Source organism: Xyrauchen texanus, chromosome 26, assembly GCF_025860055.1.
Source record: "Xyrauchen texanus isolate HMW12.3.18 chromosome 26, RBS_HiC_50CHRs, whole genome shotgun sequence".
Lineage (NCBI taxonomy): Eukaryota > Metazoa > Chordata > Actinopteri > Cypriniformes > Catostomidae > Xyrauchen > Xyrauchen texanus.
The window spans coordinates 5,925,183-5,997,271 of NC_068301.1; the positions used below are offsets into that span (position 1 = coordinate 5,925,183).

The 72,089-nt window shown below is 37.2% G+C and overlaps 3 protein-coding genes across 6 annotated transcripts in view; all 3 read left to right on the forward strand.

The window, feature by feature from the left end:
• The first annotated feature begins 2,917 nt into the window (after positions 1–2,917).
• On the forward strand, positions 2,918–39,711 carry LOC127619642 (cyclin-dependent kinase 12-like). Its single transcript, XM_052092582.1, has 14 exons — positions 2,918–4,859; positions 15,057–15,716; positions 21,912–22,112; positions 22,513–22,652; positions 25,093–25,263; positions 25,563–25,752; positions 26,506–26,562; positions 26,743–26,844; positions 26,934–27,011; positions 27,230–27,346; positions 27,475–27,606; positions 28,167–28,384; positions 31,775–32,179; positions 38,440–39,711. The coding sequence occupies exons 1-14, from the start codon at positions 3,835–3,837 to the stop codon at positions 38,700–38,702; spliced, it is 3,759 nt and encodes a 1,252-aa protein (XP_051948542.1). The 5' UTR covers positions 2,918–3,834; the 3' UTR covers positions 38,703–39,711.
• Positions 39,712–44,737: 5,026 nt separating this feature from the next.
• LOC127620337 (protein phosphatase 1 regulatory subunit 1B-like) lies at positions 44,738–62,686 on the forward strand. 2 transcript variants are annotated; one of them, XM_052093540.1, is made up of 5 exons: positions 44,738–45,103; positions 56,065–56,148; positions 57,417–57,492; positions 59,264–59,383; positions 61,045–62,686. In XM_052093540.1, exons 1-5 carry the CDS (start codon positions 44,996–44,998, stop codon positions 61,152–61,154), a joined length of 498 nt encoding a protein of 165 aa, XP_051949500.1. In that variant the 5' UTR covers positions 44,738–44,995; the 3' UTR covers positions 61,155–62,686. The 2 variants fall into 2 exon arrangements, with proteins under 2 accessions (XP_051949500.1, XP_051949499.1); XM_052093539.1 differs by having other exon boundaries at positions 61,062–62,686.
• Positions 62,687–66,709: 4,023 nt separating this feature from the next.
• stard3 (StAR-related lipid transfer (START) domain containing 3) overlaps positions 66,710–72,089 on the forward strand; it is a 17,737-nt gene continuing 12,357 nt past the window's right edge. The window contains exons 1-5 of one of the 3 annotated variants that reach the window (XM_052092832.1): positions 66,710–66,776; positions 67,865–68,037; positions 69,504–69,581; positions 71,075–71,152; positions 71,652–71,705. In XM_052092832.1, the coding sequence (XP_051948792.1) occupies positions 67,891–68,037; positions 69,504–69,581; positions 71,075–71,152; positions 71,652–71,705 (357 nt within the window). In that variant the 5' untranslated portion in view covers positions 66,710–66,776; positions 67,865–67,890. Of the gene's footprint in view, positions 66,835–67,864; positions 68,113–69,503; positions 69,582–71,074; positions 71,153–71,651; positions 71,706–72,089 lie in introns of all 3 variants that reach the window. The other 2 variants (XM_052092830.1, XM_052092831.1) reach the window with 2 other exon arrangements.

Here is a 72,089-nt window from a genome sequence, read left to right on the forward strand (position 1 = left end):
AAAGAACTCAAGTGCAGTTTATTAATAAACGTGAAAACCATAAACCCTAACTATAAACAAGAATAAAACGTGGAGTGGTGGTGGCATAGTAGGCCAAAGCACATAACTGGTAATCAGAAGGTTGCTGGTTCGACCCCCACAGTCACCACCATTGTGTCCTTGAGCAAGGCACTTAACTCCAGGTTGCTCCGGGGGGGATTGTCCCTGTAATAAGTGCACTGTAAGTCGCTTTGGATAAAAGCGTCTGCCAAATGCATAAATGTAAATGTAAAACATATTTTAAACTAGAAACATGATCTTGACTAGGCCTAAACTTCACTTGACATGAACTTGAAATACACTACACATACTCACATCAGCACTTGACAATAGCAAACATGAGGCTTAAATACAAGACATGGGAGAACAAGTCAAAAAAGTTGACCAATGAAAAGGCAGAACTGATAACAAGATAATTAAACAATAAAGAAATGAACACAAGACACATGAACATGGAGTAAAACAGGAATCACATGACTAGGGAACACATGACATGAACAGGAACTAAACTTTTCAAAATAAAAGACATGAAATACATGAACACACACATTAAACATTACAATTATTCATGTTGCCTGCCTTGCAGACAGAAAATAAATGAGGAAATTATCGTATGCTTGCTCTTGAGTCGCTTAAATAATAATACATAAACATGTTTTGACATGAAAAAGAAATCAAAATAATTAATAACTACTTTAATTACGATTAATATCTAATCGCCTCAATAACAGAAAATTGGAGTCGTTATAAAGACTTTATAATGCATACAGGCGATATAACCAACACTTACCAAGTGCTTTTTAATTTGCTGACAAATAAGACATTTTTTAATTTCCATAACTTATGAAATATGATTATTTACTCTACACAAACTGTCAAACATAAGGTCAAATCCCTTTGCCAATCTGAAAATTTTGCTAGTAGAAAATAACACATTATTTCACTCACATATTAAATTAATATCAATAATGGCCTGGATAAAATGCTTTTAGAGTTCATATGCTGTAAATAGATATAGTCTGTCGCATTTCGCTTGTAACTTCATGAAACACAAACAGAATTACAAAAAATGCTATGTGATGCCACTTTGATGCTGTGGGGCAAATTGAAAACGAAATGTTTGCTCCCTCAAAGGGCACTGCTGCGGGAGGGGACACCACTCGAAAGCTTGTTCCAAATGAAAGTGTGAAAATGACTGGGTCTTTCCACCAGACAAAGGGCATATTCCCTTCAGAGTGCCCATTTCAAGGGCTCTGCACCTCGAAGTGAGTAGGGCTTTGGGTGGATCCACCCCCGATGGGCAGGGGATTATGGGAAGTTTAGTTTGGGATGACAAGTGAGAAACACAGGGCAGACAACAGGGGATCTTGACATAACCCCCCCCCTCAAAGGAGCGGATTCCAGACGCTCCTAAAAAAATGAAAAAACCCACAAAAACAAAATCGTCCAAGGAGTGAAGGGGGGGGGGGGCAGGCAGACCAAGGGGGAACAAGGGGCAAACAGGCAGTACAAGGGGGGCAGAAAGGGCAAACAGGCAGAGCCATGGAAGGCTCAGGAGGCAGAGCCTTAGAAGGTTCCGGAGACAGGGCCGTGGTAGGCGGAGCCATAGCGAACCCTGGAGGCAGAGCCGTGGAAGGCGGAGTCATGGAAGGCTCAGGAGGCGGAACCGTAGAAGGCTCAGGAGATGGAGCCGTGGAAGGCGGAGCCATGGAAGGTTCTGAAGGCGGAGCCTTGGAAGGCTTAGGAGGCGGAGACGTGGAAGGCTCAGGAGGTGGAGCCGTGGAAGGTTCAGGAGGTGGAGCCGTGGAGGGCAGAGCCGTAGGGGCACATTTAGATTTGTGAATGAAAGGGGCTTGTGCCCCTGCTGCCCCCCATACTGTGCACATTATAGAATTGATGTTATAACTTCATCCAAACTGTTGTTGGCATAAACATTTCAATGACGTCTCTTTGTTTATAGGCTGAGATAACGGGTTTGCTTGGAAATGATTTTGATTAGCATTTTGACATGCTTTAGGAATGGAAAGTCTGTTACTTTACTTTTGCTTAAATAAAATAACCCAAAGCTTGGAATCGACTCTGAAAAAGGCGTCATATGTTCGGACTGTGTTTATTTCCTCAACCACTAAACTACTACACATGAAGCCAGAAGCCTTAACTGCACATGCTTATTTTCAGTGTTGGGTGTAATGCATTACTTAGTAATTAAATACTTTAAATTACTTTTTCATTGAAAAAAGTAAAGTGATTACTCTAAAATTTTCAGTAATTTAATAACAGTAACTTCTGATGTAATTGTATTAAATACTGTACAGACTCTAGAACAATTCTATAAAATTGAACGTCTAATGTTAAAATGTATGTTTTCTAATTTAACGCTGCCCCCTTAAATTCTTTGGCAAGTTCATGAATAATTTATTTGATTGTACATTATTTATTTGAAAGAATTAAAAGAACAGTTTCATGTCTATCCTTGTATTTTTCATCTGGTCGAGGTTGATAAGAAAGTAATAAGTAACGTAATTACTTTTCAGACATAGTAATTAGTACAGTAATTTAATTACTCAGCGGAAGATGTAATTAGTAGTTAGTAATTAATTACTTTTTTAGAGTAATTTACCCAACACTGCTTGCTTTAGACCTATTCATAGAATTTTTGTCACTCATGCGATCATAAATAGTGCAAAGACTGCTTTATATGGCGCTTTTTGTTATGAGATTCAAAAAGAATGTATTGAATCAAACAGCCCTAAACAGTATAGCCGGTTATACAGTCATGTATTGTTATATTCTCTTTAAAATAGTTTATCAAATAGATTTCTAGATCACATACACGCACAGAGATAACTCAAAAGAAATGTGCAAAGTCTAACCTTAGTGAAGAGCGTGGAAGGCGGGGTACAGTTGCCTCTTTTGATTGGCTGTCGCCTAGTTACCATGAAGACTGACAGCAACACACAGCCACTGATACATCCGAATGGTGCTGCTTCTGACTACCAGGAATTCCTTTTCCGTGGGAGGAGTTCAAGTTGCACATGCGCAGGAGAGGCTGCGCATAATTTGGGCTGTAATGGATGATGTGAATTCTCTCTGAATCCAGGGCCGTGGAGGGTTTTATATCCACGAACATCGCCCAATTTATACGTCTGGTTGCTACCCAGAGCCGCTCAAGTGAACTGGAACTAATTTTAACACATTAATATATGACCATTTCCGACCAATATGAAAATACAGAGAGTTTACATTGAATATTAAAGCTAATATATGTGAACAAGAAGCAAGCGGGTCGAGTTTTATTTTCTGTTATGTGGGACAATATCCACGCACAGCGAGCTTTACTGCTTTAAAGCTCAGAAATCGTGTGCAACGTCTGTTAAAGCTTTGATGTCGAGGAAGGATAAGCAAACTAAGACAAGGGGAGCCCGTGTTTTTGTCTTTTCGAGAGGAGCTAGCCTAGCAGCAGCTAGCGCAATGCGTTGCTTGAGGCACTCTGGAAGCTACCAGTGATACAACCCTGAAGAACATGAATCAGGTTTATCTTTACAAAAAATAATAATAATAAAAATATTTTTGTTGGGTCTACACTTCTGGATATTTTTGGATCCATTCATAAATCTAGTTAAACTGACTGACTGGGATGACTTCTGAATAAGCTGCGCGCGCATCTTTGTTTTGGTCGCCTCTCTTGCAGGATTTCGCACTTTTATCCGTTACTGTGTGATTTGCTGTTCATGTGCTGTCTTGACCGCACAGGACTGCGTCTCTGGAGGACAGTAGTCGCTCTAGCGTGGAGGCATGCCTGGATCCGACCGACTGCATGGGACTAAGAAGAAAGCTGAGTCGCAGATCCATCATCAACAGCAGGCGGCCGATAGGGAAGGCAAAACAGGTCCGTCTTTGCACGCAGGCTCCGGGAGGCATCCCACCAAGTCGTCGGGCTCGACCACTTCCAAGCACAAACGAAACAAGTCCAAACATGAGGCCGAATCCGCCGTCGTCGCCTCCGCGCGTCCAGCAGTGGGCGCCATCAAGCCGCTGGTGGAGTACGACGACATCAGCTCCGACTCGGACACTTTCCTGGACTCTCCCGCGGAAAACAGAGACGCTGAACGGATAGACTCCTCGGAGGTTTGTAATGAGAATAGGACTCACAAACACAAGCGTTCCCGGAAGAAGTCCAAAGACCCTAATCGGGGGCGGGAGTCAGTGGAGAGGGCAGAGAGCGCTAAGAAGAGTAGTAAGGACGGGGATAGAGGGAGCAAAGAGAGCAAGAAGAAGGACAATGAGAAGTCTAGCTCAGAAGTGTCCCTTGCTTCCACGTCCAGGCGACCAGGTGAGTCTGGTAGTAAGAGGTCAAATGACTCCCTCTCATCAGCTGTGGTGCATCCACCTGTGAATTTAGGAAGCAGTGCTTCCTCTGCTTCCTCCTCTCAGAGCAAGGAAAGCTCCCGTTCATCAAAGTCCCGTAAAGACAAGCAGAGGAGAGAGGAACGGTACGACAGGAGTCATCGGAAAGCTGCCAAGAGCCGCAAGTCAAGCCCTAAAGGAAAGGGCCAATCGCGGAAGGCCTCTGCCCAGTCGGGAGGCGAGAGTCCCTCAGCAGCCGATCTGGATAACAGTTATTCCTCCAGGCGCAGGGCTGCAAGTCCGAGTCCGTACAGGGAGCCATCCCGACGGAGTAGGCAGAGATCGGACAGTCCATACGGACGAAGGAGGTCTTCAAGCTGTGAGAAGGATGGAAGTCCGTATGCAAGCAGAAAACACTCACCGGGAAGTCCCTATGGCAACCGCCGGTCTTCAAGTACCAGTCCAGTGTCCAGGTGAGTGGCCACACATTGGTCGATCAACGTGCATCGTGTATACAGTGCCCCCAAAAAGTATCTGGTCGATTAAGTGTATAAATGTCATAACAGTAGACAAACTCATCCACTAAAAAGCACCTTGAGACCAGTTGGTTAAAGTCATTTGAAAGAGGTGTAATGTAAGTAGATTTCTTAGAAATGTCAATTTTAAAGGAAAAATCGAGGTTACAATGAGGAGTTTATTTTTGTACGATTTTAAGACAGATATATGAGACTTATCATTTTTTTATATATATATATATATATATATATATATATATATATATATATATATATATATATATTTTTACATTTATTTTAGGGTTTGAGTGTTTGTTTATATTGCATTGACATGGTAACAAAGTTGTAAAATTGGATATAACTTTACACAAAATTATATTAAGCGATTTTGTCCCACTAAAATAATGTTAACAAACATTTTTTGTGTCTTTTGTCTATACTTAAAAAAAAAAACACACAAGTATTTTAACCTTTACCGATTGGCCCCATTCACTTCCATTCCTCACTATAACCAAGATCTGAATTGAGCTTAATTGGAATATTCCTTTAATTTATTAGCAGTCGACACTTGGTTTGATATGTTGTGCTGCAATGACATTCATATAAGGCTAAAATGGCCAAATAATTTTTGGGGGCCACTGTTATGCATGCGTGGCACATCTGGGTTAAGATTTGTATTGCTGAATCATTCCTAAAAAAATATTGGTGGGATCCTACATTTTTCTTACATTTTTTAGTAACATTTTGTTACATTGACCAGTTTATTGGTAATTCCAGATGCTGTTTATCTTTTGACTTGAGATTTTTATCTTAAAGGGATAGTTCTCACAAAAATGAAAAATCTCTAATTTACTCACCCTCAAGCTATCCCAGATGTGAATGAAATCCTTTCTTCTGCTGAACACAATGATTTTTAGAAGAATATTTCAGTGCTGTAGGTCCATACAATGCAAGTGAATGGTGATCAGATCTTTTAAGCTTCAAAAATCAGATTTTTTTGTATTGTTATTTGTAAAGACTTATTAAGATACTAAAATTGCAGTGTTCACAGGGTCTGAAATTCATTTATGAAAATCTGTGAAAGTTTTCCCCTAAACATGACTCATATGGGGTAGTGGCACATAAAACTTAGAGTTTGTTACAATCTTTTTAAATAAATAAAAATATATATTTAAATATATTGAGCCTACAACCCCAATTCCGAAAAAGTTTTGACCGTATGAAAAATGCTAATAAAACTAAAATGAGTGATTTGTAAATTATATTCACCCTTTGCTAAATTGAAATCTCTATAAACATTTATATGATGTTTTACCTTGTGAATTTCATAACTATTATTATTATTAGTTTTTCTTTAATGTACATTAATTTCAAATCAGATGATTGCAACATGCTATAAAAAGTTGAGGCAGTCGATTCCCACACTTCACAGACCACTGTGAAACATCACCATTTCTTCTAACAACACTTATTAAGAATTTGGCTACTGAAGACACAAGTTTAAATTTAGAAAGTGGAATTTTCCCCATTCATCCATTATCCAAGTCTTCAGCTGCACAATTTTATGGGGTCTTCGTTGCCGTATTGTGCACTTAACATTCTCTATTGGAGATGGTCAGGTCTGCAGGCAGGCCAATCTAGCACACGCACTCTCTGCTTAATCGGCCATTATGTGGTTTTAAGTTATCCCGCTGAAAATTCTGGGACATCCCTGGAAAAGACAGTGCTGGATGGAAGTATATGCTGCTCCAAAATTTGTACGTGTCTGTCTGTATTCATGGTGGCCTCACAGATGTGCGAGTTACCCATGCCATGGACACTGACAATCCCCTGGCCCATACAGACACTGGCTTTTGGACCTGGCGCTGATAACATCTTGGATGGTCCTTTATCTCTTTGGCCCGGAGAACACAACGGCTGTGTTTTTCAAAAACTGTTTGAAATGGGAACTCATCAGACCAAAAAACTGTTCTGCTTTCCATCTTAGATGAGTCTGAGCCCTGAGAATTTGACAGATGATGTAGGGCTTGTGCATTTTTATAGTAAAGTCTTAACTTGCATCTGTGGATTCAGCAACGAGTGGTGTTGACTAACAAAGGTTTGCTTAAGTTATCCCAAACCCATGTTCATGATATCCATTACAGATGAATGATGTTTTTTAAGCCAGTGACGTCTGAGGGTTCAGATATCACACACATTCAGAAGTGGTTTTCGTTTTGCCCTTTACGCACTGAGATTTGACCAGATTCCTTGAATATCGTGCACTGTACATTTACATTTATGCATTTGGCAGACGCTTTTATCCAAAGCTATTTACAGTGCACTTATTACAGGGACAATCCCCCCAGAGGAACCTGGAGTTAAGTGCCTTGCTCAAGGACACAATGGTGGTGGCTGTGGGGATTGAACCAGCAACCTTCTGATTACCAGTTATGTGCTTTAGCCCACTACACCACCTCCACTGTAGAGGGTGAAACACCCAAAATCCTTCCAATTTGTCTTTGGGGAACATTTGTTCTCAAAGTGCTGGATTATTTGCTGAAGCATCTGTTGGCAAATTGACAAATCTCGAATGATCCTTGCTCTTGAAAGACTAGGCTGTTTTTGGGGGCTGACACAATTATCTCACCTGTTTAACATCTTCTGTCTCTTATTGCCTTATTTCAACTCATCAAATTGTTATAAGTCTTAAATTACCTAATAATCGTAAAAAATCTTAAACCTTTGGAGCATGCAATCATCTGATTTGAATTTACTATACATTCAAAACTAACTACACATTGTTAAAAACCAGGTGCTTTCAATATAACAAAGGGTAAATATAATTTACAAATCACTCCTTTTTGTTTTTATTAACATTTTTCAAACTGTCCCAACATTTTCAGGATTGGGGTTATATAATGTAGATGTGGTGCCAATCATATGCTGACTTATTTATGTTGTTTTACCTAGCAGATACCTTTGAAAAATACTTTCACAGGTAGTTCAAGAGCAGTTCACCCAAAAATAAATAAAAATCTACTCATTACTCGCCCTTAAAGCCTTTTATGACTTTATTCAGTGAAAAAAGATGTTTCAGTCATCATTCACTGCCACTTCAAGTACTTCAACTCCAAGTTAATGGTGTCTGAAACGAACAATCTCCCTGAAATCTCCTTTTGAGTTCTACAAAATAATAAAGTCATACAGGTTTGCAACAAATGAAAGTGAGATTAGTAATGACAGAATTGTAATTTGAGTCAACTATCCTTTTAAGAGTACAAGTCAATTCTCATCAGTTACATTAAAATGGCCATTTAATGTTGACAAAATGCTTTGAAAATTATAACTAAAGTTCATAATTAAAGTTCCAAGAGGTCCGGTCTCTACATTTCCTTCCCAGCAAAGGTCTGGAAAATAGTATGTACTTTTACATGGTTTCAGTTGTTATATGGCTAGGAAATCATGTATCTTATTTTTATTAGTTTTTATAACTTGCCATGTTGGCAGCAATAGTACTACATGGGCTTAGAGACAGCTAAATTAGTGGCATCTGAGAGATCTTTATTACCAAAAAAATGTAATATTTGATCATGACTTCATCAGTCGAGGGCACATGGATATGAATATTAAAATATCAACAGGTCCTTCTGAAGCTGAATGACAGCAGTCCAGTTTGTGTATTTTTACATTCAGAATCTATACCTATGAATGGGACATAGGAGCCCTTTTGGCAGATATAAAATACTGTATGATGGTTCAGGGGTGTCCCCTGAGAGAAAATGTATACAAATGTAAAAGTCTGACATGACCATTGTATGTTCCTTAAAGTGAGTATCTACTAACAACAAACTTACAATTTGCATAACAACAGTGAAGCATTAAATAGCTGTTTGATTAATTTAAGTGTAAATAGGCTTTCCTTGCCATCATGCCATGATGACATCTCTGGTTCATTTTCACAAAATTAGAACAATAATCTGTTTGTTTATTATGAAAGACCTGTAACATGCTGACAAATAAAGCTAAAACTAGATGGGGAAAAAAAACATTATAGTCTAAAGGGGCCACGATAACTTATCCTGACACAAACCTGGCTTAGCTGAACCATCTGAACCATCTGAATCACATATCAGATGGATGAAGATATTTTCACTTTGCTTAATTTGTTTTCCGCAGTGTGTTTAAGCGAAAGATGTCCGCATCTGTAGCGGTGTCTCTGCTACTGTTGTTAAAATAACCGCACTTGCAATTCATACGTACAGTAAATTAGGCTTTATGCAGTGCTTCGTGTCTATAGCGAGGAGAAAGGCAACATGCGTGGAGCAGGAATAAAACGCATTCAACGCTCTAGTGAGAAATATTTCTCTCTAACGCTGAACACCATTTATTCCCGCTTCGCTCACGTATACACGTATGTTTACACAATCAGTTAGCCATGTGTCAGAGAACTAGCACAAAGATTCAGAGCTCTGTCTGGATTTTATTGTCCTATGGAGTAACCATGAGCTAGACAAACGTTACTGGTGATGGAGAAGCACTTGAAGAATGGGGTGTTAGAGGGTGTTATGACAACTACAGGTGGCTTGGAAATGAATGTTGCAATAAGCCCACACAAACTGAAACATTTTAAGTTGAACCTGATATAAGCAGAGATACATTATCCTAATTTTCCATTACTTGCATTTTTTTTTTTAACATTGATGGATAATTCCAATTCTGCTGTCTGTCATTTTGGCAGAAAACAAATATGAAAAACATTCAATCCAAGTTAATCTTTATTGGTTTAATCATCTTTATGAGGTCACACTGAGTTCATGTGACAGCTTTTTTCAGCAGTCTGCATGAGGCGGCAGCACTTGTTAATGCAGAAATAATTCAAAGGTATGTCCCACAAACCTGTGATACGCACAGCCGTGATGTGCTCTAGATAAACCCAAAAAGTTGATCACCGCATGGGTTTCTCTGATAATATAGAAACTTGGAAACTAAGATTTGCTAAGGCACCTTTAACGGTTACAGCACTCTGCAGTTCGTTCAGTTAAGCAGTTATTGTTTAGTTGAATGTGAACTGAAATCATAAGAGAATTATTCTTGTAGAAAGGGCAATGTTTTGAACATTGTGTTAAGGAAGCGTTTTTTAACTAAGCTTGTATATAGTAGACATCAATCAGGTGTGTTTTATGGAATGGCACAGCCATTCAATATTTAACATAGATATTCAACAAACAGGCTACATTACTATTATCTTTTATTTCACATATACAGGCAGACAAAAGTTTGGAATAATGTAGACTTTGTTGTTTCAGAAGGAAATTGGTACTTTAATTCACAAAAGTGGCATTCAACTGATCACAAACTAGTATAGTCAGGACATTACTGATGTAAAAACAGCACGATCACTATTTGAAAAAAGTCATTTGTGATAAAATCTAGACAGGCCCCGTTTCCAGCAGCCATCACTCCAACACTTTATCCTTGAGTAATCATGCTAAACTGCTAATTTGGTGCTAGAAAATCACTTGCCATTATATCAAACACGGCTGAAAGATATTTGGTTTGTTAAATGAAGCTTAACATTGTCTTTGTGTTTGTTTTTGAATTACCACAGTTTGCAATAGACTGGCATGTCTTAAGGTCAATATTAGGTCAAAAATGGCAAAAAAGAAACAACTTTATCTAGAAACTCATCAGTCAATCATTGTTTTGAGGAATGAAGGCTATACAATGTTTGAAATTGCCAAAAAAAAAAATATTCATACAAAGGTGTACACTACAGTCTTCAAAGACAAAGGACAACTGGCTCTAACAAGGACAGAAAGAGATGTGGAAGGCCAGATGTACAACTAAACAGAAATAGACGCCTCACAGATGTCCTCAGCTGACAGCTTCATTGAATTCTACCCGCTCAACACCGGTTTCATGTACAACAGTAAAGAGAAGACTCAGGGTTGCAGGCGTTATGGGAAGAATTGCAAAGAAAAAGCCTCTTTCGAAAAAGAAAAGGTTACAGTGGGCAAAGAAACACAGACACTGGACCTCAGATAATTGGAAAAGAGTGTTATGGATCTTAACCTCATTGAGATTTTATAGGATCAGCTAGAATGTAAGGTGCATGAGAAGTGCCCGACAAGACAGCCACGTCTATGGTAAGTGCTACAGGAAGCGTGGGGTGAAATGTCACCCGAGTAGCTAGAATTTCAAGGATCTGCAAATCTGTCATTGCTGCACGTGGCGCAATGTTTCAAATTGTAATTTTCACGTTATTGTCCTGATTATATATAGTGATCAGTCGAATGCCACTTGGATGAATAAAAGTACACATTTCTTTCCATAAGAGCAGAGGGTATTAAGGCTAGTGTATACTTGGCTTTTCCTCATTCCGTTCCATTTTGCACACTGTTGAGCTCTCCCGTTTATCCTCGAACCCATGCAGATGCGTTCACGCATATGCACTACTAATGCTTCATGATGTTCTTTTAGTACTGTCAAAGCTAGGCTTGTGCGCAACAACATGCAATGACGAGGACAGTCCGTGTCTTTGCCTGTTGTGTTCTGTGCTGATGACAACATTTGTATCACTCTCACTTTGCACCGCATGAGATGTTCCGGCGTGTGGAAAACCAGTTTACTTTGGCCTTTAGCGTGTTGGCAGTTAATGTTAGACTGCATTGCACTAGTGATGAGGCCAATGCAATCACAGATATTTTAAGATTGTGGTTGGCCGATACAGATCTGATCAATAATATTTAATTTTTAAGTGCCCCTTGCCACACTTTTATAATTTATTTGATGCAGTTAAATATGAATTTGTAACACAGTTAAAGGATGGGCAAGGAGGAGGCGAGAACCGGCTTTTCAGCATAAATAATAATTTTATTAAACTCAAAACACACAAACATCAATACACACACACACACGATGGACATGCCCGTAATTCTCTCTCTCTCGAACCATCGTCACCGGCCGCCTTTATCCCTCGCGCGCCTCATCAGGCCGATTGGGGACTGGGCGCGCGATATCCCGGCCCCTCCCCCCTCCGCTCCACAGAATTAGTCTGTAAATATAGGCACTGTAAATATGCATTCAATGTATACACTTTACAATAAGGTTCCATTTTGTTAACATTAGTTGATGCATAAGATATCATTAATTAACAATGAACAATTTATTTTTTACAGCATTTATGAATCTTTGTTCATGTTCGGGAATAAATACAATTGTTCAATGTTAGTTCATGGTATTTTATGGTGCATAGACAAATGTTAACATATACAACTTTTGATTTAAATATGTATCACAAAATTAACATTAACCAAGATTAATAAATGCTGTCATATTGTTAAAAGTTGTTAACTAATGTTATCAAATGGAACCCTATTGTAAAGTGTTACCTATTGAATTTCTATTGTGAAATCTAACATTAAGTTGAATTAAAAACAGTCATGAATAGTTCTGTTGTCACTCAAAGATCGTTGTGACATTATGGCAACCAGGAAAACCATGAGAGCATAGCACACATCAGAGATACTTTCAAAAATAATAAAGAGGCCAAACCACTACAAGCTCCAAAACAAACTGCTCCAGTGAGAAATTACCTATGATTTGTTTACTGTCTTTGGCATTTTGTTGTAATGCAAATCACTTAAATATTAAGCAACATGAAGATGCTGTGCCATTATGGAAGTTTAAACTGTTGTTGCTGTTATTAGTGGTATTGTGACAAACATCTCTGATTCAAATCAGGGTTCTCACAAAATAGCGCTGGTATGAGTGACTGATGAGAGATTGAAAGCACGCATGCGGGTGCGCATAAGCGTGCATAATCGCTAAACACTGTCAGTCACTCCACACATCTGACTGACAGGCTGTCTTGACGTTGTATCAAATATATGTACTCTCATCTTTAATTGTTGTTTAATAATTTTTTTACAATCATTTGCAGCATCTTTACCCTTTCCATGTCTAACTGTACAGTTTGCCAGAAATACTTCTGTAATCTCTCTTGAAAATAGGCACCTTACCATTCATACACATAGTAATATATTTTTAAAGCAAACTGCCATTTTTATCTGAATGACTGCATGTCTGAAAGTGTAAAATGCTTGGAATTGCCATTACATCAGTGTTTCTCAACCCTGTTCCTGGAGGCCCCACAGCACAAGGGCAGATTATAACTAGCAAGGGCCCAGGATGTGGTAAAGCTACCGCAAATGTTTGCTGAACAGTTACTGTTCTTAAAGAGATGGTACCTTTTTTTTTTTTTTTTATAGATAATGTCAACTCTGTGTAAATACTACAAATTATGCAAACAAAATGCATATATTTAAAGGGGCCATTATAAATGATTAAATATTTTAACTTCATCAAACACATTAAAGGGATAGTTCACCCAAAAATTTTAATTCTCTTATTTACATGCGCTCATGCCATCCAAGACGTGAATGACATTTTCTTCAGCAGAACACAAAGATTTTTAGAAAAATATGTGTACAGTGCATCTGGAAAGTTTTCTCAGCGCTTCACTTTTTCCAATTTGTTGTGTTACAGCCTTATTTCAAAATTCATTAAATTCATTATTTTCCTCAAAATTCTACAAACAATACCCCATAATGACAACATGAAATCTTAATATAAAATATAAAAAATTCAAAGTTGATGGGTTGCAAGACCCTGACCGATTGATTGGTGCATTACATGCTACAACCTTTTCCGGTACGTTCTCTGAATTCATCCCTTTCAAGCACTACCACTAAAGTAACTAATAAAAGTAGGGATGCACAATACACCGATAGCCAATATATTATTTGACGATAACTGGGAAAATCAAAATATTATCACGCTGATAATGGAATTATAGCAGGTTATTTTTGCTTATAATTTATTATGGTTTATTTGCTTGCTTCCAAGAAGCTGACTGTCTGTGGCATCTTCCCTTCATGCAGGGACTTGGGCAGTCTCAAGCCACAGTGTGCGTGTGCACACACCGCATGTCCTTGTGAGTGAAAGACAAGCTCATGTTGCTTTGTGGGGATTAATTCAACATATATGCACCGTGTTGCGTTGTTTTAGGGCTGGTTCTTGTCGTCTGCTGTAACGACATACCATATCCCATATTCTGTTTATTTCATGAGACAATAAACCATACGTGACAAAAATATGTATCTGTTACTTGGGGGTCAACCATTTTCACTTATTACTTCATGAAACAGACACAAAAAAACTAACAAAAAAGCACATTGTAAATTAGTGGACAGCATTGCGATCAAGACAAACACAATCACAACCTAAAACAGTATGGTGGCTCGAGATGGTTAAAACACTAGTTTGTGAGTGAAACATATGTGCTTGTGTTTTGCGAGTTGAGACTTCTAAAGTTATGAGTCATGACTGTTTCATCTGTATGATGTGATCTATTCTCATTAGAATTGTTGTTCACATTTAATAAGTTTTACAGTGGAAGTGTTTAACTGATGAGCATTGTAACATGCATCTCTGAATGAGCTTAAACATGCACATGCACACAAACTACCACTGTACCTGCAGTCTGGCTGTGTTTTCTTATTGTTCGTTACATGTAGTGTATAGTTTCATTTTGGTTTAATGCATTATTACAGCTATTAAAGTTAACTATTCTCTTTCTGTTAGCGCTTCATTACTATTAACATAAACACTCATATAAATGGGCAGCATACAATTTATGCAAGTGTATTGTCATTTCTGGTTCATGTTACATTCGCCGAACCATAAATGGCAGCAAGTCCAGATTCCAAGCTTTTAAATGAATTTTTTTCCCAAATGAGAAGATTTTAATGAGTTAACTAGCAGTTCCAGGTTAAAGGATTAAAAAAAAAAAATAAAAAAAAAAAAATATATATATATATTGGTTATCGCATCGGCTCAGAAATTCCATATTGGTGCATCCCTAAATAAAAGAAAAGTTGATACTGACTAGTCAAAATCACTAATTGGTTACTCAGTTGTTGGGTCACTGGTTGTCCTTGCTGACCCACCCCTATTGTTGGTATTGCATTACTTTCCTTTTGTTTATAGTTTTGGTATGGTACGTTTAAGGTGACCCCAAAATCTTTACATGAGTTAGTGTCCTAATTAAGTTAATTTGAACAATTGAAAATGTTTGATTTTGAAACATTTCTATCGCTTCTCTTCCACCAGGCGTTCCCGAAGCCGTTCTCCACACTACTCCTCCTCTCGCCGCTCCTCATCTCATTCTCGCACTAAGAAACATTCTTTATATTCCGGAGGTGCTAGCAGAGGCTCCTCCCACAGCAGTCGACCAGAAAGCCGCTCCCCTTCCTCTTCACGTCTACCAATCACATCCAGCCTTGGGGCTGAGCTGACGAGGAGGAAGAAGGAGCGTCAGGCTGCTGCCGCCAAAAACTCTCCTTTGCTCCGCCCGAACATGTCCAACACTGCAAATGTGCCGGCAGAAACCACAGAGGTGACACTAGAGACTGCTCCGCCCCCTGAGCCCCAAAAGCCACCCTCTCCATCTCCGAACACTGTTACAGTAGAGGAACCGACTGTGGCTCCTCCTCCGCCTCTCCCATTATCCGGTCCACCACCGTTACCTCTTTCATCTCCTCCGCCTCTTCCAGCGAACTCTCCACCCCCTCTTCCTCTCTCGTCTCCTCCACCTCTCCCATTAAACAGTCCTCAGCCGACACCTCCACCCGCAGCGCCAGCTATATCAATTTCCTCTCGGCCTAAAAGCCCCACTCAGAAATCTACACGAAGTCCTGCACACCCGATGAAGACCTCCACACTTCCACCTCTTCCCCTTCCGCCAGTTCTTCTGGGAGACTGCAGGAACAGGTGAGTCTTGATTTGACTAGATATGTATGGTAAAAAAAAAAAAACAATTGTGGAAATTTTGTGATCCTGCAAAGGAGTAGTAAGAGTTTGGGCATCATTAGGGCTGTCACTATTATGAAATTTGGCTGACGATTAATTGTCAAACAAATAATTGAGATTATGACGATTAATTGTCTGGTTTGGTGCTATGACGATTAACTGTCTCTTCAAGCTTTCAAAATGAATTGTCATAAATTGTCAAATTTATTAAGGTTCAAGTGTGTTTCATACAACTATTTACTTTCAAATATATAATTTAAATAATAAAATGGGGATATTATTTCATTTTAAGGCTTCTTTTTGTTTAACTTTATTTTTGTTCAATTTTACATTTACACTGGTGTTTTTGGAACTCGTTTAAAATATAGATTTACTTTTTTATATATACATTATATAAATATATATTTTATTATATTTATATTATATAATATTATTTTATATTTTGTTATGCAATAGTAAAATATTTCTGTTCTTATTCTCATGAAGCAAAACATTTAAGATTGTTTCATTTGATCTACACTAATAGAATAAGCGTGCATCTCCTCACCTCTGTCACTGTGTGTCATTAACACTACATGCCCAGAAATATTTTCCATTACACAATTGTTAAGTAAAGCCGAAGTGCTTTACATTCACTATCAAATTTATATTTGTTCTTTATTTTTCTGTGGGAGTTTGTCGTGTACCTGACAACGACACATCAGAGTGCGCTTCATGCACTCTTCCGGACAGGAGCTGCTCTAGGTGATGTCCGCATTGTAGCTCAGTGAAGATAGGAGTTCATCTGAAAGACACACAAATGCGCTGTACATCGCATTTATGTATTTGCTTAAAGTTCCCTTATTCGTGCATTAAAATGTGACACACATACACACAGGGCATATGGTTTCTGTTTTAAATTTAGTTTCTAAAATAATGCACAAATAAATGAGAAAATATTTCAAACAAGCCCTCGTCCACCTGTTCATAATTTTACACACACTTCTGTATAAACACATGTTTTTATATAAACATTTCAGAGGTGACTGTCACATGCATCTGTGTGCTTTCGCACCATGCAAATGCACTTCGGCCCATTCAATATGGGGAAAAAGCACCTGTTCTAGGTTCAGGCCACACTTAAGAATAATTATGAACAGGTACAAATCGTACATCTCTAGGGTAATACTTGCATCATATCTAGTGAGATTCTCTCATTATTGATTTCAAAGCTGGATGATAATAAGTCCAATCCTTATTCTTAATTCCATAAATGATAAATAAAAAATAAAAAAATACAAGTATGTTGTCATTGTTTTCTATCTTGAGTAACTGTAATTTTTATGGTGCTTGAAGTACCTTTTTTACTCTGACAAATAGCGAGCGTCATTTGATTTTGTTTCCTAATGTACAATGAAAAGTGTTGTTTATTAGTAATTCATATATTTATAATGAATGATTGGATTTAGCAAAATTGCATATTTTGATGGGTAATCCAAACATTTTTTTATTTTTTTTTTCTCCCAATTTTTGGAATGCCCAATTCCCAATACTTACTAGGTCCTCACCTCAATCTGGGTGGCAGAGGACAAGTTTCAGTTGCCTCAGCTTCTGAGACCATCAATCTGCGCATTTTATCATGTGGCTTGCTGTGCATGACACCGTGGAGACTCACCGCATGTGGAGGCTCATTCTACTCTCCGCGATTCACGCACATCTTACCACGTGCCCCATTGAGAGCGAGAACCACTTTATCATGACCACGAGGAGGTTACCCCATGTGACTACCCTCCCTAACAACCGGATCAATTTGGTTGCTTAGGAGACCTTGCTGGAGTCACTTAGCTCACCCTGGATTCGAACTCGCAACTCCAGGGGTGGTAGTCAGCGTCAATACCAGTTGAGCTACCCAGGCCCCAATTTATCAGATTTGATTGCCTAAAAGATTATTTAACAGATTAACATTTAATTTTGTAATTGGCACCTGAATACATTACAGGAATAATCTACCTGGCACTGTTCATGAAACATGAGCATAATGAATTGGTGTAAATAGGTGCATTAAATTCAGATTCCCTCAAAATTGTAAAAACTGTTTTTCAGTTAATTAGGCAACTTTTGGTCCACCAATTCTGTGGTTTTCAGGAGGGGCTATCTGTTTGTCTGATCGATGGCAAATATGTTAGTCCTTTCAAAAACATCCCATGTTATGGAGTGATGGTGGTGTAGTGGGCCAAAGCACATATCTGTTAATCAGAAGGTCGCCGGTTCGAGCCCCATGGCCACCACCATTGTGTCCTTGAGCAAGGCACTTAACTCCAGGTTGCTCCGGGGGGGATTGTCCCTGTACTAAATGCACTGTAATTAGCTTTGGATAAAAGCGTCTGCCAAATGCATAAATGTAAATGTTGCCCTGATCTCTGGACTATGGGAACACTTATTGATTTTACCATTATATGGTGAATTATGCAGCAGATGAATAAATGCACTGGCAGTTTTTCTCCATTTGTGCATTCTGGCTCTTAGTTACATGATCATGTATCACACTTTAATAACAGGTGTACTAAAGGCCAGTTTATACTTGCGTCGAACCTATGGTGTAGGCTGTGTGTAGTTATGGGGGTTATGGCGTAGCCTAACATGCACCTCTCCAAAATGGTAACAATACTTTGCATCACCGCAGACAACAGCAGCTGTGAGTGGGCCGCTTTTTAGCTAGAGACCGTCCTCCATGATAATAAAGAAAAGATTTGAGGTAGCGTCACATTTTCTCCAGGATTATTTAAAGATATACATTATATCACATTGTATTTGGACTCGTTTTAATCGGGAACATCTGATATTTTCAGATATGTTTGGTTCATGAGTTTACAAGTAAAATAGCGACAAAGATATATCTGTTTACAACTTTTGAATCTGTGCTTTTTTCCTCTGGGATTTTATGCGGTGTGTATTTGGTATGTGAGTGGTATTGTTAGAATATTTGTATTCTACTTCAGACCTTTTCGATCTGTTTGATGTTTTGACCATATGTTTGTCAGTTTTGTGTACAGTAAATAATATTTTATAATATAATGCAATTATTATAAATTAAAAAGCACTTGTTACTGTAGGTTATATTGCCAGTATGCATTGTAAAGTCCAGCTTCTAAGCTATAAAATGACTTGCGAGCAACCATAGGTTTATATGCATGATTTACTTTCTGCATAGCAGGCAACATGTATTTTGATAAAAGCATAGTTTTATCTATTCTTTAGAATCCACATATTACATTGCTTTTTTTATTTCTGAAATGTATAATTGTTTCAGATACATGTTTGGCCTCTAGAGAGTGCAATCTGAGAACAAGCTGGTGTATCTCTGCCAAAAAATATTGCATAGTCTGATATGGTTTTGCAATGTGACAGCAATGATCAATCATGAAAACGATGATCAATAATAATTAGGCGTGGTGTGAATTTTCACTAAATATGAAATTCAGTGACTACTACCTGACAACTATACACAAATGTGTCAAAGAGCGGCCTTATCTTAAATTTTGAGATGAAATATGTTGTGATTTTCAGCTGAAATTTTTATTGTCAGAGACTTCTCATAGAAACCAATCTGATAAACGATGCTGCAATGCTAGCATTTCTTCTAAGCAATTACAGTAATCAAAAGAGATTATTAACCGTGTTTCAACTGAGATTTGTCTGCCACCACCCAGATTGAGGTGAGTCACTACGCCACCACGAGGACCTAGAGTGCATTGGGAATTGGGCATGGCAAATTGAGGAGAAAAGGGGAGAAAATCCACACAACAAAACCTGTCCTATACAAATGTTAGCTGAACAAGTTTTATTATAAATTAATGTAGGAACTTCGATTCATTAATGGATATTCTTTAATAAAAACAGGGCTGTCAATCAATTAAAACAAATTAATTACATGGCATGCCGATTAATTAATCTAATGTAGAAGAAGTGGGTTTAAGTAAAGACCTGAGCGACATTGACAAGGGCATCTCTGAAACTGCTATTCTTGTGGGGTGCACCGGTCAGCAGTGTTGAGGACCTACCGACAGGGTATTGTGTGCCCAAGACTCTTCGATGCGTGAAGGGCAGCGAAGGCTATCCCATCTTTCCAAACCGACTGAAGGTCTACTGTGGCACAAATACAGAACATTTTAATGATGTTACAACACACAGTGCGTCACTACACAGTGGATCGCACCCTGCTGCGTAGCCGCAGACCAATCAAGAGTGCCCATGATTACCCCTGTCCACCGTCGAAAGCGCCTACAATGGGCACGCAAGCATCAGAACTGGACCTTGGAACAGTAGAATAAGGTTGCCTGGTCCGGATGAATTGCATTTTCTTTTACATCACGTGGACGGCCGTGTACGTGTGTGTTCTTTACCTGGGGAATTGATGGCACCAGTATGCACTGTGGGAAGACGACACGCCGGTAGAGGGAGTGTGATGGTCTGGACAATGTTCTTTAGGGAAACTCTGGGACACGTGAAACTGCCTAAACATCGTTGCAGACTAGGTACACCCCTTCATGGCAATGGTATTCTCTGATGGCAGAGGCCACGTTCAGCAGGATATTGCGCCCTGCCACACTGCACACATTGTATTCAGGAAAGTTTTGAGGAACATGATAAAGAGTTTAAGGTGTTGCCCTGGTCTCCAAGTTCCCCAGATCAGAATTCAATTGAGCATTTTTGGATGTGCTGGACCAACAAGTCCAATCCACGGCAGCTCCACCTCGCAACTTACAGGACTTGAAGGATCTGCTGCTAATGTCTTTTTTGCCAGATACCACAGGACACCTTCAGGGGACTTGTAGAGTCTTTTTGTGGCACGCGGAGGACCAACAACATATTAGGCATAGGTCATGATGGTTTGGCTTATCTGTGTATTATTAATCGCACTAAATGAATGGGTTAAATCAACAGCCCTAATTAAAAGTTCATGTTTATAACGACTCTCTAAATCATCCCTGGGTGACGACAGTTTTGCTGGCATCACACAACTGCATCGCTGTGAATCGAAGTTATAGATTTCTGCACGCTTTTCCAACAGGCCTGGTTTCATAGGTGCTTGTGGGTGCTAACACCCAATATTCGCTGTAGCACCCTCAGCACTTGATCTAGAACAGGGCCTTGTTTCCAAGTTTGAAAATTCACTATTAAGTGGAGTTCCTTTGTACTTTTCCCATTAGAAATTTGGAAATTACGACTCCGATTTGAAAGGAAAGCAGCCTCCACCGAAACAAATTCGAACACAGCGCAGCGTGACTTTCTGTCCGAGGAAGAGACAGAGCTCAACACTCCAGGAGCATGCACACACACACACACACACACACACACACACACACACACACACACACAAGTGAGTGACAATACAGACAGCACAGGAGAAACAGCCTTTCTTCCTTTCAAACAGCAGCTGAGTAGAACAGCAGGCAGAGTCTTCAAAACTATTTTCAACTTAATACTCCTGAGTTAGTTTGTGATGCATTCCAGACGAAACTCAGTCAAGTGTAAATGCATCTGGCTGTTCAAGCTACATATGTAAACTTAACTGCCAAAACGGCGCTACGTCTGTATAGGGAAAATGTAAAACGTAGCGGCTGCAAATAAATAATTGCTTAGGACTCTCGTTGCACAATAAAGAATAACAAAGTTAGAAAAAGATGCACATTGTAGGGGAGACGTACATTATTTCTTAATTTATTTGATGCCAATCGCTGACAAAACCAAAACTAAACACTGACATTAAGCTCAGCTAACGTGCATAATGCATCTAAATTACAAGGGGAAAAATACACAGTGTGTACAGTCACTTGGAATCAAATAATAAATAAATCTTTTTAATTCGCTTCCCAGCATTTGCATAATCATGGACGTGAACTGATTTATTTTCATTTAGCGCAGAAATTAAAGATCAGATTTCATCCATTTAGTGGAAACACATTTATGTGGCCCAGTGTAAATGGGATGTGGTTATCCAATCGGATAGCAATCCGATCAGTAAAAGTGCATGAAGTGACTAAGTGTAAATACCCCCTAAATCTGTTTGTGCAAAACCTTTGAAAATGCATTATTTCTACTCGAGTGGCTTAGAAATCAATTACAGCAGGCCTGAGTACTAACTGAGTTCAAATAAACCTTTCTCTTTTCACTCAGTCCAAAGAAGATCAGTCTTTCCCAAAGGTCATCACGAAAGGAAAGGGAGAAGGAGAAAGACAGGGAAAAAGAAGTTAGGACTCGCCTTCTCAGTGAGTTGCCCCTCCCTCCGGTGCTTCCTGGGGGAGACCCCTCCCCACCACAGTCACCTTTTCAAGAGCCCCCGCCCCTTTTTCAACCATCCTACAAGAAGAGACCAAAGTGAGTATCACTACTCTGCATCCAGGTCGATTCTCAAGAGTTTTGTTTAACCAAAATGGTAGAAATTGCAATGTATGTATTTTTATAGGTTTATGAAGTTTAAATGTGGTCAAGACATCAAAATAAGAATGCATAAAGTTTTCACCCAAAACTTTTATTGAACAGCAAATGTCAATTTCTCTTTGTCATATCCATTATGTGTCTTCATTTGCCTTCATGTGCTAGTTAGTCACGTGCAATTACTCTGCTAAGAGCATTATATTGATTTGTTCCTTCATGATTTTGTCAGCATAATGTGGTTTTAGAGGGGGAAGTGAGAGAAAATAAAATGAAAATGCAACAAGTATGGTAACAGTCCGGAAGTTTGCAGTTCTTAAGTGTCCATGTTAAATGTGCACAGGATTTGCTGTCCGAGATATGGAGAGAGGAAACAGACTCAAAGTGATTGGGGGAAGCGTTGTGTGGATAAGTTTGACATCATTGGCATTATTGGAGAAGGAACCTACGGCCAAGTGTACAAAGCCAAGGACAAAGACACAGGTGTGCTACCTTTTTGTCTTGTTCAAAGTGGGTGAACAACAATAATTGCAAAATTGTTTGTGATTTAAAAGTGCAGTCTGGTTCCTTCTCTTTTTGTTGAATGGTATGCCATTCTTACACAATTATGGAATACTGGTACAACACTCCAGAGTGTTTGAGTTGATTTATCACAAATGTGCACCAAAACCTGTTTTTGCCCTTGACTGAATGTAGCTTCAGGCACCAGTTATTTGTGCCAGTATCAAACCCTGATTGTGAATTATGAGTGTAAATATCTAAACAGCCTGGCAGTTTGGGTTACTCAAAATTGGGCTCATGTAGGGCTGAACAATTCTATAATTGCAATCATTTCTTAAAAAGTGGGCTGAGAAAAGCTGGTACACAGTGAGCAGATACAATGTGAAGGTGATGTGAATCATCTTTTTCTTTCTATGTTTCACTCTATAGTTTATTTAATTTTTCTTTTTTAAAGATGACCCTTTAAAGGGTAGAGAACGTCAAGCCTCATGGCCACATAAGGCCCGCAATACCATTTTACCCTTTAGGCCAACTGAGGAAAAAAAATCAAAAGCAAAAAAATTGCCTTAATTAAATAAATAAAAAATAATGCATAATAGAAACCTTTTTTATATATATATATATATATATATATATATATATATATATATATATATAAATAAATCTTGGTGAGTGAGCACATAATGAAATGCATACCTTAATTTCAACCCACAAGCAGAAATTGTAAGCAATTTTATGACCCGTATATAATTTTTTAAATACACAAATGGCCCTTAATTGAAAAAAGGTTCCCCACCGCTGCTTTAAGAGGACACCCTTTAATTGTGAACACTTTCTTGAACAGTGTTTGTATTGGCAGTTGGGATGGGCAAAATGGCAGCAAATATCTTGATATATCTCAGTATTTTTCATTGACTACATTTATATATATATATATATATATATATATATATATATATATATATATATATATATATATAATCTCGATAATTATATATTTGCTCTTAAATGGCTCAAGTTATTTTATTTATTTTTTTAAATCAGAGGAATCATTTATCCAAACAGCCAAGTTGATTCAACATTGATTAAAAGGCACAGATTATAAATGTAGTTAAAAATAATGAAGGCATACTTCACACAGTTATATGCACTTTTATATTGTATATACAATGATGCATATGAGCTGTATAAAAAACATTATTTACCATCTTATGTTTTTAATATAAAAAAATTGTGAATAAACAAGGTGTGCAAAACCAACCTGTTTTTTGGAAGCCAGTTTAATATTGTATAATTATTACTGTTTGATCCAGTCAGGTTTATTACTGAATTATCAAAATGTTTTTATTGGTTTTACATAAGTAATATATTTCTGTCCTATTTGCTTCACCTTCAACTGGAGCTTTTATTTTGACACTGAAAGTGCTGTGTGTGTGTGACAGTTTACAATGTTCTGCATCTGGTGAAACGTTGTCTTCACTTCCTTTTCTCTTATACTGTGCCACGTTTGTAGATTTCATAAATTGTGGTTACTAATGTTTGGAATTACACAAATGCTTGAACCTATTGTACTTTGATTTCACAGTGCATGTGAACTGCTCTAAAAGCGATAAATACATGTGCCCATGACCTCCACGAGTGCACAGAGCGGTGCATCACTCAGTTATTCTAAAATGCACAGACCATGTTTATCCATCTATAATCGCAGCCGTTTGCAGTTTAATAATCACAAATAAACATAATCGGCATTCTTATCAATTAGCAGCCCTGAAGGTTCGTGAAATTGGTCCACTGATGCTCTTTATGAAACTTAATGGACAAATAAAAAGCACATTACAATCATTGCAGTTATTGCCTTGTATCTTAAGAAAAAATAATAAGAAATATTTAAGAATATTTAGGCTGATTGCAAAATGTAGTTTTTAAAGGCAAAATACTCTGAATTGGCCATTTAAATCACTACAACCATCTCTTTAACTGAAGTTTTCATCTGTGTGTAAGCATATGAGTTTTAGTGTGCATGCATTTGAACGGCCGACAGAAATGCAAAAAATACAGGGAAAAAAAACATATATTTTTTTTTTTTATGTTAATAATTAAATTGCAGTTTAAATTGCAATCACAATCTTTTTCAAAATAATCACTTTTTTTTTGTTTGGTTTTTTTGTTGTCCAAATCATTCAGCTCAAGCTCTAGTGAAGCTGTTCTCCAATAATTGACAAAACTTTCTTGCCCCTCGTAATCACCACACCACGATTAAAATGTTAAAGCATATGTAGTGTGTTAACATTTGTACGTGTAGTGTAATAATTTGAATTATTTGCATCTAAATCCATTTATACATTCTGTCAAGCATGGTTGACTGATGTAAAGATTTGTGAAATAGATGATGGTGTGCTGTAATGTGTTTTGTTTTTCAAAGGTGAGTTGGTGGCGTTGAAGAAGGTGCGACTGGACAATGAAAAGGAGGGTTTTCCCATCACTGCCATCAGAGAGATCAAGATCCTGAGGCAGCTCAACCATCGCAGTGTTGTCAACATGAAAGAGATCGTCACCGATAAACAAGATGCCCTTGACTTCAAAAAAGACAAAGGTCTGTTTAAATACAAATGCATGTATAGTATTTTAATTCATTTAATTCATTTGTATTGTAAGTATTGTCATACATATTATTGTAAGTGGAAACACACATTGTTTCATATTATAAAACGGATGGTTCTGGTGCTGGATGTTAATTGGTCCGTAGCCGTGTTTTATTTACGGTAAAGCACAGCTATGACCTTTTCTCCGAGCTTCTATTTGTAGCACTGCGCAGCGCTATTAGGTAACAATTACTCTTAACAGTTCAAAATTGTTTGTGTGAAAATTGAGCATGTATGTTTGTGGATTTAGGTGCATTTTATCTGGTATTTGAGTACATGGATCATGACCTGATGGGCCTGCTGGAATCTGGACTGGTAACTTTCTCCCATGAGCATGTGAAGAGCTTCATGAGGCAACTAATGGAGGGATTAGATTATTGCCACAAGAAGAACTTCCTACACAGAGATATCAAGTGCTCTAATATCCTGCTAAACAACAGGTACCAACCTATACTCTTAAACACTAGCGGTGGATTGATATGGGTTTTTCAACGGCCGATGCCAATTTCAAAATAGCAGGGGCTGATGACAGATTTAAACATAATACAGTGGCCAGTGAGATGCGCACAAAATTGCGGAAATATTTAAACCATATTTACTGAAAATTCACGCAGAAAATGTACATTATCTTTTGCCGTAGTTGTCTGTACATTTGGCGCTTGCATAAGGACTAACTACCAAATCCAAATCGATCGGCCTAGTGGGCAGCGTTATCAGCTGATCCCGATAATCTCAATATGACCAAATATCGGCTCATTTTGTTTGTTATTTTCAGTTTGGTTAATATTTTGGCCTATTAAACTCCAGACTATGAACAATTCTTAGAATCTTTCCAGTTATTAATGTCCTATAGCTGTATTGTTTTTCTTAAATTATGGGGTCATTTATGTATTAATGATGATAATTTGTTTTTTTACCAAACATCTCATGCTAAGTAATGACTTCATAAGCAGCGTAATGGTTCAAATAATGTATTTTTCCTTGCATAAACATAATAATAAATATTTTGTATGATATGCTGGCATTTTAAAGTTGCTGTAAGTGATTTCAGTCATTTTACTAACTTCAACCACACTATTAATTTATTATATATATATATATATATATATATATATATATATATATTTTTTTTTATTGTACAATGAGTCCTGCATTTTTAATCACCCCTCTCACTTTATTTTTTTTTTTTTCAGTGGTCAGATCAAGCTGGCAGATTTTGGTTTAGCTCGTCTCTATAACTCAGAGGAAAGGTAAGTGTTAATCTTTAGGATTTTCTGTTATAGGAGGTCTTACTGCAGGTCAGATTCCTGTGACTTAATAGTAAACACAGTAATTCAAACTGCAATAAACAGATTTGACTTAAAACTCATCTTAAATTGGCTATGACTCTAATCAGTAGTGGTATTATTTTTATGACTGGTCTTTCCCAGCCGGCCATACACTAATAAGGTGATCACACTGTGGTACCGCCCACCTGAGCTGCTACTGGGGGAGGAGAGATACTCGCCTGCTATTGATGTCTGGAGCTGTGGGTAAGAGACACTTCTATCTGTCTCGTATAACTCCACTTACACTACACCTGCTGTTCATGTAATAAAGTTGTTTTTGTTGTTTTGTAAAGGTGCATTTTGGGAGAGCTCTTCACTAAGAAACCAATTTTCCAAGCCAACCAAGAACTACTACAGCTTGAGTTGATCAGGTATGTTCAGATGCTGTGCTGGCGTTGAACTGGATTTACTTTTAGTGTTGTTGATGCACTGTGTACTCACTAAATCAGACCCTCCCCTCGATAACATCTGATCGCAAATGGGTTCCGGCAGCATTTGAGATGAATGTTAAAACCAATTGTAAGCTGGGAAAATAGACTTTGTGAAATGCTGCCTCCCTCCAGTGTTATTTTCTTTTGTTTTTGCTCAGCCGTTTGTGTGGTAGTCCATGTCCTGCTGCTTGGCCAGATGTCATTAAGCTGCCGTACTTCAATACAATGCGACCCAGGAAACAGTACAGACGACGCTTACGAGAAGAATTTGCCTTGTATGTTTCAACTGATTCCTTATATACTTACATTTTCCATGGTCAGATATCAAATTATCAATTCAGTACATCTGAAAAAGTTCCATGATTATCTTTTATTCTTTATAATGAAAATTGCTCTGTTGCAGTCTGCCCACCTCTGCTCTTGAACTGCTGGACCACATGTTGACGTTGGACCCGTCGAGACGATGCACGGCTGAGCAGGCCCTGGCGAGTCAGTTTCTTTGTGATGTGGAGCCCAGCAAGATGCCGCCACCAGAGTCAGTGCAGCACACAAACACACATCTTATGTGATTTAACTTTAGATTTTCAAATATACTGATTTTTGGCTTGTCACTGAATGAGTAGTAAACACATACAGACTCCATATAGGGGAAAAATCTATGGGGAAACAAATTTCTACTGGTTTGTTTTAATTGGTGTATTGCCTTGTTACTGATATTTCTATTTAATAAATAACATTGTTAATAGTGTTCACTTGAAAAAAACACAGCATGGATTATTATTTATATTTTTTAACTGTATTTTACTTTTTGCTTTTTAATATTTTGAATCTACTTTGCAACAGTGGCTGTTTGGTCAAGATGAGAGGGTACATGTTGTGAAATGGCTTAAAAGGGCTTAACATTAAAACAAACACCTCAATATAGAAATATATCATCAATATTGAATCGTTAAAATACTATATCCCCTAGGCCAGATAATGTTATATATTGAATGTCTACAATCTAACATTAAATTAAAACATGCTCTTTATTCAGTTTATTTTGACCACTCACTATTCCATCATTCAATGTAATCATCTGATTTCTCGCTGTAGTTTGCCTCATTGGCAGGACTGTCATGAGCTCTGGAGTAAGAAGCGTCGGCGACAGAGGCAAAGCGGAGTGTCTGAAGATCTTCCCGTTGCCAAAGTTCCCAGAAAGGAACCCAGTGGAGCTCCGGGAGTGGAGAACAGCCGCCCGCCCCCGAGTCCACCCCCACCACCCTCATCTGCCCATCCGGCACCGGCAAACATCCCAGCCAATGAGCTTGAAGGTGGGACATGAATGACAGGTTTAAACCAGAGGTGCTCTTAAAAATGTCAGGTGAGGTAGAGCTGGGCTGGAACAAAACATGCAGATAGGTAGATATTCGGGTAGAGATTCATACTTAAAAGTATTTATTGTCCCCTTTGGTTACAGATATGTGATTGTGACTACCAGTCCCAGATAGAGTGAAGTCATGAAGTCTCCCTGAAATTCAGATCCTTTCTAAGAGAAAAACAATTGACTATTTGTACTACTGTACTGTACCTTTTGAGATGTACTATATGGAAATGAGCACCTGTTTTGCATGTTAAAATATAGTTTGCTATTGATTTCAATAGTTTATTCACTGTCCGATCCTACATGGACCCTGTTTACATTAACTTAAGAAAATGCAAATGCTGCTTTTGTGTCTTATCCAACTTTCTGGTGTCAATGTAAACATACTCCAACCATATTTTTACACAAAAAGCATCATGCTGAAATGTGCCACACAAACAGTTAAGATCATACTGCAGCCATCAGGGAACTTATAAATAAACTTGAGCTGATTATTTCTTTGTTGTGATCGTTCAGAAGGATATGGTAAATGGTCTGCACTTATATAGCGCTATTTTTAACCTTAGAGGTTACCAAAGTGCTTTACACTGTGTCCCAATCACCCATCCACACTCACATTCATACACCAATGGTGGCAGAGCTGCCATGCAAGGTGCTAGCCACCCAGTTTTTGTTGTGGGTGCTGTCTGACCTCAGTGCAACAATGACGAGCTGATCTGCATTCTAATATCATATATATTCTTGAGCCACAGCCGCCCCTGAGATGCAGGTGCTACACAAAGCCAGAAACAGAATGAGTTTGGTCAGACTTGATACAAGTTGTAATCCCATTTTGCTTTTTTTGCTTTGATAATAGCGTCTGCAAAAAAATTTTGAAAAGGGTGATTTCTTAAATCAATCACTAAAGTCAACTTTTTTTTTGCCATTTAAGTCAGAGCAACTTACATTTTTAAACGATGAGCACATACAATGCCAAGTTTGGTGGTGAAGGTAGAACTTACAGGCAACCCAAATAAGAGCATGCTCAGTTTGATCTCTGATGCTCAGTCCTATTGAGGCCATTTGTGGCAGAATAATCTAAATCTGTGGGAACTGTGTAAAGGCCCGATTTACTTCCAGAGACGTTCTTCATTCTAGGGTAAATATAATATCTAAACAGCTGAGCAACTCTACACTTTTAAGAACATTCAGACAACCGCCACTCCGCTGTGGTAGGCGTTTAGAGGAGCATTTAAATTGAGGACACTACATGCAAATACCTAAACTAGTGTGACATTAAAATGTGTTATCAATAACTATGCCTCATTCTATGGGTAGAATTAACATTCGGTCAGTAAAAGAAGCTGCTTTAAACACACTATTTTACTGTAATATATATATGCAGTAGAAAATGTTTAATTTGTCTTGTTCACATTCTGAATTCATGAATATAATATGTGCCAGTTACATTCTGTTATTGTAATTAATGATGACACTGATACTACTCCAAATAGTGTTAATATTCTGAATTCAGAAAAAGGAATGGTGATGGGCTTATCTTTAGACAGGTGTGTGAATGGCTTTCACTGCAGATGGCACGAGTAAATGGGCACTTGAGAGTATTTGAGTATATTTTATTCCTTTTGTGGACTAATTAAAACAAACAAAAAGAATCTCATGACATGGTCTTAGAAAATGTCTATTAAGTAAATGATCATACAGATGTTGGTCAATTTGCACCAGCTTGCTAATAATTCTGCATGCAGATTTGGTCATCTTGAAAACTGACTGATAAAGGTAAAGTAGTTGGTGGAGCTTCAGGTCACACCTACAGATGACGTGGATCAATGGCAGCAAGAAGTTGTTTAGCAGTCGGTTAGATGTTTCCCTAAAAGTTTACCCTGGCGAGCTGTTACGATCCACCGAAACAATCTCAAAAACACCTTTTTGGACAGATTTTTTTCTAAATGACGTCACATCTGTTTGTTCTTTGATTTCATATGAAGTATACCTGGGCCTTAAGGCTAAGCATTATGAACTTCATAATGTTGCATCTGTTACTGAGCATGCCAACTGGAGATCTATCACTTGCGCTTAAATTTAAGTGTGTTTACTCAACGTTGTATTTTTTTAGAGTGTGCCATTTTTACTCCTTAATAAACCCTCCAATTGTGTTTGGGTAATTTTTGACCCAAGAGAGGTATTTAATAACTTTTAATTACCACTTAGTCTTGACAAAAACCCAGTACTATAAACTATCAAAATACACCATTTATTTATTTATTTATTTATTTTAGAGATATAACCATTTTAAGAAAATTGTCTTTTCGTTCCCGGGTCAATTTTGACCCAGACATCAGTTGTGTTTATACACATGTCGATTTTTGTTTTTGGGGTACATCTATGAATTAAATTTTTTCTTATGAACACTTCACTTACATTTAGCCTCTTTCCCGTACACTCTCTCTCACACTGGGTCTGTATGTTGTTTACAATCATGCACATACACATGCAGTCACACACAGAAACACGCATATTCCTGTACAAACAGACATGACAGATGTCAAAGATAGCAAATAAACAAAATCAAAGGTACTAATGTCTTAAGGGGGTGTGGCGAGAGCAAAAGTTCATGCACACATTAGTCTAAATTGGGCTTGTAAGAGGAAATTGTCCACATTATACGCTGCAGCCATCTGATTACACATCAACATTCAGCAGTTCATACAAGTAAAGATAATAGGTTTTGCTATATAAATAAACAGTAAAATGTTTTAATGTTGCATACTTTAGTACAATTGATTTGGTGCTTAGTTGAAAAAGAATACGTTGGTTTCATACATTTTGGCCACCAACTTTTGAGCAGTTATGAATAATAGGAAATTCATATTTGGACCAAATTTCACAGAAATGTTGATTTAAAAAAAGATGTCTTAACATGCATCACACTAGTTTTGCTGTAGTATATTTAAAAATGTCAAACTATTTCTACATTTTTATTATTTCTAAAAAATGTTTTTTAAATATTAACTTTTTCTTTTGTCAGTTAACATGCCAACAATATCAATCTTTTTACCTGTATGAATGGTTAAAATCCTATTAATGACTTAGAATAAAGTTTTAGATGAAGACCTTTTGTGTTATGAATGATTTATAAGCTTGAATTCCAGTGGGTCAAAATTGACCCGTGAATGCGAAAGGTGTACGCAGATTCTGAATGCAATAGAAGGATGAAACGCTCTAGGCTATTACATCTAGATGTGTTTTCTGCAATTGATCCTGTCTTGCGATATTTCATGCAATTTTGTGTGTTCTTGTTATTGTGTTAACTTTGTCTGTGTGCTGTGTGTTACATGCACAGGTCTGGGAGCCGCAGCGGAGCAGTTGAACCAGACCGAGCTGGCGGTGTTACTAAACCTCCTCCAGGGCCGAACAGACAATCTAACTATCTCGCAGATGGCCGAGTATCTCCGCAGCTCTTCTTCTGAAGCCTCTACATCGCTGCTCTCCAGAACGCCCGCTGCCCCCTCCACCCCTGAACCAGACCCCACAAAGCCACCTGAACCGCTTTCCACCTTAATCCAGTCCTCTACTAACCCACAGCCTTCAGAAGTTCCCCAGGAAGACCAGACCGGCCTGCTCGCGCTCCTATTGGAGCAGCTGATAAAGGCCCCGACGCCGGGGGCGGACGAAAGCAACGGAGTCCGGTCAGAAGAGGGCGTGGCACGAGGTGGCTCAGCTTCTGTCATAGGCGGCGATCGCGAGGGCAAGTGTTAGTTAAGTCTATGGGGGGCGGGACCTGAGTAGTTGAATGCTGTGATTGGTTGCAGCTAAAAAGTTGTTCCTTACTGGTCGCTGGTAATGTGGGACACACCCACATCAAGGCAATTATAGGTTTTTCTTGCAGAGATGTCTCTTATTTTGTTGTTGTTTTCCTACACTCTTATGAAGGGGAAACATATAATTAGTTGAAAGACTGCAGGCTAACAAAAAGAGAAATTGTCATGTTTTTGTTTTTTTTTCTGCATTCGTGACGTCATTTTCCACAGTCTTGCAGCATTTACTTGCATTTTCATAGAAACAAAATCACAAACCGCTGTCTTCATGTCATGCACACACTGCGTTAATGCCTAACGGACGTTGTGTGCAACAACAAAAAAATGCTCACTGACAAATACGAAATGGCATGTCGGAGTATGTTCTCTCCCACTCTACGGAAATATGGTCACGGTGTGTAAGCTAAGTTCTTTTGAACCCAGATTTAACATAGTTCTGAAATAAAAAGCAATTTTTGGCACATCTCCACTTATGTGTCTCCTTTATAGTACACAGACTTATCTACAGAAGGATCGCAACTGGTCTAGCACAGGTGCAATTTGGGTGAATCTCATGAAACCGGTTAAAAACATGTCTGGGTCGCATTCATATAAATCAAAAGAACAAATATGGATTTGTCTTTTGTGCAAAGGAAATAAAGCCTATTTCTTTTCTCTTTTTTTTGTGCAAAATTACTTGTTATCATACCTAAAGCAAATCTTTCTTTATAATAAGTTTTTTCAGTTGTAAAGTATGCATCATTGTAGCTTTTGATGTATTGCCTTAGTGATTTAAATAAACAAAAAATAAGTCATTGCATTACAGTATTTTCTTTTCTTGTAATGCAGTAGAAAATACTGTATTATACTAATGAGAATAATCAAAATGTGACACGAACAAGTGAAACATCTGGGCAAAAATAAAAGTTCTAAAAATAGGATTTTTTTCCCCTGAAATTTCTTATTTTATTTCTTTTGAATTTGGGGGTGAAATATGACCTAGAAATATTCTTGACAGAGTTCCTGAGATTCATCCCTTTATATCTGCATGATATCCTCCAACACAAATGGAACCATCAGCTCATGTTCAATTTCGCTCATTCAAACGCTTTCTTCCTTCTTAGTCTTTCATTGTTCTTCACTAAACAGAGTTTTTGGGTTTTAATCTGTGAATACACACTGTAATAAAGGCCTTATTGTGAGATGAGTGTCCAATAAATTATAGCTACACTGTAGACTCCATCTGCCCATCTTAACTTTATTTTGTCCTCATCCTGTCCTGTTTACTTTGAGAAAGGTTGGATGAGTTTAATTTTTGAATGGATTTGAAATTTAGTTATTTTTAAATTTGTTTGGAATTTCATGTTTTTGTTTTGTTGAATCTAGGCAGTTTGTTGCCGTGAGAAACCACCAAAATTCTGAGTGTACAATCAGGATTTTGTGTATAACTCAGCTCAACACATGAGTAACAGGAACACATCTATGCTCATGTAGAATATAAATATTGGTCTTGTTTTGACAGTTTAAAAGCCTTCACACTTTCATTTTGAATAAATCCACAATTAATAGTTCAAAGCATTTTTATATTAGTTTAATAAACCTCTTCTAGCCCAAGACTCTTTACAGAGTAGCTTTGCACTCAACACAAAGTTGCCATTTTAACTGCTGCGTCACTAGAATATAATGGTGTTGTATGAGAATATAAAATAATATGGAGGCCCTGAGAGTTGATGTAAATGCTCAGCTATATTTAGCTTCTAGATGATTTTGTTGACATTGCAGAACACCTCTAAATTTACAGTATTGTAAAATTATACTGCAGTTATATTTGATGTCTGGGAGATGAAGGTTTACCTGCTGGTGGCACTATTTTAAAAAGGCACCTTTTAAAAATCTATTTTAGGGGTCCTCGGAAATTTAAAGGAATATTCCAGGTTCAATACAGTCGACAGCATTTGTGGCATATTGTTGATTACCAAAAAAAAACAAATTTACTAAAATCCCTCATTTAAAAATAATGTTTTAGTTACAGTGTGGCTCTTACAGTGGAAGTAAATGAGGCCAATTTTGGAGGGTTTTAATATCCGTAATGTGAAGCTTAATTTTTATTAAAGCTCTTTAATGAGTTGTTAAGTTGTGTATTATTTGAGCTGTGAAGTTGTTTAACTTTTTACGGTGGTTTTAGGGTTTACTGCTTCCATCATCTTGGCAACGAAGTTGTAAAATTGGCTATAACTTTACACCAAAAAGGTTAGTAAGCAATTTGATCACACTAAAGTCATGTTAGCACACTTTGTTTGCATCTTGCGGATATACTTTGAAGCGGTGAGTGTTTTATTTTCGTATTGACGCCATTCACTTCCATTGTTAGTGGCTCACTGTATCTCAAAAAGAGGAACGAGTTTAAATACATTTTTGTGGTAATTAACATTATGCCAAAAATATGGTTTATTGAGCTTAACTTGTATTGAGCCCGGAATATTCCTTTAAAATACACTTGACTTGAATGTAACATTATGTAATTAAGATGTGCATACTGTTCATAAAAATTACATATTAATTGTAGATATTTATTATACATATACAGAATTTCCGTCAACAAACACTCAAAGAAAAACTAAATAAATATACAATCTGTTGCTTATAGATGATTCAAGATAAACTGCACCTGTTTTCCAGTTTGAATCTGAATATACCAATTTTTCAGAAAAACTGACTGCACCCGATCTCATAGGTATCAGTCGTGCACAAATGCGTAGTAACTGCATCTCTTAACAATGATTCAGCTAGAAGTCCTTAAGGTGTCTATTTTATTTTTGATAGAGAGCAGAATTTACAACCAAGTCCATTGTGTCTTGGTGACTGACTGATGTCCAATTAATACAATTTTAATATAAGCGTACAGTAGTTCTGCTATATTTAACATATTCATAGATATACTTGATGCATCGCCCTCTCTGCACGAACATATATTAGGTTTGGCTTTGCATAAAAATAATAATAAAAGCAACCGAGCTAAAGCATTAGAATTATCATCTACTGAAGCGTCACATTACAATAAAGGTGTCAAACTGTACGCACATTTTTTTTCTTTAAATTTCAGATAACAGATATACCATGCACATCATAAATGAGGCGGTTACAATTTTAATTATGCAACATTCAAACGTGTATTAGGATTGGATGAAATCCATTTCTTAAGCGAGTTCACTCAATTAACCAATTAACTCAATTTGTTCTAAACCTGACTTTCTTTTTTCTTGAGGAACACAAAAGGAAATGTTAAGCAGACTTCACTTTCATGGAAAAAAGATGCAAGGAAATTAAATGGTGACTCATTTATCATCTTTTGTGTTTCATGGAAGAAAGAACGTTTTAAGCACAAAGTATACTTCATTTGACCACGCGCATACAGGGTGGTTGGGGCATGCACGCTACGGCTGCTATGAAAGATTGGGCTATTTTTCCTCTTGAGTTTAGACACATCAAAAAAGATGTCATAAAGAGGTTTTACATCAGACTCGAGTTATACAAATGCAGGTGTCTCCTGATCTCTTCATACACGTGTTTTTACATGCATATCCACTGTTGTTTCCACATTCGTCTCCTGTTTCCATCATCTTCTAGCGCTGCTTTGTCACAGCAATGGTTCAACTGTGAGTGTTGCCACCTTGTGGACCAACTAATTAGTGCAAATAACTCTGTTGAACTCTCTGTTCAAATATGTGCGGTTAGAAAAATTGGGCTGCACATGTTCAGTGCTCAAATTTAGCTTGACGCATCCTGTATGCAGACTTATGGCATTGGGCTTTACAGGTTTTGAACAACATGGGGAATAGTAAATGAAGACAGAATTGCCATTTTTGTGTGAACTGTCCCTTTAAGAGAAATAAAGCTTGCTGACTTTTGTAGGTGTATGAAGAAAACTCCATCCACACTGATGCAGAGAATATTTGTATTTATATACAATAAGCAATACTGCTACCGAATTAAAATTCGAGAATAAATTCTACTAATTAAAAACAAATAATAGACAATTATTCAATTTTTTTTAGATCATGCACCACAACCAATCTTTCTTAGAATATCTCGACCTATGAGTGGAATAGAAGCTTAACCTTTGAAGCTCTGATGGGCCCACCGAGAAAAACATCAAAATATTATTGACTACAGTCTTGACCAACACAAAATGGGTATCTTTTTAAAGCTTAGAAGCTCTATACAATGGATGTAGACATTATGATCAAAACTGAACAAGAGCTTTGAAATTTGCAGACAAATTAGAAGTGTTAATTTTGATAATTTATTAATATTTTTGCACTGTACATATAAAAAAAAAAAAACATGAAATTGATCAAATTACCATTTGCTATATGTTATTGGAAAGCTCTCAAAAGTAGAATACATCCAGCCTATTTGTTTTAGTCACAGACAAAAATTATAGCAAGTAGTAACTTAGTACATGTCTTTGACATACATGTTACACGTAAACGGGTTTTGCTTACAAGCCACATTTTTGCTTATAACTTAACATAAAATAAAACCATTACTTGGAAGAGGTCATTTTCATTCAAATGAGCTCACACAAAACACAATCATATGCAAAGATCATTATTTAATCCACACAAAGCACAATGTGCACACCACACACAATGTGTAATTGGCTAAAAACACGTCTGATGACTTCATTGGAAAATTATATAGTAAGTTGTCCAGCATCATGGAATGCTAAACCAATTGTATTAGGATTCGGATCGCAACCAGAGGTGGAAGTCATCCAAATATTGGCAGAGAGGATCATTCACTGTAATTACATATGGCCACCACTAGATGGCACCATGTACATGATACGGACTCAATGATGACCCAAATGACACAGAATGGATCTGAATGAGATCTCATTACTTGTGCCTGCATGCTTAAGAGAGAGAGAGAGCGCATACCTTTAGTCATTGTTCTATTTGCATGTGTAATTAGGTCTTGTGTACAGTTGTTTTATTGTTTGGAGAGGCTTTTGGACACTTGGAGATGTTTTTGCTATATATAATTTCAAATCAGAAAAAACATTTTTGTTAATTTGTTTCAGCTGATTTTTTTAGGCTAATAGTCTCATAATTTATCATAAAATATATAATAAAAAAAAAATGGTTAAGTTTTCTTCAAAAAGATACCAAACATGTTTTTTGTGGAGTTATACGTTTTTAATTTTGGACATCCCACTAAAACAGAAAATCTTCAGAGCTTAATTTGTGTCATTAGAAAGCTACGGTTTTCCTGTTATGATATGTAAAATTTTATCACCAACAGTCAATAGCATATTGTTCCTCCTGGCTGCATATTTTGTTTTGGACATCTAAGATATAACATTGGATTATTCACCCAAACAATCTCATAGACAAGTAAAAAATTGGCTCTTTGTAGAAAACTTCCCAAGGTAAGAGCAGATGTCAATTTTGTGGCTATTTGTGGCTTACAGCAGCAGTGATCGGTGCATATGAGACGTTTGTATTTGATGTCTTACAGAAATCATATTTCACTTTGATTATCTGTAGTCACATTCCTTAGAATGAGAGCTTTAATTTGATATATGACTTGTACATTTAAGTGCTATGTGACTTTCATACTCATATTTCTACCACAGTACCTCTAGGTGGCGCTTATTTCCGACGTGTAGGTTTTCAGCCCTTATTTTGTTGATTTATGCAATAAATGCAAAAGATGTATAATTGTATTCTATATAAAGTTCAGATTCTGAGCTTTCAAATGATACCACGTATGACTTATGCATCCGGGGATTTTAACATTTTAAGATTTAATCTAATTTCGAATTAAATGAATTAATTTCTAGATAGATAGATAGAGTTTAAGGGGTTAAACAGTCAAAATCACTTATTTGTTCAAATCGTTTTAAAAAGAAAAAGATAGCCCTTTTTAAAAAATAACTAAAACGTTAGTAGTAATATTACTAAAATAATTTGGGTGCCCCAGCCTAGGCATCTTTTAATGCTGTAGCTCACGCTACGGTCACTTTCTGGTTTTGAGAATTCGTGTAAATTCATGTTATGCATTTGGCAGACACTTTTACCCAAAGTGACTTCCAGTGCATTCAAGGTATCCCAATGAATCAAACCAACCCATGATCTATGCTGTACCAGTTGAGCTTCTATGATTTTAAGAGTATCTTTTGCCTTTTTCTTTTTTTACCTGGCAGATACTGAATTAGCAAAGCCCGATGCGACAGGCTCAAAAGCTTTAGCTTCTGATGTAACTTCAGACGTAGCAGCCACCCTGCTGCAGCTCATCTCCCAGCAGGCCTCTGAGAGGAGACTTCCTCCTGCCGACCTGGAATGCTCCACACCCCCGAGCACGACCCCTCTGCCAGCTTCTTATACCGCTTCGCCCGCTACAGGCCTGGCAAGCGCTGGCGCAGAAACTCAGTACACCCAGGACCAAGACTTGCGGTACACCACATAAAAAAATTTGCCCGCTCATTGTCTAAAATGTATTATGAACTTTATTTGTTGTTTATTTTTGTAGTCAGTGTGCTTTAACTACACGTATCACCTATGTGTACTACTTATTAATATATTTCTTTCTTCCTTTAAAGGAAAAAGTGAATGTTAAAGGGATAGTTCATTTAACAAAATGTAATTCTATCGTCGTTTTCTCATTCTCACGATGGTAGGCATAATGACAGCCACAGTCACTATTCACTGTCATTGTATGGAACAAAGACGCAATCAAAGTGAATGGTGACTGAGGATAACGTTATGCCTGAAATTTCCTTTGTGTTCCATGGAATCAAGAAAATAATACGGCTTTGGAACAACATGAGGGTGAGTAAATGGTGACAGAATTGTCATTTTTGTATGTTCTGTCCCTTTAAGGGATAAACTCTTGAATGCTAAATGGATGATGTTCATCCCTTCCAATGATGTATAGCGTTATTTGGAGGCCATCTTTTTCTGCGTTTCCAGTGTAAAACTTGCTGCAACAAACCGTGAAGCCGAGATTAAGATGCCACATTTTTAGATGGAGATATATGTGATTCTTTTGAGGGCTGCGTTCATTTCTGAAGTTATTTACCTGACTGACCTGTATATCTGTTAAGAGACTTGGTCTGGCTTACACTACTTTTATTCATCTGGTCTGATCCAGTACAGTGAGAAAATCTAAATTAGGAATTGTTTTCTTAAGTGGGGCTTTGTTTTCCCCGATTTATACAAGCTTGTGTGCATCAGGGTTTTTTTGTTTTGCATTGTGGTGTCAGTCCAAATCAGGTGGCCTTCTCCAAACACTTCTGCAAGGTACTTTCATCAGAGTATGTTGTTTTCAATGAGGATCATGCCGTTTTGTGTAACTCATTTGAAGTAAAGATATCCTCAGAATTCCTGCTTGAAACAACTGAACTGAACCCAAATAGCCAACTTTGATTCGAATACATCACATGTAGTAAATCTCAATAAATAAAAAATGTGGCTGAGTACAATGTGTTTGCTATGGTTTACTTGGTATGTAAAAAGTCATGTATGACAGTTTAGGTCTAAATCAGGATCTTTCATAATGCATTCATATGTATGGGTTTAAAGGATGTAGGGATTAGGCCGTCTGACTTCTTATGTAGATCTTATTAGTTTAAGATCACAGCTAACTAATCTCGTATCATTACAAGATTTTTAGATTTGTATTAGAGATGTCCCAATACCATGTATTAAGAGATGTCCTGATTTTTATTTGATTATTTCTTGAGAACAGGTACGAGTAGTGGTGGTGGCATAGTGTTCTAAAGCTCATAACTGTTAATCAGAAGGTCGCTGGTTCGATCCCCACAGCCACCACCATTGTGTCCTTGACTCCAGGTTGCTCCGGGGGGATTGTCCCTGTAATAAGTGCACTGTAAGTCGCTTTGGATAAAAGCGTCTGAAAAATGCATAAATGTAAATGTAAATGAGTACCAAAACGTCCTTTTCGGTACTTGTCGAACCTTTTTCCTGAATTCCATATTAACAGTTTATTTCCATTGTTTTGTTTTTTTATTCACCCCAGTTTGGCATGCCCAGTTCCCAATGCGCTCTAGGTCCTCGTGGTGGCGTAGTGACTCGCCTCAATCCTTGTGGCTGAGGACGAATCTCAGTTGCCTCCACGTCTGAGACCGTCAATCCGCTCATCTTATCATGTGGCTTGTTGAGCGCGTTACCGCGAAGACCTAGTGCATGTGGAGGCTTCACGCTATTCTATGCGGCATCCACGCACAACTCGCCACGTGCCCCACCAAGAGCGAGAACCACATTATAGTGACGACAAGGAGGTTACCCCAACATGACTCTACTCACCCTAGCAACCGGGCCAATTTGGTTGCTTAGGAGACCTGACTGGAGTCACTCAGCATTGGACTCGGACTCCCGGCGTGGTAGTCAGCGTCTTTATTGGCTGAGCTACGCAGGCCCCCATTTATTTCAAATTTTCTTAAAAATGGTGTCTAAATAAATTAATTCATTAAAACTATAATCAAATAAAAATAGAACCATTCATTTTCAACATATTGAATTGGATTTATCAAATAAAGTACTACGTAACAAGAGCATCCTTGTTTCCTTAAATATAATACAACTACTATTGATTTATTACTATTATTGTCATTCGTAGTAGTATAACAGTTAATATTACATATCTATACAGTAGTGATCTATTTCTGTCATACATTTTTCCATTCAAATTGAGCTTTTATTTTGGAGTGAATCCCTTTCCGTTTCTTTGTGTTTTGACAGTTGCTTCTCACCTCCAGAAAAGCAGGTCGCTACATGACCCGATGTGATTATTAAACCCCTAAAGGATGCTATTTAAATAAACATGTAATAAACATGTAATATGTATGTGCCTGAAAAGTGAATTAGCGCTCTGCTCGCTCATCTGCTACAAACAAAGCGCACAATGCTCATGATGGTGATTTCCGTGTATGAGCGAGCAGCTGATGTCAGCAAAATACTCACTTTGAAGCATGCAGCACATTCAATCTACATACTAATCACACTAGGACATAATGCGACTTTAATTTGTGTGCTGAATGTTTACGGAATGAAATTCTTGCTTAAGATGGTATCGGAGCATTGTTTACATGAGCGTGGTATCAGACCCGATTCTGATACCAGTATCGGGACATCCCTAATTTTTTATTTAACTGCCTATTTTATAGTCAGCCCAGTGAAAACTGTATGTGCAAATGATTGGTAAAGTAATAGCACACCTCTCCTCAAGTCAGGAGATATGTGGATTAGGTGCAGGATGAGCTACATTTACATTTATGCATTTGGCAGGCGCTTTTATCCAAAGCGACTTACAGTGCACTTATTACAGGACAATCCCCCCGGAGCAACCTGGAGTTAAGTGCCTTGCTCAAGGATACAATGGTGGTGGCTGTGGGGATCGAACCAGCAACCTTCTGATTAACAGTTATGAGCTTTAGCCCACTACTCCACTACAGATACATGCCAATGTTTAATACTTGCATTTAAGAGTTTGTTCTAATAAAACAAAAAAGCATCAAGCTATTACTTTGCTTTGTAAACAGATTTCATAGACTGACAGACAGACATATTCCAGACACACTTTCTGAACTACAGTAGAGCATTATGGCTCAAATGGGACATATGGAAGGTCCTTGTCAGATTTTATCTTTGAGCAAATGCTGCAACCGTTTGCAGAATGCAGCGTAATCTTTGATGGTGGACAAAAAAAGCAAGCCATCTTGACCAGTCCACAAGCTTAACTTACAGCTGTTGGCATGGTAATTACTTACTGATATTTGGGAGAAATATTTGGATGTTCTCTGTGAATTTGAAAAATGTGAATATTCCAGGAAAAGGTTTTTCGCATGAGAACAGTTATTAAATAGTTACAAAATCAATAAAACACCCTAATTATCAGTTGATATGCCCATTATATTAAGTTCCATTTAATTACATATTTAATTATGTATTTTAATTATGTAAATAAAATATGTAATATTTTAATTATATTCAAATTACGTTATTTATATTTAAAAAAATTTTTTTTTAATGAATTAAATGTAATTATTTAAAAATAATTGTTTATATACAGTAAATGCAGACCTTTTTTTGCATCATGTGTCATGAATGCAGCTGATACGCTGCTGTGATGAGCACAAAAACTTGACTGAGCAAATTTGGCCAAAATGACACAGACCTCTGGTCTCAGAACAAAAGATTAGAATAAGTCTGATGTTGCTGAGGACAGTGTGATTTAAAGCTGTTTTCTTTAGCCACAGATTTTGGTGCTTTGGGAGGTAAAACTTCCTGAGATGTGCAGCCAGGGATCAGAATGATACATTTAGTGAAAACTTGATTGGGAAAAAAAAATTGGTGGATAGTTTCAGATTTGTCTTGAATAGATTTGATTGACTAATGTGAGATTTCTGACAACAATGGCAACAACCTGCATATTATCAGCCTACTACTGTAATACAAATAGATTTACTGCATTATTCATTTAAATGACAATTAAAATGTATTTATACATAATGGTAGTTTTTCTTTTTCGTGTTCAAACCAATGATTTTCATTGATATTTGACATTAACGAGAGCCTAGAGAGAGAGAGAGAGATTTTGGGGTGCAATATAGTATATGACCTGGGGCCAGTTGCATAAAACTGTTTTAGACTAGTCTTATTAGTTAGTTGTCTAAAATGTTGGTCTTAATTTTTTCAGTCAGTTGCATAAAAACTTAGATCAGTCTAATTAAAGACCAAAATGTAAGACAGCACACCTCAGGCTAACTTTTGTTTACATTCTATTTTGCCATTGAAAATAACTGTCAGCTGAGCCAGTGGGGGCTGAAAGGGGCTTGAGTTCAGACTTGGTTGAAGACTTTGACTTAAAAAATGGTAACAAAATGTTGTGTTTTTAATTATTTGGGTTAAATCACTAAATGTGTTCATTAAAATACATTTTGAAGCATCGTAGTCCTCTAATAAGCAAATATTCTCAGCGAATAAAAAATGTATTGAGCATCCACTGTCGGCCATTTTTTTTAAGCTGTTCAGTGTCTTATTTTTCCCACAATGCAATGCAAATTAGACTGTCTTACTAAAGACAACTGTGAGCTTGTTTTATGCAACAGGCTTTCTATGGCGTCTTTTAGCTAGTCAAACTAATTGTTAGCTGCAGTCTTAAGTTAATGGCTATGTTTATGCAACCGGCCCCTGGACGGTTCTTCATAAGATTCACCCGTTACACTCCCTTCTAGATGTCAGGTCAAATTTGACTCAAGATTTGGTTGGTTCTGGATTTTTAGTTTCATTAAGTTCATCTCTTGTATTTCTCATTTTAACCACCAAAGTTTCTATCCACAAAGTGGCGCTAATGAGCCTTCTCTGCAATCTGTATTGCAACAGCACATGTTCCCCTGTAGGATTTTGCATCACTTCCAGGCATAGAAGTTGCAAAGGTTAGTTTTATCATTTTATGAAAAGCATGACTGGCTTTTAACAGATGCAAATGCATTTCACAATATCTGCATCACAAAATGATTCATGCGTTGGCTAATAAACTGTCCACAGGGTCTTCTGCACTTCCTCTATTTTTGAGATCAACACACCCTCTTAAAATATGTTTTAAACTATAGTGTTTATCCCTTGATCTTATTATGAAACAAATATGATACATCATTTGTACTCAAAGCATAGGCCTAGAGTTACTTCTATTGTGTGTTTGATGCCTTTTTTTATTCATACAGCGGCCCAGGAATATTTGCACACTTCAGCCATACTTCAAAATGTGTGAATGTCATCGCATTAGAAACAAAATACCAAACCAAGTGGCGTTTATTTTAAAGTCAGAGGATAAGCACAGTTTTCAAGCAAAAGTTTTTTACAAAAGAAAGTTTGTTGGGTTTTAAATGACAAGACTAGAGACTTGAAAAGGTATTTGGACACTTCAGTTAATGTGAGGAACTACACCTATGAAGCCAGATGCTTAAAGTCATTTGCTTCTAGATAACACTTGGTTTGATATTTTGATATTAAATTAAAATGTTTTAATGTGTGACTTAAGTGCCCAAATATCTACTATATGTATAAATGGCATCAAAACCACAAAATAAATACCTGTAGGTCTATGTTGTGAGTATAAATTGTGTCTATGAAATCTGCTTAGCATTGTTTTTACAGTTCTGATTATTTCCGAAATCAACATTGCAATTGTTAACAATGTCAAATATCCCAAAACTAAATGCATTGAAATTGGTTGCTGACATGAATTATTGCCCTCTATCATTTTTCTCTCTTTCTATTAATCTGCTATTCACAAAATAGAGGCCAAAAGAGGCTCAGCCAGCTGCATGAGATTATCTTTTTTTCTGATTACAAATCAACGTCAGCACAACCCCTAAAACACACAAGAGTGCCATCCTCTCTCTGTGAGCTCCGCCTCTCTCCCTCCCCCAGGCTGATATAAGGATGTCCTGCACTGACTCTGAACACAGAGAGTGGGAGGCCGAGGAAAACCGGAGGTCAGGGAGATAAGAGATTTAAATAAATACATTTAAGGGGGAAAAAAAACAGTGAACGGTGGCACATCTGAGAGACTCAATAGAGAGAGAAAAAACTAAAGAAAAGAGGATAAACTTAACGGCACTGAAGAAAGCTGTTTGAAGGATACCACGTGTGTGTGTATGTGTACATGTCTGTATGTGGCTGTTGATATATGTTGAAACAGGGTTAGTCAGATACTAAGGAAATTCAAAGCAGATCATGGAACCCTCAAGTCATGCAGAGATGGAACCCAAAGAAAGAAGGAAAATCCACTTTGCAGTCCCAGCCACAGAACCAACCCAACTGGACCCGCGGCAGGTTGAAATGGTAGGAGATTCTTACACATGCACACACTGATTTTACTGTCTTTGTACTGTATTTTTACTGTAATGAGAGGTGATATGACAATGTCAAGAACATGTCCGGGTCACATTTCATCCCGAAATCAAAAGAAAGAAGCAAATTTAGATTTTTTTTTCCTTAAAATAAATGAAACTTATTTTTTAGGACCATTTAACATTTTTGCATTGTGACATTATTTTCATTATAATTCTTACCGTAATGAGAAAAAAAAAAAAAACTGATTCTCACTACTGAAATTTGGGGAAAATTTTATTTTAAGTAGTTTTTGCATCATGGAAGGATTTACTGTTGTACCTTCAAGCTGATTTTAATAAAGATAGTCATAGGATTACAGTAATGCTACATTATTGCTGTACAATATTTTTTACTACAATGAGGAACTAATGAGAATCGCTTTTTTTTATTAATTTTTTGTCCCCTTTCCTCCCAATTTGGAATTCCCAGTTCCCACTACTTAGTAGTTCCTCGTGGTGGCACAGTTACTCACTTGAATCCTTGTGGCGGAGGACAAGTCTCAGTTGCCTCCGCTTCTGATACCGCCAATCTGCGCATCTTATCACGTGGCTCGTTGTGCATGACAGGAGGCTCATGCTACTCTCTGCGCGATCCACGCACAATTTACCACGTGCCTCATTGAGAGCGAGAACCACTAACCACGAGGAGGTTACCCATGTGACTCTACCCTCCCTAGCAACCGGGCCAATTTGGTTGCTCATCAGACCTGGCTGGAGTCACTCAGCACACCCTGAAATCGAATTCATGACTCCAGGGGTGATGGTCTGCGTCAGTACTCGCTAATCTACCCAGCCACCCAATGAGAATCACTATTAATAATAATGTTAATTAAAAAATAAAACCTTTGAACACGTTACTGTAATGAGCATTTAAAAATGCATTTGAAAAAATGTGCTGTTATGATGTCACAAAGCAAAAAAAATCATTATGGTCTTGACCTGGACATGTTTTTGTGAGATTCGCTCAAAAAATGTGAGGCTGCAAAAGTTATAAATCTGTCCTGGACGTGGTAAACACTGTGTGACCTGGAATTCGGGTAAGTCTGGATACCAGAAGCTGGTTTTATTATTGCCTCTGGATGGGTGGTGTGTTCATGTTGATTGTCTCATAGAACAGGGAAGCCACTTTTGTCCCAGATGTTTCCAAGCCTGCTATTGATTTTGGCATTGAATTCAGTTGCACAGAAATATTTCAGATAAAGGTGAACTGAGATGCATTGAAAGTTGTAAAAATCCCTCTTGCTGGATCTCTGAGATTGACAAAGCGTGCGTGTGTGTGTGTTTGAGAGCGAGTGAGCGAGCTTGGGCCAGTTCCCCGTCCTGTTGCTGTTGTAATTTTAGTCTTAAAGTAGGTCGAAGTGCTGTTTTGCTGCAGAGATAGGCCAGTGATTCATCCTCAGGAGACATGAGTTAAAAAATGTGTGAGGAAGAGGTGATGTAGACAGAGACTTCTTTTAAAGTCACTTTTATCATTTCTATTTAATATCTTACTCATTTAGCATCAGTTAAAGGAATAAATGCCAATGAATTTGATTAATTGTGTTTGGTATAAATAGCCCCTGAATGGAGAGACTGATGCACTCAATTAGAGAATGGATTGCTGTGGATTGTAGGCCAGTGATAGGCTTATGTTTGATGATAAGGACATCAAACAATATTGACTTCTAAAGCCACTTTTTGTCACGCTTGCCACAGATCTGCCACAGTAATGTATTACCTTTGATTTATACCTACATTTTTGGGGCTTTTGCTGCAAATATTGATATGTGACAAATTGACACTTGTGTAGACGTTACGTTCATGAAAGGTTTCCTAATGGCCAAGATTTATGTAATGAAGACATGATTTAGGGTGTTTTAGACCTTCCTGTGCTGACAGGAAGCTGTGCTCAAGACTCAAGAGCATTTGCTTTGTTTATTAGTGTGAGAGACTGATGGGATGGTTTGCATTGGGTGCTGGTTATGTTAAGTGGTAAAACGTGGCCTGCATCAAGCAAACAACTAAGGAGATTGCTGAAATCACTGGAATTGGTTAAGAACTGTTCCAACACTTTATTAAAACCAGAAAGGATAGTGGTGAACCACCAGCTTCGCACAGGAAATGGGGTCGGAAAACAATCTTGAATGATTGTGATCGGAGATTCGTAAAACATCAACAGTAGAACTCATGGCAATGTTTAATAGTGAAATTAAGAGCATTTCCACATGCACAATGCGACGAGAACTTACAGGATTGGGACTAAACAGCTGTGTAGACACAAGAAAGCCACTTGTTAGTGAGGCTAATCAGAAAAACTACTTCAGTTTGCTAGGGAGCGTAAAGATTGACTGTGGAGTAGTGGGAAAAGGTCATGTGGTCCGATGAGTCCAGATTCACCCTATTCCAAAGCGGTGGGCGCGTCAGGGTAAGAAGGAAAGCGATGCACCCGTCATGCTTAGTGCCCACTGTTCTGTGTTATGATCTGGGGTTGCTTCAATTGGTCAGTCTAGGCTCAGCAATGTTATGCAGCAATAAAATGAATTCAGCTGAATACCTGAATGTACTGAATGATCAGGTTATCCCACCAATTGATTTTTTTCTTCCCTGACGGCACGTGCATAGTCCAGGACAACAATGCCACATCTGTCTCAAATTGTGAAAGAGTTGTTCAGGGAGCACGAGGAATCATTTTCAAACATGAATTGGCCACCACGGAGTCCAGACCTTAAACCCATTGGAAGTCTTTGAGAAGAATTTACAGAGTGGTTCAACTTTCCCTTTGTCAATGCAAGATCTCGGCCAAAAATGAATGCAACTCTGGATGGATGTTGTGCCATTGTCGAAAACAATAAAAAACTAAAAGCAGTCCAACAATCCATCATCTCATTAGCATGTTGTGTGAAGGAAAAATAAACACAGAACTGCATACAGAAATAAATAAATGATTGAAGAAATTTAGTAATTAATACATTACATTAATATATATATATATATATACTCACACGTTGAATTATTTAAATGTTTATTTATGAATAAATATGCAGATTTATTTGTGTATTTATTTATATATTATTTTTGCAGGTTTCGCCCTCCATACAACAAAACAATATATTTGTCTCAATACTTGTAGTGATACCGTGTTTTAGGAATTCTTTAATTATTACCTCATTAAGTATTGACGATTAACCAAGAAATAGCGTTAACGAATTCTAAGACGATTCCCAAGATTCCTCTAATTTAATTCTGGTAAGTATAGACCAGAGTCTGTTCCCAAAATCATATTGTAAATATCAGTGTAATAAAATTATTAATTTGCTGACTACTTATTTGGAAAAAAAAGTAATCACATTACTAACTACATTTAAGTTACTTTCTAAAATACTAAATAATGTCTATATTTCCTCCTCGTTCCTTTTTGCACACATTTCAGCTATCAAAGAAATGCAAAAAGACGTACATATTAACATGAATTCATATTTTAAACATATTGCACAAATAATATTGTGTAGCCCAAGTAGTGTACTTTAATTACCTAAAAGTATAATTATTAGTATTATTATTATAATTGAAATTCAGTAACTGTAATCTGATTACAATAATCGTAAATGTAGTGAGTTACACTACTTTTTTTCCACAAAAAAAATACAAAAATTAATTTGATCAAAGTAACTAATTACCTTGTAATCAGAGTACACCCAACACTGATAAATATGTTTTCACCTTTGTCCTATTTTGTAGGTAATGGATCGTAATAGGGGTGAATTGTATCGTAATGCATCGGTAGCTGCTTCATATGTATCTTTAATGTATCGTATCGTTGGCTATGCATCGAGATGCGTATCGCATCGGCCTCAGTTATGGAGATGCACATCCCTAGTGTCTATGTATCCGACTGAACTGAAAGCATTTATTTTTGTCTCCCTGGTTACTTTTATCATCCTCCTGCCATATTTAAAAATTGTTACAAGAGCAAATACATAGTTAGTCCGATGTTCTATAAAGTGTTACAACAGATGCCTTGAATCAGCCCAAGATTGTTATAGAGTACATGTAGACATAATTCACCTCCTAGTTTGAAGATATTTCCTAAAGTATTGTTTGTCATCTAAATTGTATGACTAAATCCCATAGTGGCATGACTATCACACTATTATATAAAGCACTTATGGTTTTTCATCTTTAAAACGGGTGTTTTGACCTCTATTGTTTTTGCTTCTGTTTGCTGTTTCTTTCAGCCACAGTGAAGCGTGGATGTTTAAAATGTTATTTTGTATTGTTGAATACTTTATTCTGATTAGTCAATCGCCTCAAGTATGTTTGTACAATGACCGCTAAACTGTATAAATAACATTTAATTATTGCCAAATATACCAATGCACTATACTGTAGTATTTATAATATTTACTTGTATGTATTTTGGCCAAGATTTACTTAAATTGAGATCAAATATTTTGCTATTCTGTTAATAATTGTTTTCAAACAAACATGGTCTCCACAGGATATTTGAAGTAAACTGGGACACAACAGTCATTCTAATTTTACACCCCAAACCGGGTGTCAGTTTTTCCATTTATCCATTTTTTTCTTTTATTTTGTGTATCAGAGGTTCATTTCAGCCTCGTAATTAAATCCAAATTTAGGCTGATTAAAGTCCCTTGGTGTTTTGTCCCTTCTGGGGCGTCTAAAGTTAAACTGTTTTATAGAGGGCATTGGTTTGGGTATCAGCAGCATGTCAGATTTACTCCATGTAGTCCTTTTATTTGTATCCTATAAACATGAAAATCACATAATATTGTTTATAATAAAAACGAAGCTGGTCACCAGTTCATGCATGATGTTTTGCTAATTTCCCTTCCCCTCCCCCTTCATTTACTCTCTCTCCCTTTGAGTTCCTTGTTACAGAAGCAGCCAAAGGTTTGAAGGAAATAAAAAGTAGGATGGTGAAGAACCAACCCTGATTTCTCTTAATATATTAAGTTAAGAATTGGCACGCAAGTCTTTTCTGGCATCCATATATAGCAATACATTCCAATCTGGTTTGGTCTGAAGAGTTTAATGAAGTTAGATGGTACGGCTTTCTCACAGTTATTAAAGGAAGCTCTTTTATATAGCTAACCTGATTTTGTAGGGTTCTTCAATGTTTTTTGTTTTTGTTTGTTTTTTTGCACCTAAGGTTAAAAGAAAAAACTTTTCTTATCAAGAACCATTTAAATAGGATTCTTGATTTTGCTTTGCGGTGCTTTGGGGACATTGCTCTGTTTCAGCATCCCGACCAGCCAGACACGGCAGAATTGGCTCAACCAATGGCGTGAGTTTGGGGCTGGACTACCTGTTTTTTCCGACCAATGGCAGAAGTGAGGAATGTTTGAGAAGCCTGTTTGGGAACGGTCATTATTTTGGCTATTCTGTTTTAGTGAGGATGGTGGAGAACAGTTCCAACACTTCAGCTTTAAACGGTGTCTGCTATGTTGTTCATGCAATCAGGCTTTACATATGCAAACATAATTTATACGTGTAAGCGAGGTTTCAGGAAAGGTTGACACAGGGGAAATGATAATCTCTTGGGTTAATCTATATAATGTTAAAATCGTGTCGATCTCACTATACCGCTGTGTGATAAACACTGGCTTGTTTCTAATCTTCTGCTTCAAAATAAAGAGCTGTAATATACTCTATTGACATATGCGTCATAGGATATGTCTATGATGGGATTAATTTGTAAAGCAGGTGAAGAGAAATAGAATTTGAATAGATGGCTACAAGTTGGCAATTAATCAGATTGCGCATTGAGCTGTTTAGTTGTGATGTGTATGTGTAGGCCAAGCCAGAAGGCTAATTCACGATACAGTAGGTTCTCAAACCCATTGGCTAATTTCCTATGGGTTTGAAGAATAGTGGCTTTAAATCAATGATGTGCTGTGTTTGTTTTGTGCTTACACATTTTGCATCCCCGGTCAAAAATGACCGGCCCACTAAGATTCTTTATAAATGCCTCTTATTGCATATGTAATCATTAAGAGTTACAGTTGAAGTCAGATGTTTACAAACACTTAGCGTGAAGTCATTCAAACTCATTTTTTAACCACTCCACAGATTTCATATTAGCAAACTATAGTTTTCACAAGTTATTTAGGACATCTACTTTGTGCATGAGATGAGTAATTTTTCAAACATTTGTTTACAGACAGATTGATTCTCTTTTAATTGACTATATCACAATTCCAGTGGGTCAGGAGTTTACGTATACTGTTAACTGTGCCTAAAAGTAGCTTCGAAAATTCGACTTCTTGGGAGTCAATTGGAGGTGTACCTGCGGATGTATTTTAAGGCCTACTTTCAAACTCAGTGCCTCTTTGCTTGACATCATGGGAAAATCAAAATAAATCAGCCAAGACCTCAGAAAACCAATTGTGGACCAAATGCGTGAAGATACTACATTCACCTTTACAAACAATACTACATAGGTATAAACACCATGGGACCATGCAGCCATCATACCGCTCAGGAAGGAGACGCATTACTTCTAGAGACGAACGTTGTTTGATGAAAAAAAAGTGCAAATCAATTCCAGAACAACAGCAAAGGACCTTGTGAAGATGCTGGAGGAAACGGGTAGACAAGTATCTATATCCACAGTAAAACGTGTCCTATATCGAAATAACCTGAAAGGCTACTCAGCAAGGAAGAAGCCACTGCTACAAAACCGCCATAAAAAAGCCAGACTACAGTTTGCAAATGCACATGGGGACAAATATCTTACTTTGGAGAAATGTCTTCTGGTCTGATTAAACAAAAATGTTTGACCATCATCGTTATTTTTGGAGGAAGAAGGGTGAGGCTTGCAAGCTGAAGAACATCATCCCAACTGTGAAGCATAGGAGTGGCAGCATCATGTTATGGGGGTGCTTTGCTGCATGAGGGACTGGTGCACTTCATGAGGAAGGAAAATTATGTGGATATACTGAAGCAACATCTCAAGACTTCAGCCAGGAAGTTAAAGTTCGGTCAAAAATGGGTCTTACAAATGGACAATGACCCCAAGCATACCTCCAAAGTTGTAGCAAAATGCTTAAGGACAAAAAAGTCTAGGTATTGGAGTGGCCATCACAAAGCCCTGACCTCAAGCCTGATAGAAAAGATGTAGGCAGAACTGAAAAAGCATGTTCGAGCAAAGAGGCCTACAAACCTGACTCAGTTGCACCAGTTCTGTCTGGAGGAATGGACCAAAATTCCAGCAACTTATTGTGAGAAGCTTGTGGAAGGGAATGCTACCAAATACTAAAACATTTTATGTAAACTTCTGACCCGCCGGGAATGTGATGAAACTCATGATCTGAACAAAATAGATGTAATTTTCAAGCTTGGATCCTACCAATTTTTAAAGAAATATTTTTTTTTTATTTGCTGTCAAATAAGAACTTTCATTCTCATAAATTGCAAATTTGCCTCGATTCAAACGAGTCCAAACACAACATTTGATAAGAAGATCTTGAAATATTCCTCAGTGTGTGCATGGAAAGATAATGCACAAAAGGGTGTGTGTGTGTGTGTGTGTGTGTGTGTGTGTGTGTTCTCACATGTTCATATATGTGCTCATCTAAATTGGGATGCTCTTGATCACTTAATGTTTCTGTATTTTGTAGTCTAATTCATTTCCAATGGCTGGGAACGCAAGTTCAATAAAACAAAAAAAGAAAATGGTCCAAATTTTGTTTGTGTTTTCATATACCATATGTGAACTATAAAATAATTTTATTCCAATTGGAATAAGTAAAAAAAAAAATGAAAAAAAATAATCTGGGTCAAAATGACCGGAACACAACATAAGGGTTAAATAAGGTCTGTGTTAACATTACTTCACATTTTGTTTTAAAACACAAATTACACACATTAACCTTTAATGGAAAAGCTAATTTCGGTGCTTATGGCTCTGAATTAAAAGTGTAGCAAACGGTCAAGTAATAGATTTTGCAAGAAGTTATGGTGACCGTCTGTGTTTTAGAAAATGTGATAATGGCATCAGAGATTGGGATGATGTCATTTGAGAGCACTTTAACTCATGCTATACTCCAGACCCACTAACTTTAAATAAGATGAAGTATTCCAGAATAGTGGGAGACAATAGACTGAAAAATACTGCTTGAATAAGTTGCATTACTAGATTTTAGTCAGTTTGGTATCTACACACGGAGAGAGAGACTCAGTCATTGACGTCACAAGGTGACCTTTGGTGTGATGCATGTTTGTGTGTAAACAGAAATGAACAGGGACTGTGATTTTACGCACCCAGCTGATCCACAGGTACACACATTCTCTGATTCAGTGCAGAATAAATGCTGAGTAAAGTGCTGAATTAGACTGAATATCAGTGAGGGTGTGAAGTGCAGTTTGGAAGATGAGAGGCTGTGTATGTCTTATTTAATCTGAGCACAAGATAAGGAGCACTTTAAGGGGTAATTAAAGGGATAGTTCATCCAAAAATGAAAATTCTGTAACCAGAAATTCTTACCCAGCATTTTTATTTTGGGATGCATTATGCCTTTAAAACATCTTTATTAACTATGAATGTTTCTAGTGTGTGAAGTAAACATTTTGGACCTAATTGTGTAAAACATAAAATGCAAATATTCAACAGAATCTAAAAGTAAGAGTGACTCAATTACAACGGCTAACATCTGGTACACAGGACTTTCTGCTTGCGTAGACAATGTGGTTGAAGTGCCGTCATCAACTGTTTTGATTAACAAATGTAATCTTCTGTTCCTCGTGTAGAGAAAGACGACCTGAAACAGGAAGAGGAATTTCATGCTTTGGTGCTTTTATGTTTGCAAACATGTGGTTATCACATGGACAGTAATGTCTTTATTTTGGGGTGCTTTCTTGGCCATGATGATGTCATTTAGGAGACTTGTGTCCATATGTTGATGCATTATATTAGTAAGACAAACAGCACAAGGACATTTACATTATTGTATTTCAAAAGGTAAAAGACAATATGAAGCAAAAATGTACCACATTTACTTTTGTAGTACACATTCCTGGTCCCAGTTCATCAGTGCACGTTATTTGAAAGAAGAATGTTTGTCACTATAATCTCTTAATATGCCTCTAAAATGACTTGTTTGATGTCACCTAGGTCTTGTAGGCTATTAGTTCATTTTAACCAATAGCCAAATAGCTGTTTTATGTTGCTGTTATAGGTAAGGCAGGCTTTCTAAAATATTGGCCGTAGTTAACGCTAATTTAATGCCAGTTAATGTAATAAAAGTCACATTAATAATAGCAAATAATTATATATTTGGAGAAAATGGCATTTCCCATTCTCGTTGTAGCCTATAGTATGTTTTACTCAGATATACGCCACACTATGAAGTAAAATAGGTTGCGAATGCAGTTTCATGTTGACTTTAAAAGACCGAATGGTACCTCCCATCAATTGCCAGATTTTTTACTTCAAAGAACAATAGCCTACAAATCATTTGTTAACATAGTGTCTAACCTCTCTCTACTTGGGCTATAGTGAGTCATATTTTTAAAGGACACATAAAAATAGTTGTGCCTGCCACCATGCTAGTTAGCTAAAGTATAAAATAGTACAAATGTTTTCTGGCTGGCTAACTAACTATGTGAAAGTACGATAGATATATAGTACAATCATTTTCTGCCTGGCTAGCTAACTAGCTATATGAAAGCACAATAGATACTGTAGATGATACGATAGCAAGATAGTACAATAGTTTCTGCCAGGCTAGCTAACTAGCTATACGAAAGTATGATAGGTAATGTGATAGCAAGATAGTAAAATAGTTTTCTACCTGGCTAGCTTACTAGCTATACAATAGTTAAATGTATAGATAGTATGATAGCAAGATAGTACAATCATTTTCTGTCTAGATAGCTAACTACCTATAAAATAGTTCAATAGATAGATAGTGTGATAGCAAGCTAGTACAATCGTTGTCTGCCTAGCTAGCTAACTAGCTATAAAATAGTTCAATAGATAGCGTGATACTTAAGATAGCAAGCTAGTACAATCATTGTCCGCCTAGCTAGCTAACTAGCTATAAAATAGTTCAATAGATAGATAGGACAATAATTTTCTGTCTAGATAGCTAACCTATAAAATAGTTCAATAGATAGCGTGATACTTACGATAGCAAGCTAGTACATTCATTGTCTGCCTAGCTAGCTAACTAGCTATACAGTAGTTCAATAAATTGATAGTAGCCTACAATCATTTTCTGTCTGGCTAACTAACTAGATATACAATAGTTCAATACATAGTATGATAGTACTATAGCAAGATAGTACAATTGTTTTCTGCCTGGCTAGCTTACTAGCTATAAAATAGTTCAATAGATTGATAGTACAATCGTTTTCTGCCAAGCTATCTAACTAGCTAAACGAAAGTAAGATAGATAGATATTTAGATTGATTTACAGTGTGAGGATGCAATATTATGGAAATAAGAAATGCATGCATGCAAGTTGCTTTGAGAGTCAAATACTGACAGGCCATTAGCCAAATAGGTCCAATGTTAATGCACATAACAGAAAGAAGATGGAAAATCATGTGGATTGTTGAGGGGAGATGTTTTTGCTTGGCTGATGATGAAATGGTCCATAGTTGAGCACTGAAGGGGGGACTCGAGCCATATCAGGGATCAAAATATCACAGAGTCTTCGGTGTGGCCTCTATTGACTTGGGCCAGTAAGCAAGCACCTAGCAACCACCCAAACCACCCTAGAAACTACATAGAACCACCTACAAATGCCCTGGCAACCACCCAAAACACCTATGTTTGAATGTGGACAGCTTGAAAGCAATGTTTAATTTTTTTAACCAACAAAGTAAAAAGAGTTAGGACAGACAGGCCTGTATATTACATTTAAGCAGGTTGTAAAAATTGTTTCCTTGGATCTTATGTTTCAGATCCGACGACGAAGGCCCACACCTGCCACACTGTTCAAAGTATCAGATCAAACAACAACTGAGGATGATAACTCCACCCATCAGGTACCACAGTGCCACCTCAGTCCTGGAGGTTAAACAGCATTCAGAATATGTTTACATGGCAATACAAGAAATTAACTAAATTTAACTTTACATGTTACAGTACATTTTCTATTCAGCAATAACTATCAGATGATTGAAAATGAATGTGGCCTTGCCATGGTACAGTGATGGTATCAGATCAAACTGAATAATTTCCACATACATTTTCCATGATACTTACAAATTACTCAAGGTACTTGGAGTACATGTACCCTGAAAATATTTGGACATGTATGTAGTACCATATGATTGCCATGGCAATACCATAGAATTTTTTTAAATATAATAATTGGATATTACTTAATATATTATTTATTATAATATTTTTACACACAATGTAATATACATTTTGTTATATATGTGCTGCCATCCAAAGGAAAAATGCAGAAACTACACATGTTGTCAAAATCAGGTTTGTTATGACTGATATAACGGCATCAGCAGTTCGAATTTCTACTTCTAAAATTGGTCTGTGCTTACATAATTTGATCAGTGCCCCCAGTGGCCGAAGCTGGAAGTGTTGCTGAACGTATGGGCACGCGTGAATGGGGATGCCTCTTGTCAGTGACCACGTTTACATGCACTTCAGAAAACGGTTTATTCCAGGGCATTTGCTGAAAGCGATGTTCTGAAACGTCACGTAAACAAGAACAGCGTTTTCCTTACGCTGGTTAACAGATTGGGAGAAAGTGGTGTAGCACACCCAGGTGGTTTATGTGGCCATGTAAATGCATTAGCATCATTCTTACAGATTTTTGAAGAGTGTGCATGAACAGACCGGTTGCCTAATGTCGTAGGATGGAGCCATGCATCATATAAACAATTCAACACAGTGAAAATAATTCAGCATTTCTGGGAGTGCAGTGAGAAAAGCACATACACTGTAAACTATACCCATTTATAAACAACTTTCTGGCGTCCATGTAAACAAGGTCAGTTATCAGCAACATTGGGTCGATTTCAGGGGACAAGAACATTCGGTAGCAACATGTCGATTTCCAGATCAAGTTAAACAGATGGCTTTTGCTATGCCCAAATTCAGAGAAAACAGAGTAAGGCAAGAGTGGGTTTTATTATCAATCCACATTTGGCTGGACAATCAAAAAAACAGGTTTTTTCAGTGTTGGCGTAGCTATTGCGTTTTGGCTTTGTAAGGCACTGTGCATGTGTTTTATTGCAAGTTTATACATGTCAATAGTGTAATTTACTTACGCTGAAACTATCTTCAGTGGGTTGTAGGGGAAAATGGTGTCCTAAAACCAAAACTAATCAACCCAAATATCTACCAGCCACCATCATTAAAAGGTAAGAATCAATGATGTCAATGATATGTGATTTATGCCTATTGTACTGTGTATTTACGTATTCCTTTGATAAATATTGTCCCGCCTCTGCATGGGTTTACAAATTCTCCCAAGTGTGTGTGTGTGTGTGTGTGTGTGTAAGATTAGAGATGGTGACAGCTGTGATGTGTGTGAGTCTGTGCTGCTCTGGATCATCCTGGATTACAGCAGATAGCATAAAGCTACACACACTCTCTGCTCTCTGTTTTGGAGGACAGACGTCCATCAAAAATATTGACCATCTGACCAGTGCTCAGAGAACAATCTAGATTACTAGATTATGCCAACATGCTTGTGCTGCTGTTTTTGATTCAAATATCAACAAGTCGAGACACTTAGACACGTGTACTGTACGTGAGGACACGTACAAATGTACTGCATGCTTTTACAATACCCCCAAAAAGTATTTGAACACTTAAAAATGTTAAATATCGTTGCATTAGATAATAAAATATCAAACCAAGTGGCATTTATTTTAAGGATAGCAGAAGCACACTTTTCAAGCGAAACATTTCACAAAAATTGTAAAAACATAAATGTAAAACAATAGATATACTGTTCATAAAGGAGACCAACGCTTTCTGGTTGTCAAATGTTAGTGGATCATGTCCACAGTTAAAGGAATATTCCGAGTTCAATACAAGTTAAGCTCAGTCGACAGCATTTGTGGCATAATGTTGATTACCACAATTAATTTGACTAAAAAAAATTAAAAATTGCAACAATTGAGGTGACAGTGAGGCACTTACAATGGAAGTGAATGGGGCCAATTTGTGGAGCGTTTAAAGGCAGAAATGTGAAGCTTATAATGTTATTAAAGCACTTACATTAATTACTCTGTTAAAATGCATGCATTATTTGAGCAGTAAAGTTTAGATGGTTATTTTAGGGTTTGCGGCATTATGTATACAAAGTTGTAAAATTGGACTTTACACAGAAAAGGTTAGTCCGTTACTTTATCCCATTGAATTCATCTTTAAACGTATATTGTTTTGAAACTGAGTATTTTAACGTTTACGGATTGGCCCCATTCATTTCCATTGTAAGTGCCTAATTTTTGTAATTTTGGGACTATTAAGTCGAAAGATATTTTTGTGGTTATCAACATTATGCCATGAAATTAGTTCTGAGAAAAGCTCTAGCCTCATTTGTTTACAGATTTTACTGTTTCTGATGCATTGAAATCCAGACATTTTCAAGTGTTACTTTAAGTGTCCAAATACTTTTAGTGGCCACTGTAAATGCCCACGCCAGCTTGTATAAGCCTAGTTTAAAATCAAAAGACTGCAAAGATTATGGTGAAGTGAAAATTATTTCATCATTGGGGTCTCTTGGACCCAACTTATAAAGACAGTACAGTCAATCACAACACATAATGAGGTTTATTAATGAGTTCAAATATTCTGACGGAAGCTTGCCATGCATTACTGTGGGTTTAACAATTTTGGTCTTTGGGTGTGTGTTGTCGTCTATTTTGTAAATTGTCTTGCAGATTCTCAGATAGGCTATCCCTGTCTGTCCTATTACATAGCACAAAACCCATACTAATCGGCACAGTGCAAAGTCTTTTTTTAAAAAGTAAACAAACCCTTACCCTCTTTACCTGTGTGTGTGTCCTTGTCTGTGTTTGTTTCTGTCTTTTGTTTCCCTTGTGTTTTGGTGATCCCTGGTGTGTGTGTGTGTGTATGTGTGTGTGTGTGTGTGTCCTGTGCATGTGTGTGTCATGTTTTTAGCCGTTCAGCAGATGGCTGAAGCTCAGATGCTGAAATTAGGTGTGTATCCTCATGTAGAGGAAGAAGGGGAGGAGCCTATTCTGAGAGAGGAGGAGGAGCTATCCTCATCCCACACGCCTGGTAATCTTAATGATATCCAATAAGAAACTAGAAAAATCCTGTGCGTTTGAATGTGGATAATTATCAGAAACTAAGGTATTTGTTAGGAAATGAGGCAATGTGTGTTCATTATTTTGCATTTGTAAGGGTACTGCTGAACTTTTAGAAAATCATATTTGCCCACTTCACGCCCAAACTTCTTTAGAAGGGATGAAACCAGCATAAACACTAGGGGTTTATTTATTATGTATTTTCAAAGTGAGAAATTACACAGATAGAGAACACATTTCTAACCCCACATTTTGGTAAAATGATTTTTACATGGCTCAATGTACATATCATGGCAGTTTCCTGGTGAAATGAAAACGAATACACTAGATTCGCTGAAATAATAATGACTAAGACCCTGTTTCAACCTATTAAGATGCATTTCGGGTGATCCGATCCCATGTGGTCAGCCCTAAATACAGGTTTAAATGGGGTCTTAAACTTTTTGTGATCGGGTCACATAAACCATATCCGAATGTGGTCAAAAACACATTTAGCCACATCGCATTTGAGCCACGTCGCATAAACGCTAATCCTTCCTGCATGCGTCCCTGGCAGCAGTAAAGCTCCACCCATAACCTGTCAATCAACCACTGTGCTAAAACAATAGTTTAAAGTTCGCCAGTTACGAGTGGCTTTAAAAGGAAATAACCGTCCGATTGTAAAATTTAAAAAAGCGGATACATACACAATCACGAGAGCTTCGCTGATCTTTTATAGTGTGTCTGATATCAGTACCGATGAGAACCATGAACACCCCGAAGCTCCTTTAATACAGATAATCCACTAAAATAATGGATAATTCAGTTTGACATGTTGCATTTGTGCTTAGATAAAATAGCATGCCTTTTTCTTTTTTAATGCTTTCTTTGTTTTTACTGACATTGTTGCGCTTTAATATTTTCAGTAACACACTGACTTAGTGATTCATGTATGTTGTCATGAAACGGGGACCCTACCCTCCAAATCTGAACACAAGTGGTCACAGGAGATGCATTTAAGCGACCAGGTTTAAACAGCGATGTGTCTCACCTGACCACATGTGATAAGATCACCCAAGACGCATTGTAATACCAGGTGCAAACAGGGTCATTGGGGGTTATTAATTAAAGAAACCCAAATAAATCATGACACAAAGGACAGATTTATCAATCAAAACATTTCCAACTGATTTTACAAGCTTGTTCGTGTGCGGTCCAATTGCAAAGGACCGGGGTACAAGTCCTGAAGTCGAAACATGAGCCGAAAGTGTCATAGAAGCAACACAAAATGATACGCTTGTTTCAGCAATTGCATTTTTAACTAACGTTTGTTTTCGTGACACATCGATTAGGTTTAAGGTTTGGTCTGGAAACATCTGTTTTGTTGATTTAAAACTCAATTGAGCATTAACCTTAATAACCTCATCCATTAGGAAGAATATTAAACTCGCTTATAGTGCCACACAGTGGACATTTCACCTCAGAACTGCTGTGAACCGTGTAAGAACCCATATAATACCATTTTGCGAATATGTATTCACATAATATTCATGAGATCAGGCTCAAAATTTAGGTGTATTTATTTATTTTGTTCTGTATGACCAAACTATTTTATTTTATTGATTGATTGATTGATTGATTTGTTCATTAAAGAATTGCTCCCCTTGAAGATTCACAGGAGCAAATGGGCCTGGCGGATAACCAATCGGGAATCGGAAAGGCAAGCGCCACAGAGCCGACTGATGAAGACGAGGAGTTGTTAGAGGAAGAAAAAGACGATATGGCCGAGCATGAGTGCAGAAATGTGGATTGAGGATGCAAGACTTATAATTATTAAGAGTGATTGATTATTGGTTATCAATCAGTGATTCCATCCTTAAGCTGTCGGTTTGTTTTCGGAGAGAGAAAAAGACGGAACACCTGGATTTTTGGAGTGGTCTTATGAATAAGTGAAATAGTCATATATAAGGTAAAACCTACAGCATCAGTCATCATGTATTTTGATATCATCATATACACAGGTAAAGTGCAAATGTTTAGTTCTTTGAGCAGTGCAGTCCTGTATGTATGGGTTGTGTGTAGTACTGTTTGAAATTGCATGCTACCATACTTCTCTTACTATTTCTACATTATACAAGTAGTATGGTAGTATGCAATTCTAGATGATGTGTTTGTATTCATCTGGACCTGCACTGCCATCTAGTGTACAGAGGATTGTTATACTAAGTCAATTGATCTTAAATCATTTGCTAAAAACCCAAACTTGTGCACATGAAAAGGCTGACTCTCAATTCTTTAGGAGCATTATTGTCTAGCATTTTTGGCTGTTAAATCTACCATCTGGGCGGCTTCTGTAGACACTGACTAAACTTCAAATGGCAGTACATTTAGGCCTCCTGACAAAAAAAATATTCACCCAATTTTAGTTTTCCATTTTTAATCATACGTTTTGACATTCATTTGTGGTTTTTCAATGACGTGATTTAAAGTTCCCACAAAAAAATTTAAATGCTGAATTTGCTACTTTTAGATTATAATATGGCCATAATTATTTACAGGTAATAAAGTTCCAGAATTAGTGCCTCTGTGCTCATATACAACGGGAATATCAGAAAGGTGTAAATAATTTTGTGCAGTTACTGTAATTAAAGGATTGTATTAATATCAACTAGATAACTTATTACTTATCATGGTTTTTATTAAGAGGAATGTGTTACTTGTTTCTTGCATAGCGAAATCCAAAGTTTGGGAACAAATGTTGAAATGTTTTTAATTGTTCAAATGAACTAAAACATAAAAAGTTCAAGAATATACAACAGCCATGTATTGCTTTTTGTAAGGGGAAAACAAAAAGTGATTTTATCGACATTTATATACAATATGACAATTCAAAACTCATTGACATGCAATAAGTTTAAGTCTTTGTACCAATAAATATATTTGCACTGAACTTTAAAAGAAATCTTTCCTTTTTATATTTTTTGGAATGAAAGACACTTAATTGGGGAAATAAACTGATAGTTAGAGTTTGCCAAAGTGATGTGTCATGAACTACATGATCAACTGTACGTCAGATGAAATGAAAATGTCACTAAGTATATATCTTTCCTTTTATAATTCAGTCTTACTCAGACATCTCTAGGTTTAAGGCCTAGTGCCATTTGGACACAATTGAACATGGTCTGAACCTCTGTTTGAAGTGCTATGATGCTTTGTTGTTTTTGTCTGTCTGCGTTTGGAAATAAAGAATGATTTTTATTCCCCTAACCAATGAAAGCAATGGAAATAAAGCAATGGGAAGATTGTTCCAACATTTGGTAATTTTCTAATTTTCTGATCATATAAACAATAAACCCAATTACAATTGCCATTACCTTATTAAGCCAATATTCTGGTTTCTAGAAATCGGAGTAAGACTGCTGCAGATGTGTGTGTGTGTGTGTGTGTGTGTGTATATATATACATACACTCACCTAAAGGATTATTAGGAACACCATACTAATACTGTGTTTGACCCCCTTTCGCCTTCAGAACTGCCTTAATTCTACGTAGCATTGATTCAACAAGGTGCTGAAAGCATTCTTTAGAAATGTTGGCCCATATTGATAGGATAGCATCTTGCAGTTGATGGAGATTTGTGGGATGCACATCCAGGGCACGAAGCTCCGTTCCACCACATCCCAAAGATGCTCTATTGGGTTGAGATCTGGTGACTGTGGGGGCCATTTTAGTACAGTGAACTCATTGTCATGTTCAAGAAACTAATTTGAAATGATTCGAGCTTTGTGACATGGTGCATTATCCTGCTGGAAGTAGCCATCAGAGGATGGGTACATGGTGGCCATAAAGGGATGGACATGGTCAGAAACAATGCTGAGGTAGGCCGTGGCATTTAAACGATGCCCAATTGGCACTAAGGGGCCTAAAGTGTGCCAAGAAAACATCCCCACACCATTACACCACCACCACCAGCCTGCACAGTGGTAACAAGGCATGATGGATCCATGTTCTCATTCTGTTTACGCCAAATTCTGACTCTACCATCTGAATGTCTCAACAGAAATCGAGACTCATCAGACCAGGCAACATTTTTCCAGTCTTCAACTGTCCAATTTTGGTGAGCTCTTGCAAATTGTAGCCTCTTTTTCCTATTTGTAGTGGAGATGAGTGGTACCCGGTGGGGTCTTCTGCTGTTGTAGCCCATCCGCCTCAAGGTTGTGCGTGTTGTGGCTTCACAAATGCTTTGCTGCATACCTCGGTTGTAACGAGTGGTTATTTCAGGCAAAGTTTCTCTTCTATCAGCTTGAATCAGTCGGCCCATTCTCTTCTGACCTCTAGCATCAACAAGGCATTTTCGCCCACAGGACTGCCGCATACTGGATGTTTTTCCCTTTTCACACCATTCTTTGTAAACCCTAGAAATGGTTGTGCGTGAAAATCCCAGTAACTGAGCAGATTGTGAAATACTCAGACCGGCCCGTCTGGCACCAACAACCATGCTACGCTCAAAATCACCTTTCTTTCCCATTCTGACATTCAGTTTGGAGTTCAGGAGATTGTCTTGACCAGGACCACACCCCTAAATGCATTGAAGCAACTGCCATGTGATTGGTTGATTAGATAATTGCATTAATGAGAAATTGAACAGGTGTTCCTAATAATCCTTTAGGTGAGTGTATATGTATGTATGTGTGTGTGTGTGTGTGTGTATACACTCACCTAAAGGATTATTAGGAACACCTGTTCAATTTCTCATTAATGCAATTATCTAATCAACCAATCACATGGCAGTTGCTTCAATGCATTTAGGGGTGTGGTCCTGGTCAAGACAATCTCCTGAACTCCAAACTGAATGTCAGAATGGGAAAGAAAGGTGATTTAAGCAATTTTGAGCGTGGCATGGTTGTTGAATCAATGCCACGTAGAATTAAGGCAGTTCTGAAGGCGAAAGGGGGTCAAACACAGTATTAGTATGGTGTTCCTAATAATCCTTTAGGTGAGTGTGTATATATATATATATATATATATCTCTCTCAAGCTATCAAAGAGAGACATTTTTGAAGTTTGGAAGGTCAGATACTTAAAAAAATAAAGAAACATAAATCAACATACAGAGATAGGCAGAAGCATATGAGTCTCATGACTTACATTTTGCAATTCATTGCACTTTTGTGTGTAGTTGTCAAGGACGTGACTGAGAATGAATTAGTTGATTCACTTTTTACTATGCAGAATTAATCAAATGAGTTGAAATATGAATGGCATGAGTGAGCGTCACCAGTATTTCAACAAGAGAAAAGTTGCTCACTTGAATATTCCAGTGCATCTGATTCAGAATATAGACCTTATTTGAAGGTCTGTTACATTTATATGTCACTTTACACAGTGAACAGGGGAATCTCCTCAACCACCGCCAGTGTGCAGCATCCACCTGAATGATGCGACAGCAGCCATAGGGCACCAGTACACTCACCACACACACCAGCTATTGGTGGAGAGGAGAGAGTAGAGTGATACAGCCAATTAATGGATGGGGATTATTAGTTGGCCATGACTGAGAAGGGCCCAAGGGGGGAATTTGGCCAGGACAGCGGGGTTATACCCCTACTCTTTACAAGAAGTGCCCTGGGATTTTTAATGACCACAGAGAGTCAGGACCTCGGTTTAACGTCTCATCCAAAGGACAGTGTCCCCGTCACTATACTTGAGCATTAGGACCCACACAGACCACAGGGTGAATACCCCCTGCTGGCCTCCCTAATACCTCTTCCAGCAGCAACCTTAGTTTTCCCAGGAGGTCTCCAATCCAGGTACTGACCAGTCTCAACCCCGCTTGGCTTCAGCGGCCAACCAGTCTTGAGCTACAGGGTGATGTGGCTGCTGGGAAACGGGGAATGTTGTGCATGTAAATGTGTCTGTAGTCATGGTAGACATGAGCAAATTAAATTGGGCAAAACCATTCTGTTGTTGCAAACAGATGGTGTCGCAATCAATGTTTTTGTAACTGGTCTGACATGGTCACGCTGTAAACCCTGTGAAAAAGCTATTTAACAACTTTACTTCTCAAATAATACAGTTTTAACAGAAGAATTGATGTTTGTGCTTTTATAAAATTATAAGCTTTATATTTTTGCCTTTAAAACCTTCCAAAAATTGGTGCTTGTCGAAATACATTTTTGTGGTAATCAATACACTGCCACAAATGTTGTAGATTGAGCTTTGCTTAATTGTATTGAACCCAGAGTATTCCTTAAAGGACATTTCCTCATTTGACGTCTGTAGAAAGTCCACATGTTTGCCATTGTGGTTAAGAGATAGGTGGAACTTGGTACACCATCACACGAGTTGTGATACTCTGACCTACTTCACACAACATGTCAGTCCTTTATGGTGATATGATGTCTCTGTTATGGGAACTGATGGGACAGAGGAATTGAAACCTGTGGTACTGTTTGCATTGACGCTGCAGAGTGGAATTTTACAGCTGTAAAACTTTCATGATAATTAAAGGGTTTAAGATGGACACTAGCACGTGCATTGAGAAAGATGACTCAGATGTTTCTATTGGCTGAATGGCGAAGTCATTGGCTAATGGTTTGCTTTCAAAATCAAAGCATTTCTGTATTTGACAAATGTCCTACTCGCAATCCAATTATATAATGTTTATATATATATATATATATATATATATATATATATATATATACAAATTTCCATCAAAATGCCTCACAAAAAAATGCAATAAAATAATGTGGTGGTAGTATTTGATTATTACTATATTCATATGTCCCAGCATTTATATTAATTTAAAGAAAACCCCAGTGTTATGGTACATGTTCAAAACAAACAAAATAAAAACACTGTAAAACCATAGCACTTATCTAAAATTAAATATTTTGTACTATTCTTACCGGTTTTAAAAAAGTGTGTTACATTTATTCTTATTGCATTATAATAGTGTTTGTGTATTTTTTTTTTAATTACATTGGAGTACTATGTAATATTATGGGATTGATCCCACTTTTAAAATCTTTCTGGTCATTCATTTTATTTATTTTCTTCATGAAAGTGGTTGCAAACACAACGAATTAAAACAAAAGAAAAGAACTTGACATTATAACCAGAAAGAGTCAAAAAGTGGAGAAATCCCATAATATTACATAGTAATCCAAGGTATATATATTATATCATCCATCCTTTTTCTATAGCCGCTATTAAAATATAGGTTTATATTATATTATATTATATTATATTATATTCCTGACGCTTTTCACTTCAACCGCGGACACTGGAGCCGCCGCTCAGCTGGCGGAAGTGACGTGTTTCGGACTGATCGTCACGGAAGTGGGCTGAAGGCTGATAGTGAGAATGATGCGCTGATTCTGGTTAGTTTCGTCTTCACTTTGACACTCTCCGGCGATGTTTGATTAAAAGCGGCTCTTTGTGAGTATCGATGACTTGTAAACAACTCGTCTTATCTGTCAACTAACTGTTTAACTTTATTTTGAAGTGATATAAGTTTGTTATTGTTCTGCTATCTTCGTGAACTGGACAAATAAGTGTGAATATCCTCATGAATATTAATCAGTCTGTTTGACTATCAAGTAATTATTTGTATGCTGCATTTTTAAATTTGTTTTTACGAGAGGCTGGTTTCAAACCTTTTTTATTTTGTATTTGTCTGTGTCACGTGCAAAGGAACTGGATACATGTTGACTGCAGAATCAACAACTTCATAATAACCTAAAGCAAAAGCTTCCCCAATATTTGTTCTGTGGCTGGTTTATTTCATATGACTTAATTTATCTAATCATTCTTGGACAAACAGGGAAGAGAGTCCAATCTAACCTGAAACCATAGTACTGAAATTTTAAATGGCTCCGATATTATCACCTTTATTTATCAGCAGTTGTTTGCATAATATACATTTCATATGGCAGAGGACAATATATTGGCTAGATTTAATGATATGTCATTTAATGTCTTTAAGAGTATATCTTTTCCAGCCAGGGCTCAACAATAAGAATTGGCTGTGCCAATTTTTCACTGGCCCTACCGCAAATATGATCATGTGAAATGTTAAAATATAGTTATAATGTAACTAAATGACATAGGCCTATTTTGGAAAGCAATGGTTTGTAACATGCAACAGATGCTACCAAGACTTTCACAAATCATATCATGACATATTTAAATCAGCACAATAAGCAACAGCAATGCTCATTACATCACAGAAATCCAAATGTTTAAACATGCTTTCTATTTTGTGTGTTGAGTAAACTGGTACATGCATACTTTTTGACAAATACTAAAAGTGGTCAAAGGCTACTTGATCACCAGCCTGTTTCTTTGATCATTGTCCAATCAACTTGTAAATAATGACGGTATCTTGCAGCATTAGGACCAGATAAAGCTGCAACAAAGCATGCACATTTTACTGATTGTGTGATCACTGATTTCTGTCATCTCTCAGGTGGTGTGCTCCCGCTGTATGTAGGTATGCAGAGTGGCGTGGACTACAGCGAGCTGGGCGGAAGTCTTCCTGCCATTGCCTCTCTGAACGCCTCATATTCCCAAGCGTCTCTGTCCCTGCCTTCCCCGTATTACCGCCCGTTGCCCCCAGGAGAGAGGAAAGCCTTCTCTGATGTACGCCGAACATTCTGCCTCTTTGTTACGTTCGATCTCCTCTTCATCACTTTGCTTTGGATCATTGAATTAAATGTACGTTTTTATCTTGTATTTCAATATTATCTTTTCGCCCAGAGCTATAGTCACACTAACGGCATATAGAAAATGAGAAATGTTGCATAAATTGTTTTTTCTTTGTTATGCAACGTTGACCTCTTTTTTTTATTATTATTATTTGGCCATCTTCATTTGGGGAGATATTTCATTAGTTTGTACATGATTGTACATGTCTGTTTCACTTCTTCTGTTGAAAACAGCGCTATAATACAAATGCAAATGCAAGTTCCTCAGTGATTTGCATATTAACTTCATAAATAGCAATTGTGGGTTTCTGTGGATGTACACTCTCAGTCAAACTTTTTGACACACTTTGATATCTTTTTGTCTAATGCGTCAAGGGATAGTTCACCCAATTTAATTTCATTTACTCACCCTCAAGCCATCCCAGATTAAGACAAACAAAGATTTATAGAAGAATTTCTCAGCTCTGTAGGTCCATACAATGCAGGTGAATGGTGGTCAGAACTTAGAAACAGCAAAAATCTCATAAGGCAGCATAAAAGTAATCAATACGACTCCAGTGGTTTAATATATCTCTTCTAAAGCGATGAAATCGCTTTGGGTGAGAAACAGATCAATATTTAAATCCTTTTTTTTTTATCATAAATCTCAATGCTCACTTTCAGAAAAAGAAAGTGGAGATTGATTGTAAATAAATGACTTAAATATTGATCTGCTTCTCACCCATATCTATCATATGCTTCTGAAGACATGGATTTACCCACTGGAGTTTTATGGATTACTTTTGTGCTGTTTTTATGTGAGTTGAAGCTTGAATGTTCTGGTCACCATTCACTTGCATTTTATGGACCTACAGAGCTGAAATATTCTTCCAAAAATCTTTGTGTTCAGCAGAAAAGGAAAGTCATACACATCTGGGATGGCATGAGGGTGAGTACATGATGAGAATTTTCTTTTTTGGGTGAACCATTCCTTTTAAATGCTTGAAGTTAGTGTATGTTGTGCCTACATTTTCCTTTGCAAAATTAAAATCTTTATAACTTTTTTTTCAATGGATAATTTGAACCCGATAGTGCAGCTAAAAAGCTTTTTGTGGTCACTACATACTTCATAATTTTGATGACTTTACTGTTATTATAACATTTGGAAAATAGTAATACTAGAGAATGAGTAGGTGTGTCCAAACCTCTGACAGGTAGTGTAATTTTGGCTTAATTTTTAGTCACACATTTTGTTTTGTCTGATGTATGGTCTAAAATGTATGTTCCAAGTGGACTGGTAAATTTAAACGGCAAACTTGTGTTACTTTAAATGTGTTAAATATAAAAGATTTTCAGTTGGACTTTGTATGTATGTGGGTTAATAATTTCTGTAATCAGTCTTTCTGTCTGTCTTTCTCTTAGATCAATACGAGTATATGGACTAGTCTTGAGACAGAGGTCGTTAAATATAAGTTCAAGTCATCTTTCTTTGATATTTTTGTAAGTATCATAGTCAAATACGTTGTTCTATATTAAAGTGATAGTTCACCCAAATTTCAATTTCTCTCATCAATTACTCACCCTCATGCATCCCAGATGTGTTTGACTTTCTTTCTTCTGCTGCAAACAAATTAAGATTATTAAGAGAATATTTCAGCTCTGAAGGTGCATACAGTGCAAGCGAATGTGACCAAATCTTTAAAGCTCCAAAAGCACATAAAGGCAGCATTAAAGTAATCTATACGACTCCAGTGGTTTAATCCATATTTTCAGAAGCGTTATGATGAGTGTGGTTGAGAAACGGATACATTTTTAAGTCATTATTTTACTATTCTCCTCCCTACCCAGTAGGTGGCGATATGCACAGAATGCGAATCGCCAAAAACAAAAGAAGAATGTGAAGGTAAAAGTGGAGATTTATAGAAAAAATGACTTAAATATTGATCTGTTTCTCACCCACACTTATCAAATCGCTTCTGAAGGCATGGATTTAACCACTGGATTCATGTGGGTTGCTTTTATACTACCTTTATGTGCTTTTTGGAACTTAAAAATGTTGGTACCCATTCACTTGCATTGTAAGTACCTGCAGAGCTGAAATGTTCTTTTAAAAAGCTTTGTTTGTGTTCTGCAGAAGAAGAAAAATGTCATACACATCTGGCATGAGGGTGAGTAAACGATATGAGAATTTTCATTTTTGGGTGAACTATCCCTTTAAGGCATGAAAAGAGAGTGGGCCTTTGTAATGACTTTAAATGGAGAACTCACTCATGTAAGCAAAACAGCCTTAACGTCAATCTTTTAAGCCCTAACATGTACAGTACATGTAAACAGCCTTATAATAAAAAGAAATGCTCACAGTGCTCTTTGCTCCATTGCCATTGGGTGGATGTTTGCTTGGAAAACAGCCGCCCACACATCCAACTGAACCCTTACCAATTTTGTTATTATAGTCATTCCTGAAATTTGCTCAAAGTGAATTCTTAATAGTTAAAAGTGTACCAGTTTAGTTATCAAACAAAATGTTTAATCCGTAAACACAGACTTTTAGTATGTTCAGACCAATACACTCATAAATCAACTGTATAAACAAAAATGTTAATGAGTTTTGGACTATATTTATGGTGGAGTTTGTCTATATTTCGGTCTTTGAGAACATGATAGTTTCCTTCTTGCTACTGTTTCCCGGCCTACCGCGTGACATCAGTGGATTGCACTTAGAAAAAAATATTTTCCCTTTGGCATTCCTTGTACAAGTGAGATTTGATCTGATTATTGTATGTGATTATTGGGTATTAATTGTAATTGGATAAACAAATCTTACTGTATATAATGAGCACCAGCATACTCCTATTGTAGTTATTGTCATTATATAAACCGGTCAAAACTCTGTGATATTTATGTTTTTTTGTTTTTTAACATTGTTTGGTAAAACCCCAGTTTTATCATTACATTTTATTCAACAAAATATCTGTTTTTCTCTGCTCCCTCAGATTTTAGCTGTGTTTCGGTTTCTGTGTTTGCAGCTTGGTTATGCCGCATTTCGACTGAGACACTGGTGGGTTATTGCGGTAAGAGAGACCAATAAATGCAAAACACTTACAAAACTTGATTTCCACTGTCAATATATTTATGCTCATTAACATTATAAAGAATCAGAATTTATAATGCAATGATTTGCTGTACTGCCTTTTAATATAATGCAGATCTTTTATAAAAATGCCGTTATGGGAATACATTTTTAAAATGTAAAGTTGTACACATTAACAATAGTTATGCATTATGAAATAACATGAACTAACAATGAATAATTGTATTTTTATACATTAACCAAGATTAATAATTGCTGCAATAAAATATTCTTTATTATTAATTCATGACACCTTATACATGAACTAAATTAACAAATAGAACCTTATTGTAAAGTGTTTCCAGTATAATTGTTTTTGTCCTTTGATTTTGGGGTGAAATATGACCTGGGCATGTTTTTGTAAGATTCTGTTAAATCATCTTAAAAGTTATAATTGTACCTTTTTCCTTATTGTCTTTTTGTCCTTTTTCCCCAATTAGATCACAACTCTGGTGACCACCACCTTTCTCATTGCAAAAGTCATCTTGTCAGATGTAAGAGACCGTTTTTGCCTCTCAATCCTGTCCGTTTGAATGCTTCTAAAATCTAGAGATTAAAAAAATAAAGTTGCATAGTTTCTTAAAGGGATAGTTCACCCAAAAATGAAAATTCTCAAATCATTTACTCACCCTCATGTCATGCCAGATGTGTGTGACTTTCTTTCTTCTGGTGAACACAATGTTTTTTTTAGAAGAATATTTTAGCTCTCCTGGTCCTTACAATGCAAGTGAATGGTGGCCAGAAATTTGAAGCTCCAAAATAACTTGGAGGCAGCATAAAAGTCATCCATATGACTCCAATGGCTAAATCTATATCTTCAGAAGCAATATAGGTGTGGGTGGAAAAACAGATCAGTATTTAAGTACTTTTTTTTTTTT

What these genes read in the sequence shown, in the direction of transcription:
- LOC127620337 (XM_052093539.1), top strand. Translation starts at nt 44,996, where the DNA reads ATGGAACCCTCAAGTCATGCAGAGATGGAACCCAAAGAAAGAAGGAAA. An exon ending in ACCCGCGGCAGGTTGAAATG is followed by an intron (nt 45,104 to 56,064) that starts GTAGGAGATTCT and finishes CTTATGTTTCAG; the next exon opens with ATCCGACGACGAAGGCCCAC. An exon ending in CCAGCCACCATCATTAAAAG is followed by an intron (nt 57,493 to 59,263) that starts GTAAGAATCAAT and finishes TCATGTTTTTAG; the next exon opens with CCGTTCAGCAGATGGCTGAA.
- LOC127619642 (XM_052092582.1), top strand. Translation starts at nt 3,835, where the DNA reads ATGCCTGGATCCGACCGACTGCATGGGACTAAGAAGAAAGCTGAGTCG. An exon ending in CTGGGAGACTGCAGGAACAG is followed by an intron (nt 15,717 to 21,911) that starts GTGAGTCTTGAT and finishes CTTTTCACTCAG; the next exon opens with TCCAAAGAAGATCAGTCTTT. An exon ending in CTCTATAACTCAGAGGAAAG is followed by an intron (nt 26,563 to 26,742) that starts GTAAGTGTTAAT and finishes GGTCTTTCCCAG; the next exon opens with CCGGCCATACACTAATAAGG.